This window comes from Solanum lycopersicum, chromosome 4, assembly GCF_036512215.1.
Source record: "Solanum lycopersicum chromosome 4, SLM_r2.1".
Classification (NCBI taxonomy): domain Eukaryota; kingdom Viridiplantae; phylum Streptophyta; class Magnoliopsida; order Solanales; family Solanaceae; genus Solanum; species Solanum lycopersicum.
In genome coordinates, this window is record NC_090803.1 from 49,003,034 (window position 1) to 49,075,122 (window position 72,089).

The window sequence follows — 72,089 nt, forward strand, 5'->3', positions numbered from 1 at the left end:
CGCTAAAAAATAGCGTTGAAACACTCGTCTCCTTCAAGTGTTTTTTTCCTTAGCTTTATCAACAATAACAAAAAAAAAAAAAAGGGAAACTGTTCTAATATGTTCGTAACGTGTTCATCAGCTTAAAATGTATTCTTATAATTCTACAAACATGCCCTTACTTTATTTATTTTATTTTTAAGAAGAACTCTTTTAGCGCTTGTTTTTCTTAGTTTTGTTAGAACTCAATCAACGATATAATAAATACATATGGGAACTTGAGATATGGGAACTGCTGCGCCTTTTGCCGATCTAACTAATATGTGGATGCAAGTTTATAGTAGGTAAATACATGTATGCGTATTTTTGGTTTTATGTTGAACTTAACAATATTGTGGTTAAGCATATTTGATACTTTGAAGTCCTGTTAGCATAAATTTTGTCTTCTGGTGAAATTCTCTGTAAAGAGACCAACACAAAGTCCTCTCCTCTCTTTTTATTTCCATCATCGATGTTTTAATATGTGAAATTATGTCTTCTCTGTTTTGACTCTTTAAGTACAACCTGGGGGTTTGTCGGCTTGTAATGAATGTTTACTAGACATTGTCAAGGCTCACATGAACTAATCAATTCAATTACTACTCTAGCATAATAATTTTTTGACTTGTTTCATATTTTCAAGTGAATATTTGTGCCTTTGCTTAATAGTATTGTTAGTCATGTCATTATTTGCCGTATTTAAATGCCCTTAGCACTCAGCTTTTGTTTTGTCCTTATCTTGGTGATTAACTCGTTGAACTTACACTTCACTCTTTTATTTACAACTGACGTGATTATGATCGTAATGTGCTAATATCTTTAGCATTTCTATGAAATTTGAACATTAGTCAGGTGTTATAAATTGTGATTATGATCGTAATGTGCTAATATCTTTTTTTGTTTCACTGAATTAGTTCAGTTTAGTTGCTCTGCTCGCTTTTTGTTATTAGTTCATAAGATATGTGATAGTCAGCAATGTTCGATGTCTTGTTGTCAACCCCATTGTCTTCAAAAGAAATCTCAAAACTCCCTAGGGACTCCATCTCCCATTCCTTTAACACGAGTTGTATACTTCTTAAAGATTGTATTCCTATCTAAATGAATCCATTTGGCTTTGAACTTGTTTGTTTGGATCTGGTATAGCTGAAATTTATTCCAAGATAACTATGTTCATTTTATTGATAAATTATCGTTCGTCTAAGTCACCACAATAGCATGCATATTTTCGTTGATAGTTGTCTCTTTTTAAAATCCTAACCCATCTTGAATTTTTCTACATGAGTTAAATTTAGAAACCTTTAAATATTTTCCCTCTTTCTGTTGTGACTAGAAGAATTCTTTGTTAATGCATAATACTTTGAATCTGATGCAGTCGAATTTAGCTTCACTCTATTGATGGTCTAAGTTATTTATCGCTTTAGCGTCGTACACCATTTTATGAACTTGGCTCTTGTGCAGTGAATTTACTATGCTCTATTTCAACCCCCCCCCCCCCCTTTTTTTTTTTCCTTATCAAAACTTTGCCTTCAAAACTTGATCAGTATGCATACAATTAATGTTTTCTAAATTTGTTTCTTTGAGTGGCATTTGTGTATATCTAAGAAAGTCGAAACATCACCATTATTGTAGAGGAATGTCAATATGTTAGAATGATAGAACTGCAAGGTTTTAAGCTTTATCTATCATTTTTACTATATGATAATTGTGCATGTTGATACCCAATTTTGGCTCTCCTAATAATAATAATAATAATAATAATAATAATGATAATAATAATTTTTAATTATTTATGTTTACTTGATAAATTCATCTCATAAATGTTATTTCTTATATAAATTTTTAAAATATATATATATATATATATATATATATATATATCACGGGAGACGCTATCCAATGGAAATTCTCTTGATTAACTTGATTGGTGTATGCAAGTACTCGATATATTTTCTTTGTCGAGCTGATTGGGCTCAGAGGCTTTCACCTATATGCACCTCTCCGGGTCATGCGGCTATTTGGAGTTATCCAAGACATTCCTCTATGGACAATGATGAGATTTAGTGAAGATGTATTTATTTCAATCTCGCTAGATCGAATAAGAAATCTACAAGCCGAGTGGGAATAAACATTCGATTTACAAATAGGCGAAGAAAAATGGTGTACGCCAGAGTATTACGCTTGGTGAAACACTATGAGTCATATGGCTCATCCAAGCGCACACGGGCATTGGGGGTTTTGTAGACAGACAACAAATTGATTGGATTAGAGAATCAACGCTTTCTCGCATGGAATTCACTACACCCATGCTCAAACAGATAGTCCGGAATCCGTCAATTATTTGATCCAAGAAGAAGATCCAGAAGAGGAATTTGAAGAGGAACTTGAGGAGGGCCCGGAGGAGGATCCTGAAGAGGACCCAGAGGAGAATCTCGAAGAAAACCTAGAAGAAGACCTTGAAGAGGATCTTGACGATGACCCAAAAGAAGAAGTGTGGGAAGATAACATGGAGGTTTCTGAGGCAAGTTCTAACATCTATGACCCAATAGATAGAGAGGTGTGCGGCCTCGACGAGTCTCCAAAGTACCACCCTAAGCCATATTATGATGGGAATGATGACGATGATGATGCTCCAACCTGACCGTAGATTCATCTTTCTTCTTTGACCTTTTTCATAAGCTCTTCAAGTGCCATGTAGCCTATTCCTGTTGTATACCCTGTGCCCCCCCCCCCCCTTTTCATTTCTTATGTTTTTGATAACCTACCTCAATGTAACATCCAAGACTACCTTAATCAAAGAAGTTATGTTTGCTCCAAATCTAAAAGGTGTTTAAATGGATCATTTATTATCGAACTAATTGAAACGTAGGCCTACCTCAGGCAAAAAGAGGCTCTACATTAGGACGCATTCTGAAGGTCGACGATTTGGCGTATATATGTATTACATTTGCTTGATTGTTACATCTTTCAATATTTCCCAAGCTAACATAGTTTCCTTTTTGTTTTATTTATTTATCCCCAAAAGAACGTTGATTTGTGTCGACTTGCAAACTGGCTGACTCACAATTTGAATCAATTTGGGTCGACTAATGTAAAAAAGACTATTAGTTGAAGATATAAAAAAAGTTTCGACTAACTTTTTGAGAAAGTCTCAAGAGTGAAAGAAAACCACTTTTTAAAGTTTATTGGAGAAAAAAACTTAATTTAAGACAATTTTAGAATGAGTAAGAATGGGTGAAGAAGCGTTAAATAACATATTCTTTAAGAATGATCTAACTTAATTCAGGATGTAAATGTAAAATTTGACCAATATTTGATTAATGAAATAATTGACCACAACACAAAAAATAATTTATTAAAGTAAACCAACACAAAGAAAAAACTCAATTATGCCCATTATCGCAAGACGTTGAAGATTAGCACATAATGGCTAGAAACTACAGAGTTTTGGTTGGTTCCGATTCATCTAGTGTCCAAATAAACTGATCATTCAAAGGTATATTACATTGACTAATCAAAAAGACAATTCAATTCGACACGAAGGAAAATTGGAAAACACGAGGGCGAAGCAAGCATAGGTTCGGCCATTCCATTTTTTTTAAAAGACTAGCATGGAAGGAAACTAAGTAATATTATGATGAGAATTCAACTCGAATTGCAGTAAATCAACAACAAATGGAAAATACATAGCACTTTATACTCGAATCAAGTAGAGAGGTGTAACAAATCACTAATCAATACTTGAAATCTTGAAGAGAATTACTGCTCAAACAGTGACAAAACAACATACAAATTATTCGAAAACAAGAATGAGAAGTAGGAACAAGAATATTACTTTTCCTGAAGCAGCGAACTTGGAGACCACGAGCTTGAGAGCGATTCGACCTTCGACCCACCAACAGATGAGTAAAAGAAATTGAAAATTCAAGGTTCAAACCTTCGTGGGTTCGATTTCGAGAATACTATTCTCCAACCTTCCAATTCTAACTCTCTGAGTCCGTTTTTTTTCGTTCTTCAGTGGCACTTAACATAAAGGGGTGTGCATGAACCGGTTGGTTTGGTTTTTTCAAATATCAAACCAAATCATTTGTCTCAAATTTTTGAACTTATAAACCAAATCAAACCAATAAAACTTGGATTTTTCAACTGTTTTTTTTTTGAAAAATTGTATATATAATAGCAAACTAATAACCTAAATTAAATGGAATAGCTAGGGTTTGATTTAACTGTGCTCCATAGTAAACATTAGCTAAAATTTGTCAGCGTTTCTCTCCCAAAAATCTCCCTCGCCACTCTCCATTCTCGCTCACCTCTCTCGCTTTATACACTGAAGTGTATAATTCTGTTTCTGTTTTGTATAAAGCAAGAGAAAATTGTATATACACATGCAAAAATGTATATATTCGTGTTATACACTTAATTATACAATTTACAAACATTTTACTTCAAATATTGCAGAGAAAAAGGCCAATGAATTATACAATTTTGCGAATTATACAATTGCAGTAAAATACAATTTTCTCTAGCTTTATACAACAGAAGTGTATATATTGTGTTTCTGTTTTTGTATAAAGCGAGAAAAACATATATCTTCTTGGTATACACTTATAATTATGCAATATACATACATTTTAATTCGATTCAACTGTATGCAAAACAAATTATACAATTGCAGCGAAATAGGCTAGCGAATTATACAATTTAGGCCAGCGAATTTATACAATTTAGGCCAGCGAATTATACAATTGTATATGTATAGCAAATTATACAGTTTTATGTTTGCTATGGAGCGCAATTATGCAAAGTTTGCTATAGCATACAAATATGAATTTTTTGTTTGCTATATGTGAAAATTGCCCTTTTTGGGGGGGTTTTCGGATTTTCAGGGTTTTAACATATAATTTACTTGTATTTCAAATATTTCTTTAGTCCTACTAAAATGCAACTATCTAAATTATTTTTCAAGAAAATAACAAAAAAAATATACTATGATTAATGACACTAAAATATCCAACAAAAAAAATAATAATTAAATCGCTTAAAACAAATATTGCAAATTAATAAGTCATAATTTGAAGTACTAAATCATGTTAAAATAAGTTTAATAAGTATTAGTTACATGACTAAATATTAAATGAAAGTAAAATTAGATCATGTATTTTAATTATCTAAATCTATGTAAAACTAAAAACAAATATATTCAATACTATAGTCATTCTTAGTGTTGAATTGATTTTATTTTTTTTACATTAGTATTAATTTTGATTTTTATTTAAATTTTATTATAATTACCAACATGTATGGACTATAATCTTTATTAGATCATTAAGAATTCTAACTTCCAAACATGAAATAAATATATTAAAAGATAAAAACTATGAAAAAGTATAAGAGATATTTAAAAATTACACAAAAGTAAATATTTTACGTATAAAATAAAATTTTAAAATTTTAAAATTATGTATATAATGTCGGGTTGGTTTTTTTTAGTTGAAGCCAAACCAACTCAAATGTAGTCCGGGTTTTTTATCCAACACCAAAATCAAGCCAAACCAAACCACTAGTCGGATTTTTTTCATTTTGACTCGATTTGTAATTTGGTTCGATTTTCGGTTCGATGTTGTACTTAATACCATGTATTTATAGCAAAAAGTAAAGGTTTGAATTCAAATAGCCGTTTGACCGGGAGATGGGAAATTGATTGGAGAGTGGAAGGAAAAACAAGCAAGATGAGAACCTACCCTTGAAAATCCTGATTCGATGTGATATCTCTTGATCCGCATCAGATTTGGGTGAGATTTCTCTCGGCCAAAGTCAGCAAATCTTGTTCTGAGTTGAGGTCAATGATTTTTGAAAATAAACAGATGGACTGGCGAGGGTGATAGGCGGACAAAGAAAATTAGGGTTCTTGCTTTGACTCTTGCGTTTTTTTGAAGAAGAAAGGAGAGAAGAGGCACGCGTGAGGGTCGGAAAAGAGAGAGCGTGCGTGAAAGCGTGGAGTATGATAAATGCATATATGTTTGTATATGTAAATATCTATATATGTGTGTAGGTGTTCAAGAACCAAGGGATGACCCTTTTACGTAAAATTTGGCAACTTTAATTATTGTTCTAATCAAATTAAACTTAGCTTTAACCAAATTGAGTCCAATAATTAATTCGGCTAAAATAAATAAATAAATAAGATGAATACTTATCGATTAATTGTTTGAGCTTCTTAATTTAAACAAGACAAAATAATTATCAAAACTTATATATTCCTTTAAAATAGAGAACTAATTATACAAAATTATATATTCACTAATTTAAAGAAATAAATGCATAATTTTGCAAAACATTATTTTTAGATTATTTCTTAAATATTTATATAAAGATGAAAATTTATAAATCAATATGTAAAATTATATTATTATTTCTAAGAACTACTAACCAAAACTAAATAGAAAGAGATTTTCAAATATACATTTATTTTTACTTTTTTAGGATTTTACAAAGAGGATTATTTCAAATTGTTTGAAACTGAAGAAGGTCGATAGTTAACTCAAATTGCATAGTGGATGTCAACAACTAGAACTTACCTAAGTCAAATCATTTATCAAAACTTAAAAAATTAGCAGCAAGAGAGGAGAAAAAAGTCAAGAACTCTATTTCAAGAATGCAACAAGCTTCCATCAGTTCCAGCCCCGAAATCGAAAGATCTCTCCGTGAAATTCATCACCAGGTATGTGGGATTTTGTCAGTGGGTTCCTTTCACCCATTGTGTCCCTAGATTTCAGTCAGATTCATGATTTCCTTATCATGATTAGATCTAGGATTCCTAGAACTTTAGCAGATTATCATGAATTAGTTAGTAATAAGTTTCAAATCATATTATCATGTTATTATTCAGTTTGTTGCATGAATTTCAGAACCCTAGCTATGTATTTCTTTAGTTCTTGAATTAGACATGCTAGGTCAGATATATCAGTTATTTAGTTATAGATGTCTCAAATATTAATGCATCATTATCACATTAATTATTGCATTCTCAGTTTGCATGTTCAGTTTTGAGCTATTCAGTATTACAAAAGCTCAGTCAAAATGTGTTAACCACTTAATTCATTCGGAGTAGATAATACCGAGTTGGACTGGGGTTCATCGTACCCAAATAATCCCAGAACTATTAGTTAAGTAGGTTGTAAGTCCCCTCCGTGGGCATCATCTTAGTGATCATGCCAGCATGCCTTTATACCTCTGGCAGGGAGTATTGGATTCTCTCGATAGGGCGTATGCATCGGATTCCACATTTAGCTCATGTGATTTTATTATCGATTATTAGTAGCTCCCACAGTTCAGTCAGACTCTATTGCAATGACCATATTTATAGTTCAGTCAGTATTCAGTCTCAGCATGTTATAAATTTGGTCATTGCATCAGTTAGCTCAATATTTAGTATATCATGTTCAGAGTATTATACTTGTTTTTGTGCTTGTTAGTTATGTATTATTTCAACTTTATTTTATCTTTTTTGAGTACTAAGGCATACGTGCACTACATCTTCTCGTGATATAGGTTTAGGTTCTCAATATCCAGATCACACTTAGATCGATTCTTGATCTCCAGTTCTGTAGAATCAGTAGTGAGCCCTCATTCTCCGAGGACGATAGTCATGAGTTTCTTTAGTATTTTTAGTCCTTTAGTTTCAGTTTTCCTAGACTTAGCTTGGGACTGTCCCAACATTTCTAGTCAGTTAGGTTATTTTCTGACATAATTAGTTTTACCTTAGTATTGAGTTAATATGTTCTTTGTATTAAACTCATTAGTTTTCGATCTAGGGTATTCTCTATCTTTTCATTATAAATTATGATTTAGCTTTCACATCAGTTTATTATCTTTAGTATGTTCATGATCATGCCAGCGGGGTTAGTGTGGGATTACTTGTAGTCCTAGGTCCCATGTTTGCGGGGTAGCTCAGGGTAAGACTGGTCACCGGACCGGAACCGGGTCACCGGACCGGAATGAACCGGTACCGGACCGGACCGGAATCCGTTGACCGGAATTTTGACCGGTATCGGGATGAACCGGACCGGAATTACCGGGATGGTTCATCGGTTCCGTCCCGTTCCACTATATACCGGGACGGAACCGGAATGAACCGGAACGGGACGGGATTAACGGGACGATATTTTTTAAATTACGAAAATATAATTTTTTTTTATTTTTTAAGTATAAATTAATAGTTTTTAAATTTATACTATAATTTTTAACTTAAGTTTATTTTAAAGATATTTTATTAATTTTTTTTATTATTGTTAAGTTTGCAAGTAATCTAATAAAGTTTTCAAAATTTAAATCTTTTGAAGTTTATACTTTATAAGTTATTACTTATATTTATTAATATTTATTTTATAAGTTATATTTATAACTTGTATCTTGTAAATATTAAATAAATAAAATTTGTAATTTTAAAAAAGTAAATTAAATTACAAAAATTAAAAAATATCAATTTAATTTATTTAAATTTGTAACAAATTACAATTTCAATTTACAACTATTAGTAGAGTACATAGCTTACGCAGCCACCTTCTAGGAAGGGTTCTGTTTCAACTATGTCTCGAATGTAATACTAATAGTTGTATAGTCCCGTAAAGCCTCTTTCTAACTCAGCTAGGGATTGATTGTGATCAACTTCTGGTCTTGGTAAAGCTCGTTGACGATCTTGAATTTCGATGCCATCATCACTACCACATCCAATAGCTGAATCTATGAAAAGTTCAAATATGACTATCTAACTTTGGAAGTCCTTGATTTCTACGCTCAGCATTTATCCAGTCTCTAAATAACACTGATATCTCAAGGCTGTCTTCTGCTAACGAATATCTGTGGTCTCCAATTTGAAATCTTGCCGCGCTGAAAGCTGCCTCTGAAGCTACTGATGATCCTTGAATTGCAAGCACATCCTTCACCATCCTACTAAGTTTTGGATATTGAGCTCCACGATTTCTCCACCAGTTCAATAGTTTCGGTATACCATTATCGTTTGTAATATCATCTGTACCCTGTTCAAGATATTTAACAAATTCACATTTATTAGAAGAGTCAAGACCAAGTTTATGTTTCACTCGTCCATGAGCACCTACTTGATTTGTAGACGTTTGAGGATTTTCAACATTATCTAAGAATGAATATTTATCATACATTTCTTTTGCAAAGTATTTTATACTATTTTGACATGTTACCAAATCAGGTTCTTCTTCAGGTTGAATATCTAAATTCTGATAAATGCATTCAACTAAAGCTTTTGTACCATATTCTTTATATTCGGGGTTGAAAAGAAGTGCAGTTGAATAAATTTGAGGAATAGGAAAAAAATATTTTTTAAATTTTGTAATCATAACTTCAATAGCAGAGGTGAATAAAGTATTTGTTTTATATTCAGAAAAAATAGATGAAATCTCACATATGTGTATTAAAATTTCAGAAATAGTAGGATAATATATTCCAGAAAAAAATTTAGTAGCATCATAAAATGATTTCAAAAATATTCTAAGTTCATTTACTTCATCCCAATCACTATCATTAATTTTAAATTCAGGATAAGCATTATGATTATTAAATAGCGTAGTAATAGGTTGCCTATATGCATAAGCAACTTCAAGCATATCATAAAAGGAATTCCATCTAGTTTTTACATGCTTCGGAACTTTTCTAAACGGAAGTTTAAATGCATTACAAAGTTCTTTAAATTGATTAATTCTACTACTACTATTCATATGAAAAATGTAAAAACAAGCATTATCAATTTTATCACAACTATTTTCAAATAATTTCACACCGTCACTAACAACCAAATTTAATATATGCGCGGCACATCTAACATGAAAAACATATTTACTAATAGGACAAAGTCTAGGTTCTAGCAAATTAATAGCATTTAAATTAGCAGAAGCATTATCTAAAGTAATACTAACGACTTTATCACAAAGACCAAAAAAATCTAAAATTTCCAACACAGTAGTAGCAATATAAATTCTGGTTTTTTTCTTTTGACAAATTTTATAACCAATAATTCTTTTTTGTAAATTCCAATTATAATCGATCCAATGCGCAGTAACAGTTAAATAATCAAAATCATTAGGACTACGACCCATATCAGTAGTAATAGCAACTCTACAATCCATTAGTTCAAAATAGGCACGTAAATATTGACAATGTTTTTCTTGAAATTCGAAAATATCTCTTTTTACTATGCTTCTTGATAAACCTTGAAAACTAGGATTATATGTTTCACGAATATAAGCAATAAAACCCGGATGTTCTCCAAAACTAAAAGGTAAACCACAAACAACAATCATTTTAGCAAAGTTTTCACGATCACGATCCTTGTTATAGGTTCGATGTGTAAGAGGACCACTTGGGTTCGAAGTATTTAACTCACTTTGAACCATATTTGATCCTCTAACCGATTCTTCAACATTACAATTTCCACCAACTTCAAGAGAAGACATATATGCAAACCACTCTTTACTATGCTTGTTAATCAAATGTTTTTTTAATCCCCCCGTTGAACCTCCCGTCCCACCAGATGTATATTTAAAATGTTGTTTACAAAAATTACATATACTAAAAGTTTTTTCTTCATTCAAATAACAAAATTTCCACACATGTGATTTTAAAGAACGTTGTACCTTGGTCTTACCTCTAGTTGGAATAATAAGGGGACGAGTAGTTCCAACCGGAGGTGGAGCTTCAATACCTATACTATTGACTGTATTGAGGTCGGCGGCGGGGCTAGTCGGTGTATCATCTAAATCTACTTCTTCATCTAAATTTAATTGTTCATCCGTTTCCACTTCTTCATTTTCTTGATTAATACCATAATGTCTTTCATAGAGTTCATGGGGAGTCGGACTATCTGAATTAATATTTATAGGACCGGGACGGGAAAAACTAGTTTCATTCACATGCGTAAATTCATCTGTATTTATTCTAACAAGAGGAATTTTAGATTTAGACGAACTAGCACCTTTGTTAGTTTTTTTAACTAATTTTTTTACTGATTCTACTAGACCTTTTTTACTTCCACTTTTTTTAGAAGACTCCATGATATAAAATTATAAATTATAAAATACGAAACTTAACAAGAACAACTTACAAGTTAAATAATAAATACAAAAAATAAATATAAGATTAGAGAGTGGAACGAAGTTACCAAACGTTTGTATAAGAACAAACGATTATAATGAAAATTAAAATATTGATGTCGAAACTTGAAATTTGAAGAAGATTTCTCCTCCGAAATACACCAAATGACCAAATGATATAAGTTATAAATATGAATGTAATTTGGAAATATATATTCTCTCAAATACTCAGATTATATTTGTAAGTTGTAAACTTGTAAATAAAATTTTTTTACACACAACTCTAATTTATACAACAAAAAAACTAGCCGTTTTAATTTTTTCGTTTAAAATTTAAGGCTGTTCTTGGGAAAAGGGTAGGGGCGGGGGGGGGGGGGGGCCTGCACTGCAGCTGCAGTGCTGCTTTATGCAGACTGCAGTCTGCAGGGGCGGGAATTTGAAAAAAATTTAAATTTTAAAATATAATTTATAAAAAATATAAATATAAATTATATAAAATATAAAAAAATTAATATATATTAAATAAACCGGACCGGAACCGGAAAGAACCGGGATGAACCGGTACCGGTACACCGGTACGAAATTACGGTTCCGTCCCGTTCCGTGTACCGGTTTAGAATATCCCGGCCCGTCCCGTAGGCAACCGAAACGGGACGAACCGGAACGGTACCGGTACGTCCTGTTCCGTTGCCCAGTCTTAGCTCAGGGCGTGACATAATCACATTATTTATGCCGACATTTTTACAAACATCAAGTTGTGAAAATAACAAAAAGCCTACATGAGATTATCTAGAAGAAACATCTATTAGAACTATTAAGTATCCAAACAATCCACTAAGTAGATGAATATGTCCACAAGTATTCTCATGTATACGTTCCTAGGGGACTCAATCTCAATTTTTGTTGTGATGGCCTCACAATTAACTTGTCTTTCTGTCAATCAATATAAGAATTCACTATTTAAAGATTTTTTTAGATTTTTAAATGAATGTTTATTTTAATTTTTCATAATTCGTCTAAACATTATAGAGTAATGATGTCCCTATAATCATATCAAATTAAGAAAATATTGGAATTAGTATAAATTGTGCCTCAATTGAACTAACTTTTATCCAATAAAAGTCAAAAGATAAAGTGTGAAACTTTTCTTTAACATATGTCTGCCAAAAGACATTCTTGGTGATGCTACATCTACAACCAAAGGTCGCGATCTTTTCCACACCCAACATGCTGGCTTACACCTCATTTACTTTAGAGAATGAATCTATATTTTAATCATTTATCAAAAGCTCTCATTCTTCATGTATAGAACACAATCACCTAAGTACATCAATTTTTGCTAATTTAGTACCTCATTTCATATTCATGTTCATCATTTAATCAATTGTCTTCTTTTAGACATTCATGCACTGCTACATTCACTTCGGGGAATGAATCTGCTTCAACAAGATATATTTCATATCTAATTTGTATCAAAATATTCATTATTTTACCTTAGTCATCATTATATCATGGGAAAATGCACAAGTACCCCCTCAACCTATGCCCGAAATTCCAGAGACACACTTATACTATACTAAGGTCCTATTACCCCCCTGAACTTATTTTATTAATAATTTTTTTACCCCTTTTTAGCCTACGTGGCACTATCTCGTGGGCCCAACGATAGTTGACTTTTTTTTCAAACTAGTGTCACGTAAGCTAAAAAGGGGTAGAAAATTACTTATAAAATAAGTTCAGGAGGGTAATAGGACCTTAGTATAGTATAAGTGTGTCTCTGGAATTTCGGGCATAGGTTGAGGGGGTACTTGTGCATTTTCCCTTATATCATCAATATGGTGCATTGAGATTTAAACCCGTCTTATACCATAAATTGATGAATTAAGAACTTGAACTCAACATCTTTCATCTCGGTCCAAGACTTTTGATGTCTTACCCTCTTAGTGTGATTGGACATGAATCCATCGTCTTATCCTTTTGGTACGATAGAACTTAAATCCATCGTCGTATCCAAAATGAGGCTCAACCTCAAACCTTCAATACAATTGTAATATTATCACTTTTGATGATCATTAATATGATCATACATTATAATTACACGCAAAATTGAGATTACTGATTTTTGTAATCAACATTTATAGTTAATAGGTATAGCCTAATAGATCACATATCTCATATAAAGGTTAAAAATATATCCTTCAATAAATTGTGCTCATTTAATTATTAAAATAAATTAAATTTTTTTCTCTCAATTGGTTAAAATAAAACTTACAAAAAGTCGAAAGTTCTCTTTAAATCTCACTCCAACTTATAACCAAGTAAAGATAAATCATACCTTAGAAAGGTATGAAAATCTTATTGCATAACTTATAAAGATCTTTTTGCACTTTTCCGTCTTCTATTATGATTCTTTAAGGATAAAACAATCGTGTTGATAACTTGGTATGAAACTATATAAAATATTGAAAGGAAAGCAAGGAGAAGAGAGAAAATTAAATATTTATTTTGAATTTATATTAAGAAATTTCCAGATCTGTTTTATAATTTAATGCTAAATAAAATTCTTAATTATATCCTAAAAGAATTCGAATAAGAAATTCACTATAATAGAAATATATTTTCGAAAATAAAGATATATATATATATATATATATGACATTATTGATGACAAATATATTTTTGAACTAACACCTTAAACTAAGAGTCGCGTTAAATAAAATAAACAAAAAGGGAGATAGTACCTTTGTGTTTTGCTACTGTGGGTTTTTTGGGGTGGGTATTTTAGGGATTGGGGAACTCAAAGAGGAGGGAAAACACAAAATCTTTTGATTATCTTTTTGATATTCAAACATACATTACTTCCGGTGAACACACACACAGTTCCGGTGAGTCTTCGAAATTATGGTAAGTTTCTTGGTGCTTCCGCTATTTTCTTCCTTGCTTCAATTTTAAACTAATCGTTAATTTTTCTGAGATTTCTGGCCAGTTCTGTGTAATTGGGCGGGTTCCAATTTTGATGACTACTACTGTTATAGGAAAGGGAGTAATCCCCATGATTTCCTTCTGATAAAATAACAGTTTTCTCAAAATAAGTTTTATGTTTTTTTTCTCTCTGGTGGAATAACAGAATTAATCCAAACAAGCTCAGAGAAAAGTAAAAAGTGGGTCCCTTCCCTTAATGAGATTCTTATATTTTTAACTGGGTGGTTTGTTTGGTATGAAGAAAATGTTTTTCACGGAAACGGATTTCCTATAAACAAGTGGATTTGTTATTTTTTTTTTTGTGTGTTTGGTTTGTAAGTGAGAAAATATTATCCCAAAAGTATTTATATGTTAATAGCAAAATATTTTTTATGGTGACGAGATGGGATGAGTAGTGGGATTTCGAGGGTGGCGCGAGGTGGGATGGTCAAGGGGTGGGGGTGGTGGATTAGGTGGGTGAGGAAGAGAGGTTGAACTTGAAATGTTACTTAAGCAACTTGTTTTCCCTACTTTCATTAGGGAATTTATTTTCCTCACTTTTAAGGAACTTGTTTTTGTAACATTTTGACTAACCAAACATAAGAAAATAGGGAAACATTTTCTCAAAAATGTTTTCCTCCATACCAAACATACCCTTGTGAAAAATGTTAAAGATGAAGAATGAGTTGGTGATATGTTTTTTAATTTTTAGCGTTGTGTTTATCTACTGATCACCCAACAGATGTGGGTTTTCTTGAATGTTTTAGTTTTATATATCATCACGTAGAGAGAATTATGTTTTTGTGTTTCTTGACCTGTGTTGCACGCTTAGTTGCGCCGACTCTGCATTTTTGAAACCGCACCTGTGTCGGATTTTCCAAAAATACACTACTTTTGACGAATCCGATACGCACCTGTCGAAATTTTTTAAGAGTCCGAGCGACATAGGTTGCAAGCCATTGAAAAGGAACAACGATTTGTTGTTGTCTGGAATTTTGCATTTATTTGCAACAACTCCCTTATTTACGGCTACTAATGGAAAACACTTCTTTGTTTACCTGCTGTTTGGTAGAGCAATAATATAGCATTGGGCTAAAATATGAAGTATATCCTTAGATCCGTGTTTGTTTGATTGAAAATGAGATATATGAACTTAATTTGAAAAACCATTTCTGCTTGAAACTAGGTAACTATCTTTCTGACGATATCTGTGGATTGTAGGCTGTCCGACTACATGCAATGGAAAGTTTGTTATTAATTTTCTTATATAAATAAACCTCCTCTATGTTATGGCATGACAGAGGACCTGGATATGTCAAAAATCATTTATATTTAAACTTGGAAGGATCCAAGATTTGATCTTTATGGATTTGAAGTCCATAATTCTTTGAAGAGTGGGTTCAAAACGTAGATTTTCACGAATGGTCTATATTAAAAATTTGTGGGGATCCCTATAGGCTATAACTATACATCTGCCGCCATGTATTAGCACATAAAGTGAAGTTATTAACCTGTTGATATTTGCAAATTGGACAATATCTGAAATGCACCATAAGCTTGCTAGTTTTGCTCCAATCTACTGTCAATGCATTCATTTGGGATAAGTGTACCTCCATGATTTGCCTTCCTTTAACTATACATCTGCCGCCATCTATTAGCACATAAAGTGAAGTTATTAACCTGTTGATATTTGCAAATTGGACAATATCTGAAATGCACCATAAGCTTGCTAGTTTTGCTCCAATCTAGTGTCAATGCATTCATTTGGGATAAGTGTACCTCCATGATTTGCCTTCCTTTAATAATTGCCATTTGTGCATCATCCACCAACTTATGAATTATTTCTTTTGAAATCTTTCTGCTAGTAACTTCGAATTATTTTGAAGCTACTAGTCAAGCTTATGGGCCTTAAGATCTCTCAGTTCCAAAACAATTTTCTTCTTAGGAATCAGAGCAATATTGTATAAGTGAGGTTGAAGCCTTTTACAATCTTCTTCTAAGTAATGGAAAAGATCTAGGGCCTTCACTACGTCTTCTGTAATCATTAACCATCATCTTTCATAGAAACTCATGTAAAGCTTATCTGAACCTAGGTGCTTTGTCACCTACACATGTCTTGCAATCTCCGGAACTTCATCTTCTTCAAATGGTTTTAGGAGCCATATTTCTTACTCCTCCATAAGAGAGTTACCCATGCTGAACCTAGCACTCCTGTTTTCCCTATTAGCATACAGGTTCTGATAGAACTTCAAAATTCAATTTTGATTTCCTTAGAATCCTCCATAGTTATTCCATTAATTCTGAACTCCCCATGTGGCTGTATCTCTTATGAACATTTTCCATCTCGTGAAAGAAACTAGTATTAGTATCACCTTGTTTCAACCATAACATTCTTGATCTTTATCTCAAGTGACTTCTTCATATTTGGGCTTTGTCTTCCAACTCCATTTGTAAATTGATTATAACAACCTCCTCTTGAGATGTCCAGTTTTGTTATTCTTTTCACTGTCTAGATGAGTTATTTATGCTAACAGCTAGCTGCTGACTTTTCCTATGATCCGAACTCGAAAGTTACTTTTATTCCATTCAGTCATTTCCCTTTTATTAGCAGCAGCTTCTTTGACAGAATAAATTTTGTTCTGTCTTTATTCTATATTCTGTCCACGATTCTTTCACTTTATCCACAAATTCAGCTGGATCTTACTTTTTCTTTGTTTGGCTCAAGAGCTCGGTGAGCTTATATATGACTTCAACTGGGAACGCATTTTACTCAACTGGAACTCAGCAAAAATTTAGATGAGCCAGACTAGTGTCTACTCAGTGCTACATACCTCTAATCTGCATCTTTACATCTATGGTATCTTTCCTCTCTAACAAGAAACTTAGCTTCTCCCCCTAGTTGTATATTTCTTGCATAATGATTTTATGTACCTTTAATTTGTTTTGTTGTAATTAACTGCAGGGCACACTATGTTTAAATTGTGGTGACAAAGGTTTCACTAACGCATATGTTTTCTGTGTGAAATGCCTAGAAGTTGCTGTGCACCGGTAAGTTAGATCAACAACTGAATATCATTGTTATATGTCAAATATTGTACTATCTCTTTATTGCAATTCATTACCTCCACTAAGTGAGGCTTGACTCACGTAGAAATCCTACCCATTTTCATGGAAAATTTTTTATAGAGTTTCCTCTGTACCAAGAGCATTCCAATTATCCTTCTTTTAACCAATTACCACAACACATAAAAGATCCGCTAACAACAACAACTACAACTCTAAGACACTAATGATCAAATATTCAATAGTCTACCAACACAAGGCTCGCAAAAGCAGTTCTCCAATTATCGTGACTGACTTAAGAATCATAACTCCTAGAAAAATGTCAAAATATCATGATTGAAAAGTCAGATAAATAAAAAAGTGAAAAGCTCTCTCCGCTATTGCAGTTGGGTTGGATGTCTAACTGTCTGGGCAATGCTAAAAGTATCTCTCTCTATTAGTGGATTACAAGTCTGGTGCAGTCCAGGACAACTAACAAAATTTTGAAAGATGAGAAAGAGGGGGTCAATTGATGTGAGCGGTGTGTGGACAATCAACCATTGCCGTTTTGTTTAGGAGAGAAGTATATATGCACATACATATACAATATAAAAAAACAGCGCTCATTTCAATTCAAAGTAATAATAGGGTAAAAGTCACATAATACATTAACTGAGCATCAGTACACATACTTCGCAATTTTTTCAAATTAAGTTATTGTCAAGTTGTGAGGGAGCTTCCAAATAATCAATATCAGACTGTTGACAGTCCAGTCTTAGTGTGAAATAAAATTTTTGCTAGTTTTCTCTAGTACAAGGTGCTCCAGGCGTAACGTATCTTCCATTGGATAACAATATGTAATGTTGCTACTCATTACAAGTATCTCAATATACATATATCATATATATGCATATCAATTGCTTACATGTGTTCTTCAATTATCACTTGGTGATAACACCATAATAACATATAATAACTGTTAATCATCTCATGTGGGTGATTTTATTTTTGAAAGCTGGTAACTTGTATTCCTTAGCATTAAGGATATGCTGACCACCTCCATGGAAAAGCAATCTGAAGTTTCTTCTTCTGGTGTGCCTCATGGGTGAGACATGCTTTCTTCGCTACTAGCCAAGCAAAATTCACCTTTGTTGGGGCCATGCTTTTCCAAGTAGCTTTCCATGGACCCTTGAGACTTTCTGCCATCTCAAATTGATTCCTCTCGCAAACTTTATTCACTGAGAACTTCCCATCTTCATAGTGTCTCCATCTAATTGTTCTTGTCCAGTGGTTGTCCGAGGGAATATATCCCTCATCCTTACAATTTAACTATCCTTTCTACTTCCCGATCATTCAACAGTCTTCTTTTTTTTAAATCAGTAACTTTGTATCATTTCAAGGATCAAAACAGTACTTGGGTAGTACTGAAACCATATTTACTGTAGAGCTCTAGTGTCTTTCCTCTCTAGCTATAAAGAATCTAGAACATTTATGATAGACACAGTATCATTAGAAAAAATTTGATTACACCAAAAACATAGCAGTAAGATGAAGTTCAACTTGATCTTCTGCACATCATTCTCTAAGCTCTCAAAACATTTGGAATTCCTCTCCTTCCAAATTGTCCACCAGATACAAGCTGGGACAATTCTCCATCTACTCCTATCCTTGGCATGTGAACATTTTCCCCTCCCAGCTGCTAAAAGCCTCTGTTATCTTGCCTGGCATTGTCCATGATATACCCTTAAAGTTTAGGATGATTGTCCACAAGTGAGGTCTGAATGGACAATGCAGAAATAGATGGTTGACTGTCTCAGCTGTGTCTTTACACAGGAAGCATCTTGAGCACAGTATCATACCTCTGCTCATCAAGTTGTCCACTGTCTTCTGAAGATTTTATTCCAGCTTTTTGCTATCCACTCTCTTCAAGTTGCGATGTCTGGATTTGTGCAGATAGCAGCTGGATCAGGGAAAGTTTCCTGCGATGAGTCTTTCCTAGTCCAGTTGTCTTTCCAGAAAATTATCATTCTTCCATTACCCACATGGTAGCTTATGTTCCTACTTAGAGGTGCCCAAAAGTGTCTGTGACTTCATCAGTTCACTATGGCTCATCTGCCCATACTTCTGTTGAATGACCTCCTTCCAAAGGGCGTGTCCCTCCTTGTGATATCTCCAAAGCCATTTCATGAGTCAACTGTTGTTTTGCAGCTAAATTTTTTGACCCCCATACTCGTTCCCTGTTCTGTTGTACTATCTCCCACTTCACCAGATTAAACCCTTTGGCCTCTTTGTTGCCATGCCACAGAAAGTTCCTTCTCAATGTGCCCACAGCTTTGATTACCTTACTTGGCATGGAAAATTGTGGCATCACGTATGTTAGTAAGTAGTCCAAAACCGAGTTGATTAAAATTATTCTGCCTCTTCAAGAGAGATACTGTGACTTCCACAATGCCAACTTCTTCCAGTTTTCTCAATAATGCCATATCCCAGATTTCAAGTGCCTTGTGTTTTGAACCCAAAGGCATTCCAAGATATACAGTGGGTAGCTTTTCCATCCCATTAACCAAAATGTTTGCCAACACCTGAATTTGTGAAGTATCATTGATGGGAAACATGTTTTTTTTTCCTCCGGTTACTTCCAATCCTGATATAGCGTAGAAAATGATTAGCATCACCCTGAGATAACTGATTTGCTCAGGCTTAGCATTACAGAAAACTGTCATCCGCATATAGTAAGTAGGTTGCGTATTTCCAGTATCTCATCAACCAACCCTGTTTTCAATTCTGAAGCCTTGTATCCATCTGTTTTCTGTGGCAATCTTCGCCATGTTGTTGAAACTCTCCACGGCTATAATAAATAGCAAGGGTGACAGAAAGATCTCCCTTTTGAGTCCTGTCTGAGTCCCCTCTCTGCTGAAAACAGCTGGTTTTCCATTAACCAAAATTGGGAACCTGGTAGTTTTGGTGCAGAATTCTATCCATTTCAACGAGCTGTTGCCAAATACCATTTGTTTGAGGATACAGAGTAGGAAGTTCCAGTTGAGATGTTCATAAGCCTTGTCAGTATCCAGTTTGCACATAACTCCATAATTTGTCTTCCCTTTATGAGGGCCACCGATGAGTCCTGATCAACTTGTCAATCACCTTCTTTAGTCTTTCTACCAGCACTTAACCAATTATTTTGCATATTCCAGTTATGATCCCTCAACTCAATAGCTCCCACCTTCTTTGGAATCAAAGCCACATAGGTTGCATTAAAACTCTTCTCAAAAACCTGTTGGGAATGAAAATTCTCTAGTGTTTGAAGTATATCATCCTTCAACATCTCCCAGAAATCTTGGAAAATTGACATTGGGTGGGAAGCCTTCTAGCCCAGGTTCTTGTTCACCGTACGTAATCTGATATCATTTGATATTTCCTCTTTTTTTTTTTTTTGATAACCGAGAAATCCATTTGTGGTCCGCCCTTTTCTAAATGGCGTAATACATGAATGTGCCCTTTAACTTTACCTCATTTCACATATGTAAACACTTAAACTTGTATAAACTTGAACAAGTAGATACATGAGTCCTACATAGGACACCACGTAGGACAAAAAATTCCATGTAGGACGCCATGTAGGACATGTGTGTGTATTTGTTCAAATTTATACAAGTTCAAGTGTCTACTTGTACATACCAAAGTTGAAGGGCATAAATGTGAAATGAGGCCAAGTTAAAGGGCATATTTATGTATTATGCGTTTTTAAATTATCTTTCCAGCCAATCTTGCTCTTCATAATATGTTGAAATCTGGCCTAGTTCTTGATAAAAGCTCATAGTGGAGTTTTTGATGCCATCAGCATATGTGAAATGAGGCCAAGTGAAAGGACATTTATGTATTATGCCTTTTTAAATTATCTTTCCAGCCAATCTTGCTCTTCATAATATGTTGAAATCTGACCTAGTTCTTGATTAAAGCTCGTAGTGGAGTTTTTGATGCCATCAGCATTAGTGATTTCTTCTCCCTCTACCTTCAAAACATCAATTGCGTTGAACCTCTTGTGAGTAGTGGCCACCTTATGGACATATTTGGTGTTTTATCTCCATTTTTAAACTATTGAACCCTTGATCTTTGTCTCGAAGCCAGTTCTTCATTTCTTGTTACCTCTTCAAATTCCATAGCCAAGTATGCTTTTTGTAGTTTCTCGTCCTCAGTCAGGATTCATTGGTCTTAAATAGAATCTAGATTATTGATTTGTGACAAAAATTGGTCCTTTCTTTCTCTCCGGTTATTTTTAGTTGTTCCTACTCCATTCTTTATGTCGACCTTTTAGAAGGCTTAGCTTAGTAGCTAGTGCTACTACCAGTCTTGGCCTAAGTACAACCAAAACAAACTCTTTGTCTTCCATTTACTTTATAATATTAACTTAACTAATAACTAATTCAATATTATCTTCTCTTCTTAATGTTGGAAAAAACTAAAATTTAGGTGACCCATTAGACCATCCACGAGCTTGCATTTTATTTGTACTAGTTCTGGGTACGTGTGCGTAAACCCTATGTCAATGAGTATGAACTTTTAGAAATCATATAATATACAATCCTACGCAAAAATTCTACCTATTTATATGTAGATATATGAGTAGTTTCTTTTGACAACGACAACAATAAGTAAGGTTCTTTGACACAATAGATATAATTCTCTTTTTTGTTGTCAAAAAAAATTCTCTTTTCAATGTGATTGAATCAGGTGTTAGTCCATCACATGAAAATTGAGAGCAATGGGGTGACATGTTATCTCTATTGTGTTTTACAAATTGAAACAAAATGCTTTAATTCCTAATAGCTTAAGCCTATTCTTCGACTTCTTGTATACTCATATAAAGGATTTTTAAAGGAGTTCTGTTTCCCATCAATTATTTTCAAATTCGGAGAAGCTCTCTTTTTACATACTTATAGCACTTTAACTTTCATTCACAAATTATTCAAAATCATAAAGAACAAGACATAATTACACGTTTAGGGCTAAAGATTAATTAGAGGCCTTTTGCTTCACAGGGAAGTTAAAGTATTCAAGAAGAAATATAAATAAAAACGAGCATGAAATACAAATAACAAGACTACACATAAGGGAGGGTAGTTCCTAGGCTATAAAAGTGCAAAGAGCGACCATTCAGAGTAAAATGAAAGATTACAAATTCGCTTCATACTGCTGGAGCTTTGGAAAGTGTTAAATATATAGTTCAAGAAATTGCATAGTACACCTCAAAAAGAATTTTGTTTGCTCCCCTTCTGGCTAATGTTTCTGACCTCAAAGCCCCAACTTTTATCACCAAAACCACTTACATTTCTTGTTCTCGCTGCTATTAATTCCATACAATTCTGCAACAACTGCATTGCAAGTACTTGTGACATTCTTTTTTCATATTCTATGAAATAGACGAATAAGCAAACAGAAACAATATTTGAAACATGAGTAAACTATTCTTTTGCACGTCACATATAATATAGCAAGTTATTATCATCTTCTGAACAAATCAACCAGTAATAAAACTAACATCAAAATTGAAAAAGATTATTCTAGACAAAAAAGGTAGAGTTTTTTCAAGGTACCCGATTAGACTCTCCAAGTAAAAGAAATGAATCAATAAAGCATAATTTTCATTGAATATATATATATATATATATATATATATATATATATATATATATATATATATATATAGAACTACAGAAATAGCACAATACTCAAAAACTAACTGGAAAAGAAAAAACTTACTGGAAATTGTAAACCAAGATGGATTACAGGTAATCTCTTTTGTGTTTCTTTATATGGTTTGTTGATCTTTGATTATTTTTTCAGCTACTGCCTTGAGAATGTGACATTTGATGAACTTGTTTATTGGGTCTGTGATGACTGTGAAGTGAAAGAGCTAGACGAACTAAACATCAAGAAATCTGATGCCATCACAGTAGGAAATAAGGATTGCACTAGTTCAAGACATTGTAAAGTGAGTTCTGAAGTAAATATTGATGTTCCCGAGACAACATTAAAGAGGTGTGAAGGTAGGCTTCAACAACTTCAGGAGCCACCTTCTCGGATTGAAATGGTAGAGCATCGCCAGATAGCAGGTGATACTTCAGGCATGAAGATGAGCAAGAAAAAATCTAGTCCTACCTCATTGAGAGATGAGATATATGAGCTAAGACTAGTACGTAGCTCTTCTGAGCAATCCCATGAGTCACAGAAGAGCATTGGGTGCAATGAACGAACTCAATCAGCTAATGTTTCTCCATTGCCAGCTAAGCAATCAAAGGAAGAAGTTACTGTCCCACTGGACAAGCTAGCGAGAGAAAATTTTCAAGCTTTCCATTTGAAGAGATCTTGTGAGGGAGATGTTCAGCCTAGCACACAGCGTAATTCTTATGGAATGACTGAAAAGACAGAGAGTATATCATCGTCTGGCAATCATCAAGAAAAGGAGTCGGTGCCTGGAAAATATATAAGATTAACACCTCAAATTGGAACTGTTTTCAATGAAGAGCCTTCTCAATTTTTAAAAGGTGAACAGCCAAATGAACCCCAACATGCTGGCCAGGAACGAGCGTTGCCTCTTGTCGATTTCATTTGGAGGTCAGAAGATATTTATTGAATTTTAGTTCAGGATATAATCTAACTTATGGATTTATTGTGGTGCTAATGCAAATTTATCCCTTTTGGTGATCTGACAGGGGTAGCTTTAACATACTGAACAAAGAGTACGAGACATTTGATGGACTTTTAGCTCACCTATCGGTTAAAGCATGTCAAAAGGTTTATGAAGAAGCAAGCTTGTTTCCAGCTTTGCTTCAACTGGAAATGCTTCCAAAGTCTGATGTATGGCCTAAGAGTTTCACCATATCAGAGCCCACTGATGATAACATTGCATTATATTTTTTTCCATCAGACACAAGGTAATTATTTTTTTAAGTTCACCATTGACCAGGTTGTTTTATCAAAATTTGGTTTATTATCCTCCTGTTTTTCTTGCTTTAGATGTGAAAAAGAGTTCGATCAGTTGGTGGAGCAGATGATCGGCGAAGAACTTGCTCTACGAGCAACCGTAACAAATGCTGAGCTTTTGGTTTTCACTTCTACAGAACTTCCCTTGCTATACTGGAGTGAGTTGTTATTTGATCCTTTGTTTCACTGTCTACACGTCCTTCCTATTTTGGTTTTCCCCGAAGATGATATGCTTGCTAAACAAGAGACCATGTTCTCGTGCTTCTCATTATTGTGTATATTGTATTGCTAAAAATGCGCTTCACGTCCATTTTTATGCCATTAAAAGTTCAAACTGATGGCAAAATTAACTTCATGGGAAAAAGCTGAAAGAAATTGGAGAATTTTTGTCGTTGATTGTAAGGAGATATGGTAATTAGAAGTCGAGTATTGGTGGTCAGATTACCAAAAAACTGTTAAGGCAGAGAGACAGTGCCTTTCTGTGGCTTTGAAAAGCGAGACTTCAAATGGTTCATTTTTCAAGCCCCAAAGCACAGGGCAGAGTAAGCTATGTGCATATTGGATCAAGTCCAGTTTCTTAGAAAGTTGCTTCTTATCATATCCTTTCAACAAAGTGAACAAACTAAACCAGCATCTTTCATGCTTTTAAAAGATGAAGGTTTATAACTTGTCATGTTGCCAATGGGTTAATGCTTTTTGAGAACTCTATTAAATTTGATAGAGGTTATTTCTCCTAAAAATAGTCACCAGGAAGTTTGGGTCCACTTATAGTATAATATAATAAAATAAAATCTGAACTCTTACCGTCATAAGTCTGCCAACTTGAATGCCACACTATAAACTTGAATTAAGGGTGTTCAGATTAAATATTACATGTCTTCTAGGTTTTGTGTTATCTGAGGCTCGTTGTTAATCTGCTTTGAAAATCAATTGGCAGGATTTCAGGGTAAGTACTATCTCTGGGGTGTTTTCAAAGCAAAGCGGGATTCCAGTGGGAATACTACGATGCCAAATGGGAGGAGCAAACCTTCAACTTGACCAACTCCTGTGAATCAATTGGCTGTTGTCAGAGATGTCGTGAATGCCAAAACATGGGACAGTCGTTTTAGCCCTTTGAGCAACAGAGCAAACTTTGGGTCTTGAAGCGTCAGGTACTCTTTGTTTGTTTTGATGTGTTCCTCTCACATGTGTGACCTAGTATGCTGTATGCTCTTTAATGCATATCTGGCGGATGAATGAGAATGTGGCGAAGCATGTTTCTTTTCAGAGCCATCTTGTTGTGGAGTTTTGACCCATTGAAGAACCTAATGTCCAGTGAAAGTTATCTGATTTAACAAGAGCCTTCTGTTTAGCAGTTAATTCGAGGACCGGTGAGCTACGTAGATCTTCATTTCAAGTAAGAGATATGTAGGGATGGCAATATCAAGTAAGAGAAAAGTTTTAACATTTTCTCTTTGTTAAACCCCATTTTTGGGGCTCATGTTGTATATTTTGAATGTAGATGCAGGTTATGTAATATTAAACTACCTTAAATGTAGGGATGACAATAAGAGTTGTGGGGGTTGCTTTTCTTTTTCTTTGTTTTCCTCCATTTGTCAGTTTGCATGTTTTACTTTCAATGAGGCCTGTAAGTTTTGTTTAAACAAATAAAACAAAAATCATATACAATTCCACAACTTACGATTGCAGGATAGTGATCATAGATCCCTTCATTCATAAAGCAGACTTCAGATGCTGGCAGTTGTGTAAAATCCAATTCATATTAATGAAGACCCTATCTATTTTACTCCATACCACACTCTTTCTTCCCACTTCTGCTTATTATTCCAAAATCCAAATGTAAGGACCCTCATTATTTGAGGTCTTTGAAGCTCACATTCTTCAGCACATAGCCTAAACTCCCTGATTTCTGTCCCAGCCTTTCATTTGTATTCATTATGCAGTTAAAATTCCCCATTATTGCCCAAACACTGTTTATGTAGCCCCAGTGTTGCGAAAGGCGATTATCTCGTAGCTGATGGCGAGGCGAGTCGATCCTTCATTGCCTATTTGCTTTGTGGTGAGGCAGGCGATTTTCAAAATGCGACACCATAGCGAGAAAGGCCATCACCTATTGTATTTTTTATTTTTTTATTTATAAAAAAAGAGGGTGAGCAATTTAGGGGTTTAAAAGTTAAAAAAGGTAAATTTAGGGTTTTCTTTTCAAATTTACGCAGTTACACTCCCAGTCAACTTGACTAGACTAGACTAGACTTCTCTGGTAACCAACCAGACTTTTCCGGCGATTCAAAAATCCAACCAACACAGATTTGGTCTTTATGGTTTACCAAATTGAAGAATGCTGTTAGATTAGAAGTTAGAAAACTATACTTGAATGCATGGTTTGTAGTAAAGTTATGTTTACGATCTTTTTGCAAGTCTGAGTATGTGGTGGGGGTGCCGGGTGGGGGGAGATACATTTCGAGATGATAAATCTCAAGAAAATTATTTCTTCTAAAAATGTGATAGATTTTAAATTAAGATAAAAATTGATAAATATTGAAAATCAGAGAGTATAATTTGTGAAAGTATTGATAGGAAGCGGCAACTTCCATTTCATTTCAACAAAGTGCTTATGTGAGGAAAATGAGATATTTTGCTCCGTTATAATTTGAATAAAAGGAAATAATTTTTTTAAAACTCGTACGTGTAAAAATGAAAATCTCTTAAAAGATACATACGCCACCATATATGAAAAAGTGAAATATGGAAAACTTGGAACATAGAGCGATAAAAGTGAACTTCATTACATTACAATGACCTTATGATGGTAAATGAAGAACCATTCCGCACGTACATATATATTACGTACCAACACCACTCCTCTAGTTTTATAATATTACAAAATATAACAAAAAAAGGTGACGATACAATAATAATAATAATAATAATGATAATATATAGTTTAAAACAGCACACTCAAAATGAAGCAAGACACAAATAAATGATAAAATGTTGAAACGTTGAGGAGAATTAATTAATTAATTAGGTCCTAGAGTCCAAAGCCATAATGGTGCTGAGGTTCATTGGGCTCATGTACTGGGAAGAACCAGTCAATATCTGCTGAACAATGATCCTATTTGCCCTTTCAGATGGATGGAATGGATCCCAAAATGCATATATGTCCCTGTTTGGACACAAGTTTGATAATGGTGTACATAGCCCTATTCCATTGTACGGTCCTTGTCCACAACATGCTATTTTTGATGTCACAAATCCTGTGAAAATCGAATTCACACTTACTGTTTGATAATTTTTTTTGAGTACGCTAAACTTTTAGTCAACAAAGTCAAAATATAAAAAAGTATATATAGAGTGCCACAAAAATGAAATACATGTATTGTATTAAAGAAATTCAACATACAATATATATTTTTAAAAAACTGACTTATTTACATAGCATAATTTTCTGACCAACGAAGGATGTCAATTGACTCAGTTTAACAAGGGTAGCTCGGCCTCTGATTACAATCATTTAATTTTGATTATATTTTCTCTGAGTTCTTAAATACTTTTTATTAAGGATATATACTTTCTTCGTTCACTTTTCTTTGTCCGTTCCAAAAATAAACTTTTATTTTTACATGTCATATTTAACTACATATTTCTTATTCAATTTCATCTTTAGCAGTAATTATTTTTCTCCTAATCATTTTCCCAAACCTAATATTAAACATCAATCAATATGAATATAACAGTAAAATACTCATATGAATCACTACTTCTTATGAGGACATGCAAAAGAACAAATAAAGTAGAAAAATTATGGGAATTGGTGTATGTTGAGATTGATTACTTACCATAAGCTTGAGGATTAGATACAAAATCCATGTTCATAGTATATGTGTTAGCAGCAATAAATACATTAGCACCAATTTGTGAATTGAGATCAGCCAACATTTGAGTCAATTGAGGGTTGAATAAAGCAGCTGCACGCTGCAATTCTACTGAACATTCCCCACTTCTACTCCTCTGTGCTAATTCTGCTGGCACACAACCTATTGGTCCAGTACCTGTCACTAATACTCTTCTTCCTCCCAAATCATACAACTTCTGCAAAACTCAAAAACCATACCAATTACACAACTTCTCCGTCTTATATTACTTATATCTGCGATATCTCACTCTTTCTGTTTACTTTTATTTGTTCATATTCTAAAAATAAATTTTAACCTTTGTTTGTCCTGAATCAAAAATTTATACTACACTGTATATAGAAGATCAAATCTATATTCTATGTCTACGCATTTAATTTTTAAACCCCCTCAACACAAGTAAGGTGCTAATGGGGTTCAGAGAAACTAGTAAGCTTGTGCGTTCAAAACTGACTAACAACATTTTTTCAAATGTTTACTGTTTATTTGATAGCACTAATTAGCATATTTTTTTTAACCGCTCAATAAAAACTCTGGCTCCACCGCTAATAGAAAATTTCCTCTTATGTAGGGGACCTTGTTGTGGGTAGGTGGTGCATAATTTGTTTCAAATAAATGCACATTTTCAGATAAGGGGTCTTAATGACCATGTGGTGATAAGCAAGTTTGTCGCACCAACCAACCAAAGCATTCATCATATAACTATGTATATGTCCCTACTATATTGACTTTTTAAAATTTTCGTAGCTCAGTTAATTAACAAAAAAAATAAAAAATCGATTTGCTTTCATAAATGAAGAGGGATTACCTGTAATATTTTTCTGTACTCAGAGATAAGATAAACAACATAATCAGGTAGAGAAAATTGTCGAGATCTTGCAGAGAAAGGGACCAAATAATAGTTATTAACAAAGTCATTTCCACCAAGAGTGATGAGGATAAGTGCACTGTTTACTAGCTGCTCTGTTTGTGCTGCTCCAATTAAACCACTTACCCTCCTTTGATATTGTTCAAAGTACTCCAATTGTTTCCCAATTCTTATTATATTAAACTGAAAAAATATCATAAAATTCAATTACAATATAAACCTTAGCATGTCACTTACTATAGTAGACATTAATTCACAATCTTTCTAGTGCTATGTGCATGATATCCAATAATTTAAGTATCCATCATTCAAGTTTGACATATGTTATACCCTTCCATTTCAATGAATATCTATTTCTCTTAAATTTGAGTAGGCACACAGATTTGTATAAAATAAATAAATATAATGTCATATAGGAGACAAAATTGTCGTTTAGGACACCATGTAAGACAAATGTATCAATTTTATATAAATTTAACTGTCTAATCGTGTACGTTCAAAGTTCGAAAACATAAATATCAACTGATGTCAAGTTAAAAGAATTAGATAATGATATAACATGCCTAATACAACAGAACAATAGTAATCTGGAGTTAGGTAGTTCAACTGAGAGACTAAAAGAGAATCAAAGATATATTCCAGAATTAATTTTAAGTACAGTGGAAAAAGAAAAGAGAAAATCAGAATGAAAAATAGGCATACTATTATAGTTTATTCCAAATTAATTAATTAATTGAGTTAAATAGGCAAGAATTAATGAGATGAATTTTCACATACAAATTGGATGCCAGTGTCATTTAGGATTCCAACTCCAGCAGAAGCAAAGTTTGCTCCAACAAGAAGCCTATCTCCTGTGAGTTGTGGAGCCAAATATGGTAACGTTGGCTCCATGCCCAATTGCTCACCTTAAAATAAATAAATAAATCACATCATTAGCATATCTGTGATAAATATAGGTTTCCTAATTAGTACTCCAAAAGAGAATGAGACATTTTATACATTTTATAATAATAATAATAATAATAATAATAATAATAATAATAATAATGTAATTTTTTAATCAGAAGAGCTTCCAATATCACTACACATATTGAAACAGACAAAGTGACAATTTATATATATAAAAAAATAATTCATCTTTTGTGTTATCTTTACCCATCAGTTTACTTACTTACCTACCATTAACAGGGTGTACCCTTCCTATCAAATTAATTATACTTGCGTAGTAAACTTAAAAATAACATGTTATAATAGATTAAATTGTCTGATAATGTTAACAATTATCATAGTATCAATGTGTATAAACTTAATAAATAATTTACCATAAATTTTAAATATTTTCCACTCCTTTTTTTTTTTGAAATTTGTGGAATTGAAGTTGGAAGATAGATTCAAATGGATCAAAGTTGTTTATGGTTTTTCTTTTTTGCAAAAAAATAATTGGAATAATATCCATGCTCGAATGCTCTTATACAACTTCAAAGTAAAAAGTATGTTGAAAATCAAAATTTGAAATACAACTTTAAAATGGATTCAGAATTTTCAGGATCAAACACAAATTTTCAAATAAAAGCGAAAAATTCTTCTGAAAAAAGTGAATAATTTTTATAGCCAAACGGATTCTCAAAATTTCGTAAAGAATGAATATAAATACTAACATATAACAATAATGAAAAATTCAATCAATCAAGTTATATATAACTATAACATAATGTTCATACTTATAATATCAGGTATGTTGAGTCCATTGGAAAATCGACCTGTGGCACGATGAGTAGGATAGTCAATGCCATAGGGGGGAGAATCTGCCCTGGCACTAGTAACTAAGTAATTATTGTTCCCGTTATCTACTAGTGAATCACCAAACACGAAGAAGGCTCGACCTTCAGCTCTAAACGGAAGATCACAAAATGCAAGCACTAAAAGTACTATATAATACGATAAGAAAGACAATGAGCAATTCATCATGTAACAGAAATTAACTTGCTATGTGAATAAATGAATATGCGTTTGGTGGATATTATATAGTAGTAAGGGCTTGAGTAGTGAAACATTCAATTAATGTTTTTGTTCCAACTTTTGGTGTAGTAGATGGTGATTATTAAAGAAGCAAAAAGGACCACTCCACTGCGCAAGCAAAGCTGCCTTAAAGCAGTAATTCCCCTCATTCTAAAATACTCCCATCAAGGACGGAGCTACCCTGTGTTCAAAGTGTTCATTTGAAATCTTTCGACGAAAAATTATATTATTTATTATAATAAAAATATATTTTTATGTATATATATGGTATATGTCAAATCATTTTCGGCTAATTTGTGTATCTACTTAATTATTGAATTTTGAATTGCTTAATGAAAATTCTAAATTTACCACTACTTTACACACTTATTAAGAAAATAATTATTAACATAACTATTCTGTTAGTGCTTTTCAGCACAAAAAAATTAAAAATGTCTCTCGATATTTTATCAAGTATAATAGTGTTTTAAATAGTCAACTTGAACATAATTTATAATAATATGCATAACAAAAATTTAAATAGATGAAATAATTTCAACAATTAAAATAACCTAACAAATATTTAAAATTCAAATACATCCTAAAACTAGGTAGCTTATTATTTTAAAAAATGACTGAAGCATACTCAACATTTCTTCTTTGCTTTAGATACTGCAGTATAAAAACTCCTCGATTTCTGCTTCTACAACTAATGCTTGAAGATTGTTCTTATGCTTTCACACTTTCGTAACATGACCGGCTTTTTTATAATTCCACATATTGCATCAGGTTTTCACCAACAAAATTTTTCAAGTGCATTTTTCTTTTGCAGTATTTGAAAAGAGGATAATAATCTTTTTCTTTTCTGTTTTGTGTATAAAAGACACCCTCAGTAACATTATTTTGTTTGAAGGCTCTTATTTGCTCGTGTTCTTGAAGAACATTTATTAGTTCTTCTACGGAAATAGTAGAGAGATCTTTAGATTCTTTTCGAAATGAAATTTCATATTGAAATCTCTTTGGAATTGTCAGAAGAATATTTTCTACTATTTTATTTCATCTTTGAAATCTTCGCCAAACAACCTGATTGTATTAACAATAAAAGAGATCTTGTTAGAATACTTAACAAAAATTCCATCCTCTCGCATCCTAAGAGATTCAAAATCTCTTTTCAAATTTAAAATTTGTATTTGCCTAACTCGACCACTTCCTTGATATTCTTTTTTTTTAAGAAAAAATTTCCAAACTTTGTCTCACAAGTAATGATTTTAGAAAAAATCGAATCCACAATTGAATTTTGAATTGCAATTTTTGATTTGAATTTCTAATTTTTTTCATCTAATTATTTTGAGAGTAAGGGTATGATTTCAACAGAGAGGTTGTAAGGGTATATCTTCCTTTACAACTTCCCATAAATCATAGACTTCAAGATATGGTTTAACTTTAATTGAACAAATCTAATAGCTTTTACCAATGAAGAAAGATTGTTGTTAGCTAGTATTTTGGTTCATTGTAGTTAGCTAGTATTTTGGTTCAAAAGATATTTAGAAAAGACATGTGTTGAAAAAAATACGAATTGAAAAATATCTCGGATGGATTAAAATGACAGGTTAAAAAAGATAGTCCTTAAGGGTTAAAAAATGTATAGTAATTCTTTGAAAGATTTTATAAATCTCTTAAGATTAATGAAACTCTTGATATCACTGTTGGTGTTCTCCAAAAGATTGACAGCACAAAAAGATTGAAAATCTCTCAATATTTTACTAAGCATGATAGAACTTTAGATAGTTTTTATTAAGCATAATAGAACGTAAGATAACTAACTTTATAACATAATCTGCAGAAATCAACATAACAATAATTTAAAAAAACTAAATAATCTCATCAATTAAAACAAACTAATAAGTACGTAAAATTTAAATTCATCCTAAAACTAAAAACACACTTTCTTTTCTTCTTAAGCATCCCGCCTATTCCTTAATGTTAGCTTAAACACTAGGCAAATGAACGAAGTTAGTTTCTAATTCCCACAGTTTTTGCAGTGCTTCTTCATCTATCTCGATCAAAAGCCCCTTCTTTCCTCGTCCGAGGAACTTTTTCTTTAGAATTTCTTAATAGAAAGAGGAAATCCGCTGTTCGAAAGAGAATACAGAGAATCCGCGAGGAGCTAGAAGAAGACCGTTGCTATCCGGCTAACTTAGACTGTAGTAACTAAAAGCAAACTCAAAATATTTAGCAATTACCACATTACGCTTATTAATTGATATTTAGTAGTATTGTTTTATTTTGAAAAATTATTTAAGAAATTAGTAATTAAATGTCCCTGATAAAGTATGAGCAAACAAGTAACTGTCTTTCTTAATATATTAAAAAAAACTGTAAGAGTAAAAAAAATATTTTTGAAATAATTGAGCAAGTACAAAGCGAGTATAAGAGTGGACAGCTATTGTGCGATTCTAAAAAACTGGACAAATTTTTTATTTTCTTTAAATTCCTATTTTTCTTATTAATGAGCCAAAAAAGTGGGAGGGATCCATAAGGATATTTATGCAGCTTTCCTGATATGGTTAACTTTTTTTCCCTTTCGTTTTGGCACTCTAATTTTTTTTTTCTCCGCATGATATTTGACATTGATATTAGAGTTTGATTAAATCTGAATTCTCATTGAAAAGTTCTGTATTAGGGTAAAACGCTTCTTAATTAAAGACTTCAAAAGAGAGAGTCGAATTCAAGTTCTTTAATTAAAAATAAAAAAATACTTATTACTCCACCACAACCGTTGTTGACACAGATCATTCAAATTTACTAGCAAGATAGCTGCCTCATTTACAAGTTATGTTCAATGACGAATTTAGTAGGTAAGTTATGTAGCACGTGAATACCATATGTGAAACACCGTTCACTAGCCAAAAAAAAAGTGTTAGGTTAAGATTTTTTTAGAAATTCAAAAATAAAATGAAAGAGAAAATTGTTTACAACAATTCCCTCTTGTTAATAGTATTTAATTTTTCAGAAATATCTAATAAAAAGATAATTTAATAATTATATATTATATTTCTTATTTTTTTAATAGGCATGAAATGAATTAAAATAACACTTATTTTAGAACAGAGTGAGTACATAATGCTAACAACATATAGGACGTAATTAACCTATGATTAAATTTATGAGTTGTTTGCTCTATATTCATTTAAGAGAGAGAACTCGTGGCTGTATATTTTTTATCAAATTGATTCCTAACAGAAATAGAATTGACAAATGTCACTGTGCGTTTATAAGATATACTTGAAAAATAATCTTTCATTATTACTTAACCCTTTTTGTTCATGCTTTTATTTGTTTCAAAATTCCATTTGAATATAGTGTTAATTAATAGCCAAGGACAGAGATTTCAACCATAATTATTCGAGACAAAGGGAATAAACCTGGCTTAAGAATTAAGTTTTTGTTGACAAGTTGAATTAAGAGACAATAAACCGTTAGAGGTCTATTTTTTGCATTATCTTTATACGTGCAATGATTTGATTTTAGGATACTCATCAATTAAGAATTGACATGAAATGTCAACTTTAATTTAGTCAATATCAATAACCTATTTAAGTATTAGGAACTCATAATCACTATAAATTTATTATGAGGAATAAACTTATTAGGATCCTTTAGCTTTTTATTCTGTCCGTTCATTTTATTTGTCATATTTTTTTTCATTCACTATAGAAAAATAGTATTAATTAAAAGAATATTTTCACTAAATTATCTTTATTTATTACTCTTTGATCTTAATGTTATATACTATTCTCTTTTCATTATACTAATTATACTCTCTCTAAATTTATTGAATAGGGATGATTTTATATAAATTGTTTTTTTGTAAGCGCGATAAACAATTAGTACATTGTAAGTTTCAATCTAATTACGTAATAATGTAGTTTCTTAAAAATTAAAGACTTTTATTAATGATACTAATGTTTAAACTCAATTCAGTTGTATATGAATTCAAATTTTATGCACATATACAAACACGTACAATCATTGATACATATACATAGTAGTTACATATATAAAATTATCTAACGATGTATATGTACGACTCAACTCTCTCCCCTCTCTGCCCTCTCTCCCCCGTCTCTCTCCTCTCTCTCCTAATATCGCTTGCCACTCTAGCGTAACACAGAGAACATATACATATGAAAACATAATTTTCATGAACACAGAGAAATTAGCGTCCGATTTATATAACTCGCTGACATAATTTGGATATGGAGCGTAAATATGATTTTATCTTTGTTATTCTTAAATTTTACACCTAATAATATATATCTAAAAGACTTGGACTTGGGCACGGACCGGGTTGGATCTTTAATTAAATTTAAAGATTTATTTTTCGTAATTTATTTTGAACATATTTTTTGTTTAAAATTTGAATTTAATATTTAATATTCAAATTTTAAATGAATTTTTTTTGTGTATTCAGATAGGCAGTAAGAAAAGTTTTGAGCAACTAAAGGTTGTGATTGTTCAAGAAATGAGTCTCTTTCATGAAGAGTCATTTGTACATAAATGAACATGACTATTGTGAAAAGTCATCTGTTTTCATGAAAAAACACGTTTATGATAAAAAATCATATATGTTCATAAAAGAACATAACGATTATGAAAAATATCTCTTATGTTCTATAAATATGAAACACTCCCTGAAATAGCAAATTCAATTGCATATATATATATATATATATATATATATAAACATAATGAAACATAATGATCTTTCACGTCTTAAAGTTTCTAATCTTCTCTGGGGTTTTTTCTTCTAACAAAGGTTTAAGGTACAAATCCCCCAAGTACAAAGTCATCTTTGTTAGGGAGCGCATTACCTTTTAATGTGAAATTTTTCAACATAAATATAAATTCAATCGAACTTTAATGTGGATATCAAATATTTAAAAAACAAAAATACATCAAATCCACCCCACCCCCGAACTTGAGGTCAAAACATACTTTAGTATTTTAACTATACGGGTGTTTAAATATTCCCCTTATTACTTTTGAAGTGAATTAAATAGAACTCATGAGAGTAGAATATCACTCTCACCTACCACATCATAGCCATGTAAGCGCCAAGTCACTGCCATGTAAGAGTCACATCATTAATTTTTAGTCTTTTTTTTGGCTTATTCATCCGTTTTCTTAATCATTTTTTAAAAGACATTACACTATTCAATTAATGTAAAATGCATTTTAAAATTAAAAAAATTGTCTCACCTTCTTCCACCCATTCTCTTTCACTCCCCCCTCCCCCCCTCCTTTTCTTTTTTAATTTTCACCATTTTCAGTCTTCATAGACTTTGTATAAGAAAGTTGATGGACCCTTTTTTTTTCCATATATAATTCAAAATGGATCACTTAAAATTCAAGAAATTTACATTCAATTAGGTGTTGAATTTTGTGGATTGATGAATGACTAGTGAGGTGAGAGATGAACTTGAAAGAAAATGACTTATATGGAAGAAGAAAGATATAAGAAGTGTTTAAATGGGGAAGAAACATCTCGGGAAGACTACAAAATAAAGAGAAAACAAAAAAACATTTATTTTCTTTAAAAACAATTGAACCCACAAATTTCATTTATTTTAAAATAAGAAATTTTACATTTTTTAAAATAAATTTAACTTATAAAAAAGTTAAAAACTACTTATTAGTTATATATTTGGCAATAAAAAATACCATGTGCATGATATAACCATTCAATTTTATTTTATTTTTACTATGTCACGCGTTTTTAGAAAAGTGAGTATATTTACTTTATCACGCCAGCTCTTAGGATAACATTTTATCACTTCACAATTATTAAAAAGATATTTAAATATCCATATAATTAAAATATCAAAATAAATTTTAACGCAAAGTTTCGAAAAAATTTGATGTATTTTCTCATTTGAAAAATAAAAAGAAGGAAGAAGACATGACAAAATATGGGCATGTGTTCACAATGAATGTTGTGGGGGTAATAGTTCAGGCACCTATGTGCCTTTAATATCATTCACAATTCTATTTTGGTCCCACTTTTAATATTGTCTTTTAACCCCTGCACCCTACTTTTTATTTGAAAGCTTTTATCGTGATAATTTGGAACTGAAAATCCTTTTAGGGCAAACAGGTTAATGCTAAGGAACTCTGAGGACACATTTTGGTGTAATGAATAAAGGAGGATAATTTTGGAACAAATTTTTAGTATCCTTTAATTTTTTATTGAGAAAATTGTTGGTAAAATGCGGATGAGCACAAATAAATATATATGGTAAAAGTAATGGAAATAAAATGGGAAAATAACGATACCAAGAATTTTATGTGGAAATCCTTCCGAATAAGGAAAAAAATTACGGGACAAGAGGAGCAATTGATATTACTATAGTAAGGAATTTTACACTGTGTAGTCACGAATACAATACTCAAAGTGAACTACAGACTCAAAAGGAACAACACTCTTTTGGTTTCCGTCTTACTAAAATATCGCTCACACTCTATTTTTCTTCATAGACTATTTTCTTGTATAGTCTATGAAATACCTCACTTTGCTTTCAAAATGGTTTTTCTCTCTAACTTGGTGTGTTCTACAAATGAGCATGAATGCTCTATTTATAGAAGGATAAAACCATGTCTATGTCATTAATGACATATGTAAATATAGCAAAGTCAAGAATGGTTGCAAATTTTACCAATTTGCCAACCACCAAATCTTTTATTTTCAACTCCAATTACTATTTCTTTTTAACAATTGCTTGTACCAATTGAATAGGTAAAATTGACTAAAAAATGAGATGAATTTTAATAAATCTCCCCCTCCAGTTCCATTTCTGGAAAAAAGGTATGTTCAACTTCTTTAGAGAGAGCTCATACCCACAAGTGCTTTGCATAACTCGAACTTGTCTTTCGGTATCATCTTGGTCAGCATATCTGCATGATTTTTACTTGTGTGAATCTTTTTGACGTGAAATGATTCATTCTCCACTTTCTCACGAATTCAAAGATATCTGACGTCAATGTGTTTTGTTCTTGCATGGTACATGGAGTTCTTGCTCAAGTCTATTGCACTTTGGCTATCACAATAGACAATATACTTTATCTAATTCAAACCAAGCTCTTGAAGAAATCGATTTAGCCATATCATCTCCTTGCCAGCTTCAGTAGCCACAATATATTCAGCTTTAGTTGTAGATAGTGCAACACACTTCTGCAACTTTGACTGCCATGATATAGCTCCCCTTGAAAAAGTAAACAAATATCCAGTAGTGGATTTTCTGTTATCAAGGTCACCTGCCATATCAGAATTTTTATATCCTTTCAAGATTGGATTTGATGCTCCAAAACACAAGCATTCATCTGAGCTTCCTCCAAGATACTGAGTATCCACTTCACAGCTTCCCAATGCACTTTTCCTGGATTTTTGAGAAATCTACTGACAACACCAACTGCGTGAGCAATATCAGGTCTAGTGCACACCATTGCATACATTAGACTTCCGATGACAGAGGAATATGGAACTTTAGCCATGTTCTCTTTTTTCTCCCTAGCTGTAGGACACATCTTCTTGCTCAACTTCATATGACCAGCAAGAGGTATACTAATAGGCTTAGCATTCTTCATATTGAAGCGCTCCAGTACGCGTTCAATGTACTTCTTCTGGGACAAATAAATCTTTCTTTTATCTCTAAGACGAGTAATTCTCATGCCCAAAATTTTCTTGGCATGACCCAAGTCTTTCATAGAAAAAGACTTATACAACTCTTTCTTCAGCTCGTCAATCTTTGAAGTATTCTTGACCACAATCAACATATCATCCACATACAACAAAAGAATGATAAAATCATTGTCAGAAAATTTTTATACAAATACGCATTGATTTGAAGAAGTCTTCTTATAGCCTTGATCCCCCATAACAGATTCAAACTTTTTGTACCACTGTCTGGGAGCTTGTTTTAGGCCACAAAGACTCTTTTTGAGTTTGCATACAAAATTTTCTTTACCATCTACTTTGAAGCCCTCAGGTTGTTCCATATAAATCTCTTCTTCTAGGTCACCGTGAAGGAAAGACGTCTTCACATCCATCTGCGTAATCTCTAAATTAAGACTAGCAGCCAAACATAGAACTGTGCGAATCGAGGACATTTTCACAACAGGAGAAAATATTTCGTCAAAGTCAATACCTTTACTTTGACCGAATCCCTTAACAACCAATCTATGTTTGTACCCGGTCTCAAGTTGTGTTCTTCAACTTTAACTTTGAACACCCACTTGTTCTTCAAAGATCTGATGCCCTTGGACAATTTTATCAACTCATAAGTGTGGTTCTCATGCAAAAACTTCATCTCGTCTTGCATGGATTCAATCCATTGATTCTTGTGCTCGTCTTCCATGGCCTCCTCATAACATTCAGGTTCTCCCCCGTCAGTAACACATACTCATTGGGTGAATAACGGGAGGAAGGGAAACTGCTGTCTTTTGGACCTCCGAAGTGGAATATTTGATTCGTCCACAACTTCATGAGCAACAGGATCATTAATAACAATATCATTGTTATTATCAACATCAACATGTTGATTCGATACATGATTCTGGTGTCACCATGATTATCATACCCAACAACATCATGCACACTTGTGTGAGGAACTTCATCATGATGAACTATACCATCAAAACTTGAAGATTCTTCCTTCTCCGCTTTGTCAATATCTTCAATTGTTTGATTCTCCATAAAAATAATATCACGGCTTCTCACAAGTTTCTTTTCAATTGGATCATATGACCTGTAACCAAATTCATTTAGGCCATATCCAATGAAGATGCATTGCCTTTTCTTGGCATCTAACTTTGATCTCTCATCTTTCGGCACATGTACAAAAGCTTTGCAACCAAATACTCTCAAATGGTCATAGAAAACATCCTTTTCATACCAAACACTATTTGGTACATCACTTTGCAAAGCAACAACAGGAGATAGATTAATAACATGTGCAGCAGTGAATAAAGCCTCACCCCAGAATGAGTTTGGAAACTTTGCTTCAGAAAGCAAACATCTAACTCTTTCCATCAAGATCCTGTTCATCCTCTCAGTCAAACTATTAAGCTGAGGAGTTTTGGGAGGAGTCTTCTGGTGTCTAATACCGTGATGCTTGCAGTATTCGTCAAATGGTCCACAATATTCACCACCATTATCAGTACGAATACATTTCACTTTATTTCCAGTTTCTCTTTCAACTGAAGCCTGAAACTACTTAAAGACACCTAACACTTGGTCTTTAGTCTTCAAGACATAGACCCAAAGTTTTCTCGAGCAATCATCAATGAAAGTGACAAAGTAAAGTGCACCACCCAATGTCTTTGTCTTCATTGGACCACATAAATCAGAGTGCACTAACTCAAGCAACTCTGTCTTTCTCGAAGGAGGGTAGGACTTAAATGAAACTCTATTTTGTTTACCAGCCAAGCAGTGCTCACATTTTTCTAATTTAGCACTTTGGAAATTTGACAATAATTTCTTCTTGGCTAGAACATTAAGTCCTTTCTCGCTATTGTGGCTAAGCCTCTTGTGCCATAATATTGAAGAGCTATCACTCTCAACCTCATTCACCATATCAACACTAGTCCAGTATAGACCACAACGTTTTTTACCACGAGCCACAACCAAGGAACCCTTAATGAGCTTCCTTTTTCATCTCCGTCGGTACAAGCATATCCTTCATCATCTAAAACACCAACATAAATTAGGTGCAGACGAACATCAAGAGCATGTTTCACATTGTTCAAAACTAGTTTAGTTCCAACACTAGTTTTCAAACAAATTGTACCAATACTAACCACCCTAGAAACAGTCTCATTACCCATACTCACGGTTCCAACATCATCAGGAGTGTAGGAAGAGAAAAAATCCTTCCTTTATGTCACATGAGATGCGGCATCAGTGTCCACAATCCATCTTGACTCATCACAAGCAATATTTATCATGTTTGCATCAAGAACGGTAACAAGATCTTCGGTGGTGACAATGGCTAGACAATTTTCATTGCCATCTTCTTTAGTTGCCTCTTTGTTTTTGTTCTCTATCTTCAACTTCCTGCAGAACTTCTTTGTGTGCCATTTCATGCCACAATGATAGCACTCAATATCCTTAAGTCTGCCTTTGAATTTGATCCTATTTTGTTCTCTATGCTGAGAACCACGAGTTTTATTTCTCCCCCTGGGGCCAGTTATCAAGACATCCGACGAAGAGGAACCTTGAGTTTTTCTTCTCATCTCTTCGTTCAAGACACTACTGTTGGCGGAATTAATAGAGATCACACTATCCGGAGCAGAATTTGACAATGACGTTCTAAATGTTTCCCAAGAATCTGGTAGGGAACCAAGTAGAAGCAAGCCTTGAATTTCTTCATCAAATTTGATGCCTATAGCAGATAATTGGTTCATAATCCCCTGAAAATTATTCAGATGGTCTGTCATCGGAGAACCATAATGATACTTCAAACTCAACATCTGCTTTATAAAGAACATGTTGTTGTTGCCAGTCTTTCGAGCATACAAACTTTGAAGATGCTCGCATAGGGTTCGAGCATGTGTTTCCTCGAAAATATGGTTCAACACATTATCGTCGACCCATTGCCTAATGAATCCACAAACATGTCTATGCAACATACTCCACTCTTCATCTATTTTATTATCAGGCTTTACAGTGGTAAATACTGGTTTATAAATTTTTTTAACATAAAGCAGATCTTCCATTTCCCCCTTCCAAATGACATAATTGACACCATTCAAGTAACCATTCTACTTGTGTTGGCTTCCATTGTTTTCCCCCAAAAATATAATTATCGCAAATTAAAGTAAAGCTTTTCTGATGTGCAAGTTTAGACTGTGCTGCAACCATGGAGAATACTCTGATAAAACCTTGGCTCTGATACCAGATTGTTGGGAAAACGCGTATGAGCACAAATATATATATATATGGAAAAAGTAGTGGAAATAAAATGGGAAAATAACGACACCACGAATTTTATGTGGAAACCCTTCTGAATAAGGATAAAACCACGGGCCAAGAGAAGCAATTGATCTTACTATAGTAAGGAATTTTACACCTATGTAGTCACGAATACAATACTCAAAGCGAATACTATACACTCAAAAGGAACAACACTCTTTTGGTTTCCGTCTTATTAAAATATCGCTCATACTCTATTTTTTTCATAGACTATTTTCTTGTATAGTCTATGAAATACCTCACTTTGCTCTCAAAATGGTTTTCTCTCTAACTTGGTGTGTTCTACAAATGAGCGAGAATGCTCTATTTATAGAAGGATAAAACCATGCCTATGTCACTAATGACATATGTAAATATAGCAAAGTCAAGAAAGATTGCAAATTTACCAATTTGCCAACCACCAAATCTTTTATTTTCAACTTCAGTTACTATTTCTTTTTAACGATAGCTTGTACCAATTGAATAGGTAAAGTTGACTAAAAAATGAAATGGATTTAACAAAAATATATTAAATTTTTTCTAAATTTGGTCGGATAATTTATTTTTGTATTTAAATTATACGAGCATTTAGATTTTTTCTTAACATCTTTGAAATAATTAAAATACCCCTAGGGAGTGATGTGGCAGAGAGAGTGAGTGCACTCTCCTTAAAATGCATGAAAACAGAGAAAAAAAACTGAATTTTAAAACCCTACACATGATCTTTTTTTATTGGCTTATATATAAAAAACTATTAAATAATTTTTTTTATAATTACAATTAATTAAATATAATAGGATTAGGTAATAAATTACTATTTTAAAAAAAAAAAATTAAAGCAGTTTAAATCAAACTGTAAAAAAAAATTTAAATCATTCTAAAATATAGTGTTCAGTTATTTACAGTTTCAAATTCTCAATTCAGAATTCAAATAAATCTACAAAAGAGTTTAAAATAATTAAAAATTAAAATATGATAACTTCCCAAAAAAAAGAAAAACCAGATCTTTTAAATAATTAAAATTAATTAAATGTAATAGGATTAGGTAATAAATTACCATTTTATTTTTCTAAAAAATTTAAGCAATTTAAATCTAACTATAAAAAAAAAGTTTAAATCGTTTTAAAATATAGTGTTTGTAACGTGTTTATTCCTTATTTTGTGGAAAGATGATTTCATATATGCCTAATTTTTTTTGGACATTTAATCAATTCAATTCACATACAAAAAATAAAAATAAAAAATAAAATAATAACAATAATAACAACAACAACAACAATCATACTATTTAAAAATAAAAAGACACATTACAGTTTCTAACATAGTTTTAAGATTTTTTTTTTTTAAAATAAAAAGTTACCGTTGTAAAGATCAGAGTCTAAAACCTATCATGACAATTTAAATCAATACGTGTAATCAGTTTTCCTATTATATTGGCCTTATCTCTAATAGTTTCTACATTCTCCTGTGATCATTTCAAATCAAATTCTTTCCCCTCTTCAACAAAACAACAATACAATAGTTAAGTATTTAATAAAGGAGAACAATTCAACCGGCCAGCCAACATACATACAAACGCAAAAAAAAATAAACAAAGAGAGAGTTTACTCATACATAAGATTTTTTTTTTTCAATTCATTAATTTTCAATGTATAAAAATTATTATTTTTATTATGCAATAATAATAATTTTTTATTTCTTTTTTACCAAGTAATCAAAACAATAATATCTTAATTTCTGAGTTTTGACTTCAAAATGCACAAATCAAAATATTTTATTAAACACTTGGATATATTGTATTGATGTGTATTTTTATCAAAAAAAATGATAATACATGGCATTACGGACAACATATTTTTGTCTCTTTTTCTTAAACATTAGCATGAAACAAAATATACACCTAGCGAGTAAATAGAATTTAAAAATCATCAAACATTAAAACTTGAATTCAAATATTAAAATGTATTGATCATGTTATTATATTAGCAGAAAACGTGGTCTGGATGAAATAAGGAAGAAACAAATTACATAGATTGTATTTTTTAAGATATTTGATTTCAATATATTAAGAGATAAAACCAAAATTTAATATCCATACATATTCTGAATGTTGATCTACACATTTTTTTTAAAGGCAAAAAGAGAGAGAGAAAAGCATTTATGTTATTTGTAAGTTTCAGGACCTTGTAAAGGTACCACGTTCTCAACATGAGTTTTGATGATGTGACAAACTCAGGGACCTTGTAAAGGTATCAGGTTCTCAACATGAATAGCCTGTTGACTGCAAGCTGGAGAAGGTACAGAAAGTAGGTGCACATTTCCCAACGGCGTTAGAAAAGTCAGACCTTTCCAACCAATGACAAGAGTTTAGGAAAGAGACTTGTCTATACAATGTCACTTTTCTTAACATTATTCTTTAGTTTTTGCAACTTGAAAAAGTACTATCAAGAACATTTGCAAAGGCTATAGTAAATCAAAGTGAAGAATTATTCTATAACAACTGAAAACTCAGATGCATATCGTGTAGTTGTTTGAGAATATATTCTTGTGGTCTTACATTGTAAATTGTTCCTAAATCTATAAAGGAATCAGTGTGGTGGGTGTTGAAATTCTAAATTGTCTAGAGAGATAGCTTAGTGGGTAGAATAACTTCTACTTAGGCTTATCAAACAATAGAGTTATTGCTTGATTGTGAGATTAAAATTTTTTTCTCACATTTGTGTAACTGTTTTTACTTTTCCTTACGAAGATTAGTGAAACAGTTGTGAAAATCTTGTGAGATAGGTCGTGGTTTTACTCCCTTAAGTAAAAGGTTTCCACGTAAAATTGTTGTGTTGTTAAATTGTATTTACTTTCTGTTCATACTTGGTTTTGTGTCAAAGGACCTGGTCTATTGACTAATAAGTGGACGCATAGATTCTAACAATTTATCATATACAAATTACTAAAATTTCAAGATTGATTGCCAAAATAAATAATAACTATGAAGTTTTAGAAAAAAAATATAATATTAAACTTTTAGAAATAAACGTTTATTATTATTATTATTATTATTTAACAATTTGCACTTATATTTTTAAATTGTACTTAAAAATAGGAAATTTTAAATTTCAAATTAAAAAATAATCGTGGAAACTAACTAATATGCCATTCAAATTCACATTTGCTATATTTGCAAAACAACGAGTTTGAATTGAATAATTATTTATAGGGCAACTTTCACTAGCAAACAAAATTATTTTATTTGTATGCTGTAACAAAATTTGCATAATTGCGCTCCATAGCAAACGTATAACTATAATTCGCTATACATATACAATTGTATAATTCGCTGACCTCGCTATACATATACAATTGTATGATTCGTTGGCCTATTTCGTTGCAATTGTTTAATTCGCTAACCTATTTCACTGTAATTGTATAATGAGCAATTGTATGATTCACTGCCTATTTTTCTGTAATATTTGTATAAAATTTGCTTTGCATACAATTGAATCGAAGTAAAATGTTTGTATATTATATAATTATAAGTATATAGGAAGAAGATATATGTTTTTCTCTCGCTTTATACAAAAACTAAAAAACACAATTTATACACTTCTGTTGTGTAAAGCGAGAGAAAATTATATCTCACTGCAGTTGTATAATTCGCAATTGTATAATTAGTTGACCTTTTTTGCTGCAATATTTGTATAAAATTTACATTTGTCTACAATTGAATTGAAGTAAAATATTTGTAAATTTTATAATTAATTGTATAGCACGAAGATATATGTTTTTGCATGTTTATATACAACTTTCTCTCGCTTTATACAAAACAAAAACACAATTTATACACTTCTGTGTATAAAGTGAGAGAGGCGAGTAGAGGGAGAGTGGCGAGCAAGAATGGGAGAGTGGCGAGCGAAATTTTTGGCAGAGAGGGGACTAACAAACTTTGGCAAATGTTTGCTATGGAACACAATTAAATCAAACCATAGCTACTCCATTTATTTTTGGTTACTCAATGCAGTTGACAGGAATTGAAAATGCAAATGCAATGAATAATTCTGAAAAGCTCTGACTTCTCTCTTACTTTTCTCTCTCTAAACAAATTAGCCGTTTTGTTGTACCGTTGCAACATAAGTGACTTTCGGCCGTCGGGTGTATGTCCACTACCATGGACCTCTTGGTCCTCGGTGACCGTCGTAGACTAACCTCTCCTCAAGCTAAAGAGATCCCTTCCAAACTAGATCAATTTCCACCTCTTCCATCTAAGGTTTGGAACAAAGACTTGTCCAAATATCAACAAAAATTTTTTCCTTCATACTAGATTCTTCCAGGTCCCTTTGCTATGAGCAACGTGATGGAAATTTCAAAGCCTACATATGCCAATCTTACAACCAATCGAATTTCCAGAAATTTAAGAATCAGACTACAACCAAAACCTCATGAAATCCAAAATGGAAAACCGGTGGTATCCTTCACTAAAAGGAAAATGAGATGTTGGCTCAAACGTGTAAATGGACCATTATAGGAAACTTGGTTTCAAGAGCAGGAAGGAAACCCCTTTCAAGTTCTTCATAAAAAACTCAAGGCCACTATCAAAGCTCTTAGTGCATGATCTAGAATAGCTTATGGTGACTTCAATGAAGAACCCAAGAGACTAGAAAATATTATTAAAGACCTGGAAGAGAGATCCATCAACAATAATACCCCAGAGAGCAGGATGAACCTTTCTAAGGCTAAGGCAGAATTCACTAGATTCTTGAAAATTCAGGAAAAAGTCCTAAGCTAAAAGGTTAGGATTAAATGGCTTGAAGATGGTGATACTAACTTTGCTTTCTTTCACAGGGTAATCAAGGATAAAAAAAAGGCTTTCAATACACAAAATCAAAGATGAAGAGGGTAAATGGGTAGAAGGAACTACACAAGTCGCTGAGGCTGCAATCAATTTTTTCACCAATTTGTTCAAAGCTGAGCTCATTGTGGAAGATAGTAATATTTTTAATCTCATAGAGAGGGTTGTCACCTTTGAAGACAACAACAACCTTAACAGCTTGTCAACTCTCCAAGAGATCAAAGACACGATTTTTTCAATTGACTCAGATAGTGCCCCTGGACCTGATGGACTCAACGGAAAATTCAATCAATCAACATGGCAAATCATAGCAGCGGACCTCCATGCAACCAACACTTCATTTTTTCAAGGTGCTATCCTTCCAAAATTTTTCTCTCACACTTGTATAGTGATGCTTCCTAAAGTTAATTCTCCTCAAGATTTTTTATGAGATTAGGCCTATCAGTCTTTGTAATACTTCGTGCAAGATCATTGCTAAATTTATCAATAATAGGCTTTCCAAAATTCTTTCGAATATAATTAGCCCCAACCAAAGTGGTTTTGTTAAAGGGAGAGCTATTACTGAAAATATTCTTCTTGCCCAAGAAATTGTCAATGATATCGGCAAATCTAATTATGGGGGGAATGTTGTTATTAAACTAGACATGTTTAAGGCCTATGATAGAGTCTTTTGGTCTTTCTTGTGCTTTATTTTGAGGAGGTTTGGTTTTGCTGAAAGTTGGATTGATCTTATTTACAGGTTCATCTCCAATAATTTGTACTCTTTTCTTGTGAATGGAAGTAGGCAAGGTTTTTTCAAATCAGGACGGGGTCTTAGACAAGGAGACCCCCTCTCCCCTAGTATCTTTGTTCTCTCGGCAGAATTACTTTCCAAGATGCTTAATTCTTTGTATAGAGTGCCTGCATTTAGAGGGTTCTGCATGCATCCATTTGGTCCTCAAATTAACCATCTCTCTTTTGTAGATGACACTATCATTTTCAATAGCGGAAGAAAAGCCACTCTTCAATCTACCCATACAACTCTGGAAAGCTATGAAAGAGTCTCCGGACAATCAATCAGCAAGAACAAATGTTCATACACCATGGCTCCTAACACCCCCTTATCTCTATCAAAAGGATTATAAAAATTCTTCGTATGAGATACGAGCATCTTCCTATAAAATATCTGGGATGCTCCATATATAATGGTATAAAACTCCTCGAAATCTTCACTGACCCGATCTGCAAAATTACCAATAGAATTAAAGGGTGGAATCTGAAATTGCTGTCCAAGGGAGGAAGAGTGACTCTCATTAGGCATGTACTACTTGACTTAAATGTTCATACTTTGGCAGCAGTTCATCCACCTAAATGTACTCTTGAGGTTATTGAGAGATATCTTACTCGGTTCTACTGGTCAGGTAATAAGGAAGATAAGAATTATCACTGGGTTTCTTGGTAAAATCTTAGTTATCCGTATAATGAGGGCGGATCAAATTTTAGAAAACTCGAAGACACTTGCAGGGCTTTCATGGCTAAACAATGGTGGAGATTCAGAACTACTGAATCCCTTTGGACTAATTTCTTGAAATCCAAATACTGTAGTGATGATCACCCTACCACTGTCCAGTGGAAACAAGGGCAGTCACATAGTTGACATGCAATGCTGAAAATTAGAGAAGAGATGGAACAAAAATGTTTTGGAAAATTAACCGGGGGAACTCAAGTTTTTGGTTCGATAAATGGAATGAACATGGTCCGTTATATGAACTATTGGAGAACAACCTCGTATACCAACATATTTCTATTAAGGATGTCTTTCAGAAGGGTCACTGGAACTGGAATGCCCTAACCCCCAACCCCTAGATCACATCAAACATATCATTATCAGTTTTAACATCAAACTGACAAATAATCTTGACGATAATCCTCTCTGGACCGCTGCTGGATTTGGGAAGTTCTGAGTATCTTCAGCCTGGAAGCTTTTGAGAAAGAGGAGACCTTTTGCTTTTATTGATGCAAAGATATGGCAAAAACATGTACCATATAAAATGTCTTGTGTCACATGAAGGGCTATTCATAACATAATGCCTACTGATGATAAGATAGTTGATAAGTTTAAAATAGTCACTGTTTCTAAATGTGTGTGTTGCGTTTCTACAAGTAGGAACCCTGGACTTGAATCGTCTGAACACCTTTTTTGCAAAGGCGATTACGCACAACGAATCTGGAGCTCCATAATTGGCAGAATGGGCATTATTAAAAGGCACACAAATCTCAGAGAATTGCTTCAAAGATGTTGGAATCCACATCCAAAAATTCAGTCGCTGAATATGTTTTAAGTGTCATACCTCCAATCATTATCTGGGAATCATGGAGATCAAGGTGTAACTCTAGATATGAGGAAGAGAGACCATCCATCAAAAGATATGTTTCTTTGATATCCTTCAACATTTGCCAGTTAATCAAAAAGGTTTTCTCTAACATTTACATTCCGGTGAATCGGGAAAGCCTACTTAAGCTCATGGAAATACAACTTGAAGACACTATGTACACCACAGTTAAATGGATGAGACCCTCGCATCACTCCATGAAGTTGATTACTGATGGCTCTTGTATTGAAAAATCTAGTGGAGGAGGGGAGTGGTGCGAGACTCAAATGGAAGTTGCATTATGGCCTTTATTCTTCCCCTGGGAAATGGAACCAACAATACTGCCTTTCTCTTTGTCCTGAAATGGTATATTGCCAATGGACACATCTTTCCAACAGTTGAAACTGATTCCCTCCTCCTCCTAAATAGTATACTCAATTTATGGTCTACTCCTTGGAGGATGAGAGAAACGGTGGATGAAATTCGAGAGTTGATTCTCAGACACTACATTCAGATCAATCATTGCTTTAGGGAAGCCAATAGAGTGGCGGACAAACTTGCTTCTTATAGTCATCTAACCAACACCACCATAGTTCTTACCGACACATCCGAGCTGCCAGCATATGTTAAGGGACTCCTCAACTTAGAAAAATGACAATTTCCATCCTTCAGGATTAAAAAAAGGAAGCCTTCCCAGATTTACTATTACCATCTCTTTTTGCTAGTTGACACTTTTGTGCAACTTTTTTGACCATTGTTAGTGTAACTTTCAAGAAGGCAAGGTCTATCCCTCCTTCTCCAGTTGTAATTGTTTCTCAGTGGCAAAGATAGATATAAAATTTTAATTAAAAAATAAGTTTGCTATTATATATAATTATCTCTTTATATGATGAATTTGAAGAAAATAAAATAATTAAAATTTTTAAATATAAATCAGTTATTTACCGTTTCAAATTCTCAATTCAGAATTCAAATAATTCTATAAAAGAGTTTAAAAAAATTAAAAATTAAAATATGATAACTTCCCAAAAAAAAAAGAAATTACACACCCTATATTTTAGAACCGTTTTAAAATTAGGGCAACTTTCACATATAGCAAATAAAAAATTCATATTTGTATAATATAGCAAACTTTGCATAATTGCGCTCCATAGCAAACATAAAAATGTATAATTCGCTACACATATACAAGTGTATAATTCACTGGCCTAAATTGTATAATTCGTTGGCCTATTTCACTGCAATTGTATAATTTGCTTTGCATATAGTTGAATCGAATTAAAATGTATGTTTATTGCATAATTATAAGTTTATAGCCAAAAGATATATGTTTTTCTCGCTTTATACAAAAACAGAAACACAATATTTACACTTCTGTTGTATAAAGCTAGAGAAAATTGTATTTCACTACAATTATATAATTCGCAATTATATAATTCGTTGGCCTTTTTCTCTGCAATTTTTGAAGTAAAATATTTGTAAATTGTATAATTAAGTGTATAACACGAAGATATACATTTTTGCATGTGTATATACAATTTTCTCTCGCTTTATACAAAACAGAAACAGAATTATACACTTCTGTGTATAAAGCGAGAGAGGCGAGCGAGAATGGAGAGTGGCGAGCGAGATTCCTGGGAGAGACATGCTGGCAAATTTTAGATAATGTTTGCTATGAAACACAATTAAATCAAACCCCAGCTATTCTATTTAATTTAGGTTATTAGTTTGCTATTTTATACAATTTTCCCTTAAAATTATTAGGTTTAGTTTTTTAAACTTCTTTAGCAACATATAATAGTTGACATAATTTTGTTTTTCATTTTTTTCTAAAACATTATATTTTTTATTTATAATAATAATAATAATATATTTTAAATGATAATATATTAATTTAATCTAATTTTTAAAATTTTAGAAAATGGTCCAGAAACAGAATTTAGAATTATAAAAAATAATGAAAAAAAAACATTAAACTCCACCACGTGCACGGTAAATCTTTTTAAATTTGAATTGAGATCAGTTATTTTATTGCGACTCTTCCTATATATTTGCTCATTGTTTTATATAAATATGTTAAAACTATAGAAAAAACACTTTTTTGACATTTCAATACCTTTCCATTACCACACAAACCTATAATCAATAAAAATCTATGTTGATAACTTTTTATTTTATTCGTATTTATCTTAAATTAAATTCAGAAAAACATGAATTAAGAAAAAAAAAACCTTGAAATAACAAATTTTTAAAAAATATGAAATTAAAAATAAAATCAAAATGATTGTGGATCAACAGCAAAACAAAAACTCATTCAAATTTCTTTTTCATGAAGCCAACAAACTAGGAACTTTTAAATATAATATTAAACTATAATATTGTATTTATACAAAAAATAATAAAGAGGTGTAATGACAGTTAAATATTTTACAATTAGTGGGATTGCTTTAAAAATTATGTAAATGTTTTTGTATTTTAATTTTGTGTTTGAATGGAGTAATAGTTTCTAAAATATAGGTATTCGATTAAAATGTGTTCTTCAAAAAAAATAATATATTTCTTTAAATATAACTTTTTAAAACATTAAAAAATATCAAAACACATATTATATCGAAATAAATCATGAATTTTATATTTTTCTTTGCCTATTTTTAATCACATTTAAAAGAAAATTCAAACACTTTTAACCATGTATTAACCATTAATATTTGTTTATACTTATTCAATTTATATTTGTTTGCTTATTAGTTTTCAAAGAAATCCCTTCATAAATTTTATCTAAATTAATACATTAAAGAAATATTTACATAAAGATAATTTCTTCAAAATCTATTGTTGTATATGTATATAAAGCAAATAATTAGGGAACAATTGCTTCATTATATATATATACATATATATATATATATATATATACATATATATATATATATATATATATCAAAATAATGTTACACACTAAATATGTGTAAATAAAAACTTTAATAATATATTAATATATTATTTGTGTTTAATGTGTCAGATTTAAATATTTATTTTTATTTTTGATATTAATATATTATTAAAGTTATTATTCACACATATTTAGTATGTAGCATTACTTTGATAATATTATTTAATAATAAGTTAAATATTGAAATTATCAATAGATTAATATTATAATTAGATTCATTATTAACCGTGTAAGGCATGAACACATATACTAGTTTTCTTAATAAGAGGTTAATGAAATTAGTGGATCCCCTTTTTAATTTTTTTAATTTTTTTTCTTTTTCACTTTGTCTTCTTCGATACACATCTTCTATATTGAAACATTTCTTCTTTCATCTTCATTCTCATCTCTATCCACTATTTTCATTTCACTAGTCCTTTAATTCCATAAAGTTCGATACCAATGTCATTTTATTGACGTCGATTTCGTTCTATATTATTGATGTCGATTTGATACGAATTTAAGAAAGTAAAAAAAAATATTTAAATTATGTGACCATAAATTAAAAATATGTTACATACATTAAAATATTTTTAATTTTATGATATTTGACATTAAAATTTTTATGTCTAAACGTCTCTCCTTATTCCCAACCAATAATTGTGGCTCTTCAATTCTTCAATTGAAAAAGACATCTCTCCATTTTCAACTGCTAATTTAATTTCACCCAAAGTAACACAAAACAAAGGAAAAAGAAGTATGTACCAGTACAATTCTATTCTTCTCTTTGTGAAAAATAAAGTACAAAAAAAACTAGTTGCTCCTGCTACCCATTGATCAGGTAAATAGAGTACCATTATTTAATGTTGAGATAGACAGAATTTAACACCGACACTATTTATACAAGTTGTAGAGTTCAATATCATATTATATCGTACTATGTTATTTTAATGAATACAATTTTGAATAGACTTAATTATTTTTCATCATTACATTATATTATATATTCATAATTTAAATGATAAACTTATAAAAAAATGATTTAAGACAAAATGAGAATAGAATATTAAGGTAACTATGTGATCACACCCAATCAGCTGTTACATAAAATTGATCTTTTTGTTATTACCTAACGATGAATTTAAACGATACGACACAATAGAATTTAAGTAATAATCAAAACAAATGTAAACATAACGACGAATGAATTTGATGTCTTGGCTGAATAACAATTTGATATGAAAGAGGAGGAGGCAGAGAACACCCACAATAAGGTAATACAGATAGTAAAAAAGGAGAGAATAAAAAGGAGAAACAACATAAAGTTGGGTAGATGATACTATTAACAAAAATAGTGTAATGGGAGAGGAAGAGAGTAGTTTACAGATGGAGAAACCAACACATCATGCAAGTTGAACATTCCTAACTTGAAAAAGGGAGGGAAAGAAGTGGAGGATGAGAAATGTTCAAACACAAATAATGTATCTGTGGGGGTGGGGGTGGGGAGTTTTGCCGGCCTGAAGCCAGAAGTAATAAAGTTACTCCAAAAAAGATTTTAAACAAGAGGGACGATATGCAAGAATTAGACAACGATCATAAAGAAAAGAAAAGATACCAAAGAGGATTAAGAACTTGAAGAGAACGTGCAGAGTGTAACAAAGAATTAATGGAGACTTTGTGAACCCCTTGTTTATCATGCATATTTTAATAATGACAAAGTACTCTCACTAACTAAGTCATACGTTGCAGAAAAGCCACACGGAGACCATGGCGATCTGCAAGGAATCACAATGAAATCAAGCTAAAAAGGAAAACGAGATTTGATCAAACAAAGATCAACCAAACACGGCTTGCACACAAATCAAATCACGATGAAAAAGGGAAGTGAATATTTGATCAATCAAATCAAACATCACAACTAGAAAATCAAGGGATACACAGAAGGAAGATTCAAACAAGAAAAAGTTGAAAGACAAATAAAATACGGGATCAAATCAACCAACACACATTAAAGGAAAATCAAATCAAGAATCAAGATCAAGCCAAGACTCAAGACCTTAATCAAAGGAAAGAATTGATTTTTCATGCACATATCTGATATGAAGATGACTCAGCAAATCAATCACAAGGCAAATAAAAAATGAGATCAAAGATCCTTGATTCAAACACCCTTGGGTTTCTGATAAGAGAAATTACTTTATAAACCTCCTCAATCTTTAGTGTGAAGTATGCATCTTCACTTGAACTTATTTGTAATATTCTTTTGTCTTTGATAAAGCTTTGTACATGATAATGAACAATTCTAAAAGAAAAAAAAGGGAAAGATTCTAAGAGTAAGTTATACGAGTAGAGGAAATGTCAAGTATAGAAGATCTGATTTGCACATCAGACAGGATCGAAAGTCTACCCATATTGTAAACCAAGTTCGATCAAGCTCTTAATGAAACCCTTGAAACCCAAGGGGATTGGACTAGGTACCACATCGGTGATCCAAACAAGTATAAAACTTCTAGTGTTCATTTACTTTTTAGTATTTTACTTTGTCATAATTTACTGAACTAACCTACAGGGAAGTTGACTACTGCGCTCAGGAAGTCGACTGAACAACTAATTTTAATTCACCCATTTCTTATCTTTCAATAGGTATCAGAGCAGGTCTTACAGATTAAGTGTTTAATTGCACGTGAGCAAATATCAAATGACACACAAGCAAATCCCCAACACTTTGCTTCAGGATAAAACTCATCACATCAACCACCTTACTTTAATGGGCAATACTATTCTCATTGGAAGGACAGATTCAGAATCTTCGTCTCCTCTAATGACTATCAAGCATGGATAGTTATCATGAATGGCCCAAAGCCTATTCCTGGATTAACTGAAAAGGATGACACTGAGAAACCTTTTGATCCTGAATCATTTGATGTTACGAAGGAACAACAAGAGGTAATTCAAACTAACGCTAGAGCTATAAGTTTGCTATATTATGCAGTGAGAGGAGCAAAATATGACAAGATATCAACATGCGAGACTGCTAAAGAAATGTGGGACAAAGTAGAAGTAACTTATGAAGGAACTACCAAAGTAAAGGAGGCTAGAATCAGTTCACTTGTAAATGAATATGAGTTATTCAAAATGGCCGATGATGAAAATGTAGAATCAATGTTCTCAAGATTTAGTAAAATTTTCTGTGAATTAAAATCACTTGGAATGGTCTACTCAAATTCTCTTCAAGTCAGCAAGCTGTTCAAAAGCCTTCCTAAGGCATGGGAAACCAAGGCCGCCATTCAAGAAGATGGAGATCGACAATATATGACATATGATGAGCTCCGAGGAAACCTAATTGCTTATGAACAAAATCATATAAACATGTACAACAAGGTTGAGTAAAAGAAAATATGGCATTCACTGAGACATCTGAAGTAAATGAAGACCAAGACGAAGGAATGACACTCATAACCCGTGTAGTAAGACAAATGCTTAGACAGAGAAGACAAATACCTCAACAAAATTTTAAAACTAATGAGTTCAAAAGAAATGATGATCGTTGTTACTACTGTGGAGAACCAGGACACATTAAATAATATTGTTCAAAATGAAGAAGAAAAAACATCAAAGAAATGAAGACCCAAAAATCCTTGGAGCATGGGAACAGGGAGAAACCACTGATGAAGATTATGACAAAATGACAAAATTACGTTTCATGACACTAGGTGAAACAAGCGAGGTAACACCTTTTAATTGCACTAGTTTTCATGACTTACAGAACTCTTTGGATATGATGACCTATGAATTGCAGAAAGTCATCGATGAATACGATAAACTTGCTCAAGTAAAGAAAGACTGGTAGATTCTTCTTGAAGCAAGTCAGATCGAAGTTTACTTACTGACAGAAGAACTAGAGGAAGTGAAAATGCAATTGAATAGCATCAGAAAATCTCCAAGTCAAAGTTCTGTTCACTCCATCAGAACAATGATACATAGAAAGAACTCTTCGAATTTCAGATCAAAGAAAAATTCTTCTAACTCAAATTCTGTTAATTTCTCTTCAAAAATTACTTGCTATACTTGTGACAATGTCGGTCACAAATTCTTTCAATGCACAAAATTTCCCTTTGGGGAATGGGTTTGGAGACTAAAAGCTGTCAGTCATCAAGGACCCAAAAATAATTGGGTTCGTAAAAGAAACTAATCTTTTTATTTTGCAGGAGCAATCAAGGAAAACCTACAAAAAAGGAAATGTAGGTACTTGATAGTGGATGCTCTAGACAAATGTGTGGAAAGAAATAAAACTTAAAAACCATAAAAAGAATAGATGGAGGATGTGCTAGATTTGGAGATAATGCAAATGGAGATGTAACTGGGGTCGGAACAATCTCATTAAGTTCATCATGTGATCTGGTCGAAGTTTACTTAGTTGAAGGACTCAAACATAATCTTCTCAGCATCAGTCAATTGTGTGATGCCGGTTTTCAAGTCACCTTCAATACAACTAACTGCATCATTAAGCATATAGAGAAAAATCAAAATCTTATCGGAGACCGAGTAAATAACATATATATTTTAAACAATGTAAATTTTCCATCTCTCACTTGTTTTTACTGCAGTTGTTAGCGATCCATGGCTATGGCACAGAAAACTTGGACACGCAAGCATGCATGCTCTCGAAAAACTGTCAAGGCTCGAACTAGTCGTCAGTCTACAAAAATTAAAATTTGAAAAATATCACATTTGTGACGCTTTCCAGATGGGTAAGCATACTCGCTCCGCGTTCAAAGGAAAAGATATTGTAAGTAATTCCAAACCCCTACAACTCTTGCATATGGACATATTCAGTCCGACCCTCACAACCAACATTGGAGGTAAAAGATATACTTTCGTAATTGTCGAAGACTTCTAAAGGTTATACATGTAATCTTCTTAACTTATAAAAATGAAGCCTTCACCAATTTTGAATCCTTCTATAGAAAAGTGTAAAGAGAAGAAGGATATTTTATTAATACCATCCATAGTGATCACGGTGGCGAATTCAAAAATAAATCATTTGAAGATTTATGCACACAAAATGGCTACACTTATAACTTTTCATTACTAGATCTCCTCAACAAAATAGAGTTGTTGAACGAAAAAACAGATCACTGCAGGATACAACAAGGACCTTGCTTCTTGATTGAAGTCTTCTTGATTAGTTCTGGCAAAAGCCGTCAGTACTGCCTGTCATATTCAGAACAAATGTCTAATTAGTCCAATCCTAAATAAAGCACCTTATGAGTTATGAAAGGAAAGAAGCCCAACATAAGCTATTTTCATCCTTTCGACTGTAAGTGTTTTATTCACAATAATGGTAAGAAAAATCTCAAAAAATTTGACTGGAGAAGTGATGAAAAATTAAGGAAAATGAAGTAACTGTTGATGATGCTGCTGACCATCAAGCAGCTACGTCGAAAAGTGCTCAGTCATCAGAAGATATCACAAGTGATCCTGTTGAACTAAACACTGGTGAGTCAACTATTGTGGAAAATAAGTCGACTACACTGACTGACAAAACCAATATTCCCAGAGAATGGAGACATAATGCCAACTGTCCTAAGAACTATATACTGGGAAAGCCTGATGACAAAATGCAGACAAGGTTATCTCTCAGAAAACAACCCTCTGTGGCCCTTATATCTCAAATAGAGCCAAAGAAAATAAATGAAACTATAGAGGATGAATCATGGGTAGAGGAAATGCAAGAAGAGCTTGACCAATTCGAAAGAAACCAAGTATGGACGCTCAAGGAAAGACCACAAAATTGCTCCATCATAGGAATAAAATGTTTTTTTTGTAACAAACAAGATGAAAATAGGAAGGTTGTCCGAAACAAGGCTAGACTAGTCGAACAAGGCTACTATCTACAACAAGGTATTGACTATGATAGAACTTTCCCTCCCGCAGCAAGGTTAGAATCCATTCGAGTATTACTTGCGTATGCATATTTCAAATGGATGTGAAAGGTGAATTTTTAAATGGTTTTATAAAAAAAAGAAGTTTTTGTCAAACAACCCCCTGGTTTTGAAAATTCCTCTTGTACTGATTATGTTTATAAACTTTCAAAATAACTTTATGGACTTAAACATGCCCCAAAACTTGGTATGAAAGACTTAACACTTTTCTACTCCAAAATAATTTTCAAAGAGGAAAAATTGATACAACCCTTTTTTTATTCAAAGATCTGACTTTTACATTCTTATTGTTCAAATTTATGTTGATGATATTATTTTTGGTAGTTCTAATCTCTCTCTATGTGAGAGTTTTGTAAGTCTTATGAAAAGAGAATGTGAAATGAGTCTTATGGGAGAACTTACACTCTTCATCGAACTACAAATCAAGCAGTCTTCAACTGGAATTTTAATTTGCCAGTCCAAATATACGGAAGAACTCATAAAAAAGTTTGTACTAGAGAAAGGAAAAGCGTTTAGAACTCCAATGAGTCCCTGCACATGTCTTGAAACAGACGCACCAGGAAAAGATGTGGATGAAAAAATGTATCGAGGAATGGTTGGATATATACAATATCTTACTGCAAGTCGACCTAACATAATGTTTAGTGCATGCAAATGTTCAAGGTTTCAAGTTGCTTTAAAAGAATCACATCTCACTACAGTAAAGCGAATCATCCGTTATTTGATAGAAACCAACGACTTGGGTCTATGGTATCCTCACTCCTCTCATTTTGATTTAATTGGTTACTCAGATGCTAATTTTGCAGGAGACAAAAAGGACAGAAAAAGTACTAGTGACACTTGTCAAAGTTTGGGACAGTCTATAATTTCTTGGCACAACGAGAAGCAAACGTCTGTAGCTTTCTCTACTACAGAATCTGAATACCTTGCTGTAGGAAGCTGTGGCATGATAAGCGCAAATTATACTTCCCTAAATAAGTATAAACGGTCATATCAAGTAAAGAACCCATCGTTAGGAAGGGGTAGATCCCACGAGGAAAATGGTTTAGACTTAACTTTAGTCTACGATTACGTCTATTTAGTCAAGTCCTTTTTGAAAACAATTAATTAAAGGGGGGGGGGGGGTTCTATGAAACAAATGTGTTCAATTATTTCTAAGTAAACAAGTAGGAAGCTTAAAACATTGAGTTTTATCAAGTGATGAGAGAAACTAGGGTTTAAATGTTCCCCATAGGTTCGTAACGCGGTAATCCTAGCTATAATAATTCTTTAAGTGTCTTGCATGCAAAGTGATAAGTTAGGTATCTCTAATTCCTTAGTCCGAAAATTTGATAATTTCACTTTGTACCTTGGTCCGTATACGTGTGTTTGAATTACTAACCCTTACCTTTTACCTCACATTAAGCATCATATTCAATGTATGGCTAAGTTACTACTTCACACCAATTGAAACTAGCCTATTAGATAGTGTATACTAAATCTATGTTGATAATTTTTTTCCTATTAATTACCTCCTTGGTCTGGAAAGTATAAATAGGTCAAGTTCTAATGCGTGCACTCGTTAAAAAAACTTCTAAATGAAAGAATTATCAATACATGAAGAACCTATTCTTGAAATGTTATCTAGCTAGTTTTACCTTGTTAATCACTCATGGTTCCCATAACCCTAGTTGTGGATTTAGTTACCCATGATTATAAATAAACAATTCATGGTTGTTTAACAAGAATTCATATACTTACTTTTACAAGTTTGAAGAAAATCCAGAAATAACACTTGAATTAACAAAAATATCTTGAGAATCGATTTCAGAAACTTGAAGTAATTCCCAAATTCAAAAGTTCAACTTCCAATAACAAGAGTATGAAAAATAACAAAAAGTCCAACCCCCAAAACGAGGTTTTTAACCTCATTTATAATAACAAAGTCCTAAATTAAAAGGAGTTTAATATAAGGAAATTCTTTCCAGAAATGCATCTTCAATTGACGACACCACTGACGGTCCGTTGATCCATATTTAGCATCCTTGCATGGTCCGTCGATACACTTATGGCCATCAATTCCTCTATCATTCCAAACATAGTTTTTATTCAACTTCGGGTATTGGGACTAATCTCTGATCTGATCGACGGTTCGCCAGGACGGTTTGTTGATCAGTCGACGGACCGTCGATCCTTCCGTAGCCCCACACTTGGTTAGAATTCCCCGAGTTTCTTTCAGATGCTTGAACCTCTAATCGATGGAACGATGGGCCATCGATGGCTTCATGGGTCACCACTTCTGCACAATCTTCTGTATTTCTATTTTGGAAGACTTTCCTGCAAAACACAGATAAAAACCATTAAAATTTCTACAAAAATTCCCTAGACAAACACTAAACTTAAGGAAAAAGCAGTGAAAGTACCATGAAACCACGGTACATCAACACCCTCAACTTAAATTCGTTGCTTGTCCTCAAGCGACGCATTATTACTCACCACAACACCTTTGTACAAAAGTATCCTTATTTAAGCTTTCACAATCATATGGCTATCAATCCCGACTATTTTCATTACTTTTATTTATGATATCACTCTTAGGATCACTAGACTCATTCATGTGGATCACACCATGACACAGACTCACCACGCACCGACACCTCTCCTCTTATAGGTCTCACCAAGGTACCAACTTTCTAATATTCTGCAACTAGTGCCCTTACTTCACAAAAAATATCCTCCTTTTTCACACAGTGATTTTGAATTTGAGTATAAGGATCATTATTCAACACTCACTCTTAGAAAAACTTCACACCTAATTGATACTCGTCGCCATAGGCTTGCCCTTATTTTCTCTGCTTGAAGTTCACCATATTAGACTCTTAGGATGATAGGACTTTCTTGTCTTCTAACATAGGCTCTTGGTCAGGTATGGTACATATGGATGCATTTTAGTGATTTGTTGCCCTCCTTGACATTACATCTAAACGTCCTACCTCTTTCATTATCTACTATGCCCTATTCTTCCTTTTCTTGTGTTCTTTGCCTTGTTTTCTCCTTTCTTTATCCTTTTGTGCATCTGACTCTTCTCTTATTTTTCTTAAATTCTCCACTTGATTTCAACTTTGATTGAGTCACTTCTCTTCTTCACTATTTCTTTTCTTTTTCCTTTCACATTGATTCTTTCAACCCCACTTTTGTAAATATTACTCATAATAGCCACCATCAACTCTTGGCTTTGCCATGAGCCGAGGTACACAATACCATGGTTTGGTCAGGGCTAAGATGATATTGGATTCTGCATTAGCCACCCTCACTTATGATTTTGGCCTAAGTTGAGGTGCACATATCAAAGTAGGGACCAGGGCCAACTCATTATACCAAGAAAAGATGAGTTAAGGTAGAAAAGAAAGGTCCATTGTAAGTTCAAATTATTTGGATAAAAAAGGAATTAATTTTATTTGGTTTTCTTACATTTATTCTAAAAGATTGGCTTATTTGAACCAGGGCCTATGATACTTTCCTAATTGTCTAAAGCAATTTACTTTTGCAAACTAACCGGGCAAGTTCTAGCTAGGTAACAATAGTGGACTATTCAACTTTCCTCACTCTCTTAACACCTCATTACCCTACCAGATTATCGGACACCTAGTTCAAGTGTTAGATTGAGGGTCATGCATTGGTGTATCTCTATGTTATGCTTAGAGCCAACACATTCAACATTCACTATGCCTAATTATGAAAACATTCTCTTTAGAATGGGATATCATTGTATTTAGCCATCAAGCTTCAAATTTCACATTCATACTTTGTACAAGATACTAAACATGCCGATTCAATAGTAAAATAAACAGTCTCTTGGGGAAAAAGAACATAGTCAAGAAAACCCCAAGAGAGGATCGTGAGTTGGGCTACTCATACTTTACCCTATCACTCACTTTCCATTTACCCCGCTCCAACAAGAAAGCATGCAATTGTCCCCAATGCATAAAAAATATAAAACAAGGTGGTAGGTGAAGCAAACCTGAGGCGCATAGCACTGACAATCAACAAACTGGTGGGTCTGATTCCCTGGAACTCGCTCCAACAGTAGTAGGGACACCATCAGTAGTGTCCGCAGCAATGAAAACACCTTTGGTGGTGATCCTCTTAACACCATCAAGCCTGGATCTAGACGCCCAACAGCTTACTCACCAGCCCTCATATGCCGAGCCTCCTCATCTACCAAAGAATCTCTCCTCGCGGTCTCCATCTTATTGCGCTCCTTCTTCTAAGACTGAGCCTCCTTAGTGTCTCTGGACCGGTGCCTCTTGGAATGCTCACGTGGCAGTTGCGGTTGCGAGTGGTGGTCTAGAATAGTGCACTAAGCACCGTATTCTCAGAAAGCTCTACAGGTATGGCCTCAGGCTCTGGTACCCGCACATCTAAAATGGCATCAACATCAACCCTCAGACTCGCCACAATTGCCTGGAGAGTCATCAAGTCAATAGTGGGGGTTGTTCTTGCGAGGACTCTCAACAGAAAAGCATCGAAGCGCTGATGGCCCTCCTGAATCTTCCTCTATGTGTACAGGGAAATCTTCTGGTAAACCCAATATTTACCCTCAACAATGGACTTCTGAATCCAAGGCTGGATATAATGAAACAATATGGAAATCAAAGTCTTTAGCTTCTGGACCCTAGCAATCGGGCCAGTACTGTGGAAGGTGTAGAATGAGAGGAACTCAGTGTTGTACTAGTGCTCGGGGCAGACTAAATTGGGGTGGTAATGGTAGGCTCTTAAGAAGCATAATCAGCCCCTTTGGCTTGCTCTACCATATCTGTGAGGTCTCATCCAACGATTGCACCTCCATTTGGGGCCCTCTATTTGGCGCCGCCTCCTTGACCTTATCCTTGATGAGACCTATGTACACTGTCCAGGTAGAAGTATGGAGAACATCTATGCGCCAAATAGGCACTCCATCAACCCTGCACAACTCAAAAATCGTACAAGGAAAAGGGTAAGTGGTCGAGACCTTAAAATCCCTCTCACGGATGACTGACAACAACAACCTCAGAAAATCAATCTCAAGCCCAGCGACCATATCAACAACCAAGACCGCTCTATCCCACGTAAGTATGTTGTCTGCAGCTGCGGGGGATAGGTGGTGGCAGAATAAAATCTAGATGCACTTGGCTTCAAACTTGAGGTTGACCTTCTTGATAAGGCCTCTAGGGTTCAGCACTGAGTCTACGCTCTCATGGTCTACTGATATGTGCTGGGTAATCCACCTCTTGGTGGTCTCTCTTAGAGTCTTGTCTCGCTTGAAATGGCCTTGGTTAATCATATCCCACCTATAATCAAACTCGGGGGGTAAGAGGGACCCTGTTGTCATCGGTATCTGTACAGTATAAGAAACAACAAATGGTAGGAAAAGAGATATCTAGTCGGCATCCAAGGACTCGAACATATGTAAGTGGTGTTTGCTTGGCGGGATTAGACTGCCTATCCAAAGAAGCTGCGAGAGTCACTACGTAAGTAGCGTAAAACTCTCGCACCAAGTCCTCACTGTAGTGTCCCACACTCCTAGCCATCCACTCTAACTGATGGCGAGTGAAGAGGTCATGTACATTAGATACAGTGTGTAGACTCCATGTAAGAACGCGCCTCTCAATTGTCAGAATCCGAATCATGACAGCCTAATCATTGAGCAGCTTGGCGTCCCTGTATATCTTGTCCTGCCCCTCTATGAACCACCAGTTAGGCTGATCAATAACTGATGAAGGATCCTCATGTGGGGTTAATGAGTAGCCTCCGAACTCTGGGCCTTATTCGACGAGGCAGGGTGGGCAGGTGCATCCGGAACACTGGCACCCTCTGAACCAGAATGGAGGAAGTTGCCTCATTTGACCCTATAGAGTGGGCCAACTCAGCATCGAAAGCCTTCTCAGAGCCAGACGCTCATTCAGAACCCAAAAAAGACCTAGAGGGTGTGACGGTCAGTGTGCGCTCCTTATCAGACAGGGAGGTAGTGACTACGTCGGACGCCACCATTTTAGGCGTGCCCTGAGTGGTCCTAGCATCACGTGTCAGTGTTTGAGTGCCTGACATGCTTTCGGGACCACACTCATCTTCCAAGGAGCCAATCACCATCCGTCATGAAGGTGCCACGAACTTGGACCTTCTTATGGAGTAGGATAAATTCGACTTGGGGCCATTGATACCTGCAAGGGAAAGTAATTAGATTCATTTTAGTCATCCTTTACATACAAAAGAAACAAAAAACAAATTTGGAACAAAAAGGTACAGTGAAGTGCATAACTGCAGAACTGAACAACGGGCACTATCGACGGACCGTCGATTCATTGAGGGTCCGTTGATAGGGTCTTTCGGTGGACACTTAGCACATTTTCGAAGTTACAAGTCCACAATTCTTGCAGTTAGAAATGATGGACGTGCAGAACGGCCCGTTGATGAAACGACGAACCGTAGTCCACTTCCATAGTTATACACTTAGAAAAATTCAGAATGCAGCAGAAATCAGGGTTTCAGTTAGGAATGACGGACGTTCAGAACGGACCGTCGATCAATCGACGGACCATAGTCCACTTCTGTTGTCCTAGAGTTCAACAAACATGGGGTGCAACTATCGACGGACCCCATCGACAATTCGTCGATTGGTCGACGGTCCGTAGACAGGGTCTCATACTGTTGGTTAGAGACATATTTTTGAGCAATACTTGTCACTCCTCAAAGGAAAATTCCAAGAATATCAAGACACATCATGTTTAGATAGCAAAGAACCAATAATTTCATCAATCCTAGGGCTTTGATTATTCTAATTTCGATCCTAGATTCTAACAGACTATGAAGCCCTAAGTAGGAAAATCACAAATCACACAACATTCAGAGTTCATTTAGGTAATTGCACCCCCAACCCATTCACTTTACATCATTCTAAGGGACAAGGGACCCAATTTTGACAAGTTAATCAAGCAATTTTATCCCGAAGTCAAGACCCACATACAATTTCATCATTTTCTCATGAAAATGAACGAGAATTCATTGAGAGGATGAGAATGACATACATGTACACTATAGTGGAGTGCATGTGAGGATGAACTTTGTGACAACAACCACCGAGCCCGCCTTTGAACACCGAACAGAAAAATGGAAGAGAGGGATGATGAATTTAGGAGAGAAGGGTTTGGAAATTTTAGAGATTGTGGATAAGATGAGGGGATGAGAGATTATAGAGAAATTATGGTGTCCTAAATGTGTTAGTGAGTGGGGGAGTAAGGGAATAAGGGGGGGGGGGGGGGGGAAGGTTTGGGAGAATTTTAAAAGGTGGGGGTAACTGAAAGGGTTTTTTTAAAAAATATATATCCTGTCGGGTCGGGTCATGGGTTCTGGGGAACTAACGATTCCCCATCGACGGACCATATTTCAATCAACGATCCGTCGACTACTCCGTCGTCTTTTCTCTAACTTTGACAAAATTAAAAATCATACATGGGATTTATGGCTTCCATCGACAATCCGTCGATGGGACGAAGACTCGTTGATTGGTCCATAGATAAGTGCACCAGACCAACTTCTGCAAATTTCCTTAGGTTTGGTCCTTGCACATTGAGCACCCAATAAGCCATTCTTTTTGTATTTTCTAGACATCTTTTAGACACAGACCCTAGACTACCCTCTAGTAAACATTCTAAAAGAAATAAAGAAAATCCACACATGACATTAAGTAAAAACCGAAATAATGCAACTATTCTTATAAAGACAAGAAAAACCTAATGTTGGCTAGAGGATACATATTGGGTTGCCTCCCAATCAGCGCTTGATTTAATATCACACCATGAAACACGACTCTTGATTACTCAGACTTCATCAAGATGGTATGTCTCAACCACTTCATTCGCATTTTTCGCGTGCCCGAGGTAGATTTTGATTCTTTGCCCATTGACCTTTAACCTTTCACCCTCCTTGTTCTCCAACTTAACCCCACCATGAGGGAACACTTGAGTGATAAAGAATGGACCATTCCATTTAGACTTCAGTTTGCCCGGAAACAAGCGCAACCTAGAGTTGAACAAAAGCACCAGATCCCCAATAGCAAATTAGTGCCTTTCAATTTTTTGGTCATGGTACTTCTTTATCGTTTCTTTGTAGAGGGCTGAACTTTCATATGCCTTCAAGCGAAACTTATCAATCTCATTTAACCTATTTAATCTCTGTTCCCCTGCTTCATTCCAACCCATCTTCAGTTTCTTCATTGCCCACATGGTCTTATGCTCTAACTGAACCGACAAGTGACAAGCCTTCCCATATACAAGTTGGTATGGAGACATACCTATGGGAGTCTTGTATGTTGTCCGGTAGGCCCAAAGAGCATCATCAAGCCTCCTTGACCAATCCATTCTACTAGCATTCACCGTTTTTGCCAGAGTTTGCTTTATTTCTCTGTTTGACACCTCAACTTGCCCGCTAGTCTGAGAATGGTAAGAAGTGGCTACATTATGGCGAACCCCATATTTCTCCTACAACCCTTTGAACAACTTGTTGCAAAAGTGGGATCCCCCATTACTAATAATGTCCCTAGGGGTGCCAAATCTGGAAAATATGTTCTTTTTCAAGAACGCGATGACACTCTTCCCTTCATTGATTTCAAGTGCTATCACTTCAACCCATTTGGACACATGATCGACCGCCACAAGAATGTACTTATCCCATGAGAACTCGCAAAAGTAGCCATAAAGTTAATGCCCCACACATCAAACAACTCAATTATAAGAATGGGATTTAAAGGGAGCTCTTGCCTTCTAGAAATACCTCTATCTCTTTGGAACCTATCACATGCCTTGGCGAACTCATGAGCATATTGGTGGATGGTTGGCGAATAGTAGCCACATTGCAAAATTTTATGGGCAGTCCGGATACTACTATGATGCCCACCCACAGGCGAGGAGTGATATGCGTCTAAAACACTTAACATCTCAACTTTCGACACGCAACGGACAATAAAACCATCAGCACAACTCATATATAAATATGGCTCATCCCAAAAGAACTTTTTCACATCATGCATGCACTTTTTCCTTTCATGAAAGGATAAGTCCGATGGAACTATATCACTAGCCAAATAATTTGTAATATTGGAAAACCATGGAATCAAGTCATGAGAAGCGGCCAAAACATGCTCGTCAAGGAAAGTATCATCAATTTAAGACTTTTCACCTAAGTCTCGCATAGAATCATCCTCGAGACAAGTGATCGACAACTTGATTTTTGGTCTTTTTTCTATCTTTCACTTCAAAGTCAAATTCTTGCAACAGTAATACCCACCTAATCAACCTTGGCTTCACATCCTTCTTTGCCATCTAATATCTCAAAGAAGAATGATCAGTATGCACTATGACTCTCGTGCCAAGAAAATAGGAGCGAAATTTCTCGCACGCTAAAACCTCTGCAAGGAGCTCTTGCTCAGTCACAATATAGTTCTTTTGAGCTTTATTAAGGGTCTTACTAGCATAATAAATGGGGTAAAAGGATTTTATCCCTTCTTTGACCCAAAACTACACTAAGAGAAACCCCACTAGCATCACACATCACGTCAAATGACTTACTCCAATCTGGGCAAATAATAATGGGCGCAAACACCAACTTCTCCTTCAACTCACCAAACGCCTTCAGACAAGATTCATGAAAATAAAATTTGAACTCTTTCTCAAGTAACTTGCACAAAGATTGTGCAATTTTTGAAAATTCCTTGATAAACCTCTGGTAGAAGCCCGCATGCCCAAGAAAACTCCTCACACCTTTTACAGAGATGGGTGGAGGAAGTCTATCTATCACCTCAACTTTGGCTCGATCAACCTCTATACCCTTTTCTTAGATGCGATGATCCAATACAATACCCTCTTTCACCATGAAGTGATATTTCTCCCAATTTTGCACAAGGTTACAATTTTTACACCTCCTGAGAATCTCGTCCAAGTTACTCAAACAACGCTCAGAGGAGTCACCAACCACTAAAAATCATCTATAAACACCTCAATAGTGTCTTCCACTATATCGGAGAATATCGACATCATACATCTCTGAAAAGTAGCCGATGCATTACACAACCCAAAATACATCCTCTTGATGCTCCGATGCAATAGGGATTTGGTTGTAACCTGAATACCCATCAAGAAAACAATGCCACCCCTTTCCTGCAAGCCTATCCAACAGCTAATCTACGAAGGGCATCGGAAAATGGTCCTTCTCAGTCCATGCATTCAAATTTCTGTAATCCATACAAACTCTTCATCCAGTCACCGACCTCATTGGAAAAAGCTCATTCTTCTCATTAGGGACCACAATCATTCCCCCCCTTTTGGGCACACACTGAAGAGGACAAACCCAACTACTAATTGCAGTCGAATATATGACACCGGTATCCAACCATTTAATAATCTCCTTCTTCACTACCACTTGCATAGGTGGATTGACCGTTGTTGATGCTCTATACTCGGCTTATGATCGGGCATGAGTTGGATTTTGTGTGAACAAATACCGAGTGGAATCCTAATAATGTTTGCAATAGTCCAACCAATGGCTCGTTTGGACCTCTTCAACACCTCCACAAGATAATCCACTTGCTCCACATTCAAATCTGATGCAATGATTACGAACAATGTGTCTTTTTCTCAAGAAAACATACCTCAGATGAGGTGGTAGCCTTAAGCTCTAATTTTGAGGCCTCCTCAATAGATGGTTTCACGGGTGGAGACTCGTGATGCTTCATATCTTACTCCAACTTCTTTGATTTGAACTGAAAATCACCTCGATCAACTGCTGCAACCAATGACCCATACTCTTCAATACAATCACTCTCAAAGTTAATGATCACTGCCGCTAGTGCCTCAACACCAAGACAATCTTCTATTTGTACCTCAGACGAACTCTCAACCCTGTAAGATATAGTAAATACCGATTGGATCTCACCATGCTGCCTCATAGACCTACAAATTTTGAAAGTCGCTTCTTCATTGTTTAATCGAAACTTCATCTACCTTTCTCTATGTAAACCAAGGCGCAACCGATAGAAAGGAATGACCTTCCAAGAATAAGAGGCACCTAAAAATCCATCTCACTGTCAAGAATCACAAAATTGGCCAGAAATATTAATGACTCCACATTCACTAACATATCATGGAACCGTTCGATTGGCCATTAGTAACCACATCGCAGTGGGCTTTGGGTCACCAAAATCCAACTTCTTGTAAATAGAGAGAGACATGAGATTTATGCTTGCCCCAAGATCACATAATGTTTTAGCAAAATGTAACAACCCGATTTTATATGGAATAGTGAAAGCGGCCGGATATTCTATCTTTTGCACAAGAGACCTTGTAGCAATAACACTACAATGTTGCATCCGATCATCATCCTCAAAACTAACCGATCTCTTCTTAGTGACCATATCTATAATGAACTTGGCGTAACCGAACATTTGTTCAAGAGCTTCTATCAAAGGGACATTGATGGAAAGTTGTTTCAACATAGTATTAAAACACCGATATTTACCATCCTTGGTCTTTTTTAGCAACGTTTGTGGGAATGGTGGTTGTGGTCTAGGAATAGGAGTCTATTTTTGGGTACCTCTGCTTCTTTCCTCGATTTGTCTACCAACTCACCACTAATTTCCACTACCTCATCATCTCCTCTTATCTCATCTTCTACGCCAGAAGGCAAAGGTAGATCAATGGTTTGCTTACCACCCGAGTAGTGACTTCCATAAAATATCCATCATTTTTTGGATTTTAGATAGTATTGCTTGGAAGAGTACCCGATTGGCATGGGTTATAGTAGAAGACAATTCGTCCATTCGCAACTCAAGCTGTTTGATCGAGATTGCATGTGCATCCACCTTTTGCCCAATATGCATCCACCTTTTGCCCAATATTCGCTAAATCACCTCTCAACTCTTTGGCGTGCTCATAACTAGCATCAAACCTCCTTATTATCTTATGCAACATATACTCAACTCGTGCCATACTACCTCCACCATCCCTAGGAGAAACTTCCCAATTTTGAGGTGGAATATAAGGCCCACTATAATAGTTTTTGTTACCATAGTTACCCCGATTGAAGTTGTTTTTACGGTTGTAGTTGCAATCTCAAACATAGTGACCCTCTCGATTATTATTCCCATAGTTCCGACCTTGATTTCCTTGATCTTGGCGCTAATTGGAGCCTTGGGCATTCAATAAAAAATCCCCCGTCTGCTTATTCACTACATAAGAGTCTTCCTCATAGTAAAATTCATCTACCGTTGGTGGTGGCTTAATCAAATAATTCACCACATTCACTTTCTCAACACCCCCAGTGACATGTTTCAATACCAACCCACAGTCCTTATTTGAGCCATCTCTTCACGAATCTCATCTGCGGTCGGGTTATGTATAGATTTCACTGCAAAGGTGTTTCTCCTAATGTCCGACTTCCTAGTGCTCCAAGCCTTGTTATTTTGGGAGATTCTCTCCAACTTATCTGCAATCTCTACATAAGTGCACTCACCATAAGAACCACCCGCAATAGTATCAAGTACCGCCTTATTGTTATCATCTTTCCATCTATAGAAAAACTCTTTCAACGATTCATCATCAATGCGGTGGTTCATCTCACACATTAGAGGTCCCCGGCAGCGGCGCCAAAATCTGATACACTCAAATTATACATTCCTAAAGAAGTATAATCCATCGTATCAAGTAAAGAACCCAATTGTTAGGTTGGGGTCGATCCCGTGAAGAAAATGGTTTAGACTTAACTTTAGTGTAAGATTACGTCTATTGTCTATTTAGTCAAGTCCTTTTTGAAAACAATTAATTAAAAGGGGGGGGGGCATGAAACAAACGTGTTCAATTAATTCTAAGTGAACAAGTAGTTAGATTAAAACTTTGAGTTTTATCAAGTGATGTGAGAAACTAGGGTGTAAATGTTCTTTATAGGTTCATATCGCGGTAATACTACCTATAACAATTCTTTCCTAGTGTCTTGCATATCTCTAATTCCATGGTCCGGCAACTAGAGAATTTCACTCCGCACCTTGGTCCGGCTACGTTTGTTTGAATTACTAACCCGTACTTTTTACCACACATTAAGCATCATATTCAATGTATGACTAAGTTACTACTTTTCACCAATTGAAACTAGCCTATTAGATAGTGTATACTAAATCTATGTTGATAATTCTTTTCCTATTAATTACCTCCTTGGTACAGCAAGTAGAAATAGGGCAAATACTAACGCATGCAGTGGTTAAAAAGACTTTTAAATGAAAGAATTATCAATACATGCAAGAACCTATTCTCGAATTGTTATCTAGCTATATTTACCTTGTTAATCATCCATGGTTCCCACAACCCTAGTTGTGAATTTAGTTACCCATGCTTAAAAATACACAATTCATGGTTGTTAAACAAGAATTCATGTACTTACTTTGACAAGTTTGAAGAAATCCAGAAATAACACTTGAATTAATTAAAATATCTTGTGAATAGATTCCAGAAACTTGAAGTAATTTCCAAAATCCAAAGTTCAACTTCCAATAACAAAGTCCAAAATTATTATAAAAAAGTTCTAAATTAAAAGGAGTTTAAAATAAGGGAAGTTTGTCCAAAAATGTATCTTCAATCAACGACAGCACTGACGGTTCATCGATGGAATGACGGACCATCGACTGCCTCCATCGCTCCATACTTAGCATCTTCTTCAGCCTTCATCCTTGCATCTTCTCTGATCCAATCGATGGACTAACAACACGGTCCGTCGATACACTTGCGGTCCATCGATGTCTCCATCGTTCCACACTAGTTTTTCTTCAACTTCGGGTATTGGGACTAATCTCTAATCTAATCGATGATTTGCCAGGACGGCCCATCGATTAGTCGGTGAACCATTGATCCTTTCTTAGCCCTACACTTGGTTAAAATTCCTCTAGTTTCTTCCAGATGCTTGGTCCTCCAGTCGACGATCACCACTTACAGACCATCGATGGGATTATGAGCCGTCGATGGCTTCGTGGGTCACCTCTTCTGCACAATCTTCTGCATTTTTGTTTTGGACGACTTTCATGCAAAACACAGATAAAAGAAATTAAAATTACT

At 34.0% G+C, this 72,089-nt stretch overlaps 4 protein-coding genes across 6 annotated transcripts; 2 read left to right on the top strand and 2 right to left on the bottom strand.

Moving 5' to 3' along the window:
• The first annotated feature begins 2,172 nt into the window (after positions 1–2,172).
• Positions 2,173–2,656, top strand: LOC138348144 (uncharacterized). The gene is made up of 2 exons (XM_069296754.1): positions 2,173–2,187; positions 2,285–2,656. Exons 1-2 carry the CDS (start codon positions 2,173–2,175, stop codon positions 2,654–2,656), a joined length of 387 nt encoding a protein of 128 aa, XP_069152855.1.
• Positions 2,657–13,916: 11,260 nt separating this feature from the next.
• Positions 13,917–25,801, top strand: LOC101262104 (uncharacterized). Its single transcript, XM_069297153.1, has 6 exons — positions 13,917–14,023; positions 17,062–17,147; positions 22,986–23,756; positions 23,855–24,076; positions 24,159–24,283; positions 25,063–25,801. Exons 3-6 carry the CDS (start codon positions 23,230–23,232, stop codon positions 25,161–25,163), a joined length of 975 nt encoding a protein of 324 aa, XP_069153254.1. The 5' UTR covers positions 13,917–14,023; positions 17,062–17,147; positions 22,986–23,229; the 3' UTR covers positions 25,164–25,801.
• Positions 25,802–26,887: 1,086 nt separating this feature from the next.
• Positions 26,888–30,976, bottom strand: LOC101244365 (GDSL-motif esterase/acyltransferase/lipase). 3 transcript variants are annotated; one of them, XM_069296339.1, is made up of 5 exons: positions 30,668–30,932; positions 29,685–29,812; positions 28,848–29,090; positions 27,965–28,217; positions 26,888–27,382 (listed from the first exon to the last, which is right to left on the bottom strand). In XM_069296339.1, exons 1-5 carry the CDS (start codon positions 30,873–30,875, stop codon positions 27,150–27,152), a joined length of 1,065 nt encoding a protein of 354 aa, XP_069152440.1. In that variant the 5' UTR covers positions 30,876–30,932; the 3' UTR covers positions 26,888–27,149. The 3 variants fall into 3 exon arrangements, with proteins under 3 accessions (XP_069152440.1, XP_069152441.1, NP_001305416.1); XM_069296340.1 differs by having other exon boundaries at positions 26,890–27,361; positions 27,961–28,217; positions 30,629–30,976; NM_001318487.1 differs by having other exon boundaries at positions 26,898–27,382; positions 30,629–30,955.
• Positions 30,977–65,816: 34,840 nt separating this feature from the next.
• LOC138348145 (uncharacterized) lies at positions 65,817–68,725 on the bottom strand. Its single transcript, XM_069296755.1, has 3 exons — positions 68,642–68,725; positions 66,088–66,428; positions 65,817–66,018 (listed from the first exon to the last, which is right to left on the bottom strand). The coding sequence occupies exons 1-3, from the start codon at positions 68,723–68,725 to the stop codon at positions 65,817–65,819; spliced, it is 627 nt and encodes a 208-aa protein (XP_069152856.1).
• Positions 68,726–72,089: the final 3,364 nt, after the last annotated feature.

Bases quoted from the DNA above. Each gene is read 5' to 3' on its own strand.
- LOC138348145 (XM_069296755.1), bottom strand. From the start codon at position 68,725: ATGAAGCATCACGAGTCTCCACCCGTGAAACCATCTATTGAGGAGGCC. The intron at 66,429-68,641 runs GTATGTTTTCTT...TACCATTCTCAG, and splicing joins AGGCTACCACCTCATCTGAG to ACTAGCGGGCAAGTTGAGGT. The intron at 66,019-66,087 runs GTACCATGACCA...GTTCAACTCTAG, and splicing joins TACAAAGAAACGATAAAGAA to GTTGCGCTTGTTTCCGGGCA.
- LOC101262104 (XM_069297153.1), top strand. From the start codon at position 23,230: ATGGTAGAGCATCGCCAGATAGCAGGTGATACTTCAGGCATGAAGATG. The intron at 24,077-24,158 runs GTAATTATTTTT...TTCTTGCTTTAG, and splicing joins TTTTTTCCATCAGACACAAG to ATGTGAAAAAGAGTTCGATC. The intron at 24,284-25,062 runs GTGAGTTGTTAT...ATCAATTGGCAG, and splicing joins ACTTCCCTTGCTATACTGGA to GATTTCAGGGTAAGTACTAT.
- LOC101244365 (NM_001318487.1), bottom strand. From the start codon at position 30,875: ATGATGAATTGCTCATTGTCTTTCTTATCGTATTATATAGTACTTTTA. The intron at 29,813-30,628 runs GTATGAACATTA...ATTTATTTTAAG, and splicing joins CAACATACCTGATATTATAA to GTGAGCAATTGGGCATGGAG. The intron at 28,218-28,847 runs GTAATCCCTCTT...TGAGTTTTGCAG, and splicing joins AGTACAGAAAAATATTACAG to AAGTTGTATGATTTGGGAGG.